Source organism: Staurois parvus, unplaced genomic scaffold (genome assembly GCF_062004578.1).
Source record: "Staurois parvus isolate SC_StPar_1 unplaced genomic scaffold, SC_StPar_1.0 ptg000272l, whole genome shotgun sequence".
Taxonomy (NCBI): Eukaryota; Metazoa; Chordata; class Amphibia; order Anura; family Ranidae; genus Staurois; species Staurois parvus.
Window position 1 is genome coordinate 1,518,397 of NW_028318068.1, and position 72,089 is coordinate 1,590,485.

The 72,089-nt window shown below is 44.6% G+C and overlaps 1 protein-coding gene across 1 annotated transcript; it reads left to right on the top strand.

The window, feature by feature from the left end:
- Positions 1–4,121: 4,121 nt before the first annotated feature.
- On the top strand, positions 4,122–50,652 carry LOC149459128 (acyl-coenzyme A amino acid N-acyltransferase 1-like). Its single transcript, XM_089681597.1, has 4 exons — positions 4,122–4,239; positions 28,207–28,686; positions 33,282–33,484; positions 50,012–50,652. Exons 2-4 carry the CDS (start codon positions 28,224–28,226, stop codon positions 50,606–50,608), a joined length of 1,263 nt encoding a protein of 420 aa, XP_089537723.1. The 5' UTR covers positions 4,122–4,239; positions 28,207–28,223; the 3' UTR covers positions 50,609–50,652.
- Positions 50,653–72,089: the final 21,437 nt, after the last annotated feature.

Below are 72,089 nucleotides of genomic sequence, written 5' to 3' on the forward strand. Positions count from 1 at the left end.
TGGATGGGCAGAGTACAAGGTGCTTAGGTGTTTGATTGAAACATTCCATGTGCTTCTCTGCTGCCAATTCCATGTGTGTGGGGGGACCTCATTGTATATTGAGGGTGTAAAACAACAGATTAGGAGGTGATAGAAACATTCTCCAAAGGTGTCAAAGCAACAGATGTATCATCAGTATAGAGGCTTGTTCACATAAACAATAAAAAACTCTAGGCTGCTTGTTTCTGATTTGGACTACAGAACTCCTCCTCCCCTCCATCACATTGGGTGAGGTGTTCTGTAGTCCACAAAAGTGAACGGAGTGGGGTTGCCAACAATGCTTTGGATTTCAGTCTAGCACCAGCAGGGAATATAGGAGGCTACATGCTCACTGGAGCAGGATTAACAGGTACTTATTGAACAGATATAAAATAAAGCTTTCAATGGTTTATTTAAAGTGGAATTAAACCTGAAAAACATTTTTTAAAAATGCTTCCAGGAAGGATTTTTATGGTAAAATAGACCCTTTTGGTCTCTTCAGTCATAACTGCTTCTCCCTGCCTGTCAAAGTCAATGTACACTGAGTTGCGCATGCAGAGCTCAGCATACATTTATGGCACCACTCTGTGCTGTGATGATGTGAATCCTGTGTGAATGCACAGGAGTGTTGTCATCGTGGCTTGGCCAACCAAGCGGCCAAAGGTTTGGAACCTGGAAGGAAGACTAGGAGAAGATGGCAACCCTGTGCCAGACGGGATTGCTTGCTAGGTAAGTCTCCAATTATGTGCTACTGTGCTTTGCATACTAACAGATCCTGTCTCCCCTCCAAAAATGATGGAGAGTTCATCCTGTTTTCACAGCCGAAAAGGGAGCAAAAGCGAAATTCATTGTTAGGGTTTACAAACACTTAAACTATTTTTCCTTTTGAGTGCCACATTTTTGTACATTAGTCTCATTATATTTATTGGAGCATGTCACGTTTAGTTTGGAGAAAGGTTTAGTTCGGAAAAACCTGCAATGCAAAAAGAAAATTAAAAAAATGCTCAGATCCAGGTCTGGTCACACAAAGAGGAATTACTTTGACATAGTTGGCCAACTTGAACCTGTAGTGTAAGAAATTAATGTTTTTTCCTGGGTTATTTTACTTGGCGTGTTTTCATCTTGGTCTGACCCACTGGTCCTGTGATATACAAGAGGGACAGTGGTCTGGAGCAGAGAGTCCTGGAGTCATGGAGAGAGAACCTGCAGTGAAACCTCTGGAAGCTGTTGTGATGTAGGAGGTCTTCTGGACCTGTGGTTCTTCACAAAGACACCAGCCACTGGGGAATGCCACTAATGGACCTTTATGCATTTGGACTCTACCTTTACAGGTATGGTGAGGCAGCACTTCAACTTTAATTAGGATTAGGGACTTAGGAAAAAGACTGTTCTTATCTGTGGGACTCTGTTATATTTTGCCATTTCTTAAGTAAAGTGTTGAAACTGCCTTCTGGCTGGTCTGAAGTCAATTAGAGGAGTGTAATGCAAGTAACCGGCACATTGCTACAGTTTTGGGTCACTAACATATTGGTATGAAGAGTTGGCAACAGAAATCTATAGGTAATTATTGCAACCTGTCAGTAGCGTATTCTTGCTATAGGTGGACTAACTTCTAGCAGGGAGGGAGATGTTGTCGGAGCTTCTTCCACCGTGGTCCGACTCGTATAACAATGGGAGTGGACTCCCCTGCAGAGGTCCCCATCCTATACAGAGGTACAGAGGATCAAGAGTCAAGTCAAGTGCACGTGTGGAGCCCGCACTAGGTGCATGGCGGGGCTCATTCCACTACTGGGAACAGTAGTGGAAAGCACTGGACAGGTTGTTGAGGATAAGGCTTAGCATGTCCTTCTTAATTGCAAGTCTACAGTGGGAAGATGTGCATTTACATGGGGACCTGAGAGTTAACTGGAGAACAGTTATGGTTGCATGTTCTTCTCTAAAAGTAGAGGCCCACCTTAAGGTCGAGCATTCCCCCGCAGAGGCCTCAGCCTTGTCCCAGGGCATTGGCGAAAATGGCATGAGAGTAAAGGTACCCCATATATGTGAAGTAGAGTGATCCTGTTACCCGTGCCTACTGTAGCCCAGAAAAACCAACCCCAGGTGTAGTCCTCGCATGTGACCCACACTTGGTGCCCAACGAGTTATTGAGGAACATGGAGGAAGATCCATCATCAGCTACCCTGCCCTACCTTTAGCACCTGATGTTACTTGGAATTGAACACAGGTATTTCTTGTTTTTAAGTCAGCGGCCAGAGCGGAGCCTATAGATCTCCATTAGCTAGTTGCTGACCGCAGATGACGGCTGCACTGCGGCCGACCAGTTCTGTGAGGGCATCATATGACGTCTTCACAGAATGCGCTCTCCTGTGCGCCCCCGGCGATCTCCTTGATCGCTGTGTCCTACGTACACAGCTGATCATGTGATGTGGTAAAAGGCCAATCACAGCAGCCTTTTACCACGTGATCAGCCGTGTCCAATACCACGCTGCTCAGCAGGAAATGCAATTGCTGGTTCTCGGCTGCACTTTCCTCACGCTGTCAGAGCATGAGGAAAGTACTGTCGAGAACCAGCAGTTGCAGAGCAGGGATCAGCAGTGATGATCAGTACCCTGATGATCGGTGCCCAGCAGTGCCACCCACCAGTTCCGCCCACCTGTGCCCAGCAGTGCTGCCAGTCAGTACCCATCAGTGCCGCCTATCTGTGCCCATCAGTGCTGCCTATCAGTGCAGCCTCATCAACGCAATCAGTGAAGGAGAAAAATTACCTGTTTGCAAAATTTTATAATAGAAACAAAAAAACTTTTTGGTTTTTCAAATTCTTTGCTCTGTTTTTATAGCACAAAAAAATAAAACACCCAGCAGCAAGTAAATACCACCAAAAGAAATCTCTATTTGTGAGAAAAAAATGATAAAAATGTCATATGGGTATAATGTTGCATGACTGCACAATTGTCATTCAAAGTGTGACAGTGCTGAAAGCTGAAAATTGGCCTGGTAAGGAAGGGGGTATAAGTGCCCGGTAGGCAAGTGGTTAAACTGTATTTAATTGCTCCATATTGCCACAATATGAAGTATGCTTTAACCAACATAGTATTTTGTAGAGTAGGGACTGGCCAGAGAGGGGTTCCTTTGATGCAGGTGGCCAGTTTGAACATGTATTGCAATGTATGTGAGCCAAAATCCCTGTTTTATGGAAAGTTTGCTAGAAGGAATGTATAATAGTGTGCAGAGGGTTCATTTAAGGGTGGTCACACCCTTTAGCACCTGATGGGTTAGAGTCGCATGTTTGGTTTGGGCCTGGAACACTTTTTTTAAAAGGTTAATGCTCCAAATTTGTAGGGAGAATTGGGGGAATAGTTGTCCATCACAGACTTGGAAAGAAAGAATAGTAACCTGGATAAATATATATACTGTATCTATATATATATATATATATATATATATATATATATATATATATATATATATAAACCTGCGCTAATAAGAACCACAATAGATAATCATCAAAAATGAAGTGTAAAAACATATTGCAGCTGAACAGAAAAACCCTGATACTAGGCAATCAACAATAAATATATAAAAGTGCAGCTCTTAAAAAGTTACAAAAAAATCATAAGAAACATAGTCCATCCAAAAAGAAAAGAAAAGTCCCAGAGGCTGTGAAGAAACAAAAGAAATCCAAGGATAGTTGTCTTGTCATCAACCACTACTACAGAAGGCTTACCAGAAAGGCATGACCCTCTGTTAAGAGTGGTGAATCACTTTGTTAAACAATCCAGAAAGCTGTCACTGGAATCCTCCAGATCACCAAAACAGCAGAGAAGGATCTTCCAAACAATGGACCTTAATTAGGGTAGCTAAACCATTCAGGATAAGTCTTGGACTCCTGGTGGAAAACGTAAAGAAAGAACGCTCCACAGGCCTTTTAAACAAAGTCAAGTTGTTGTTTGCGTGTGTTCACAGTATACCTCTGACTGGCACTGGTTGTTGTTTGGAAACTTTCTAATAAAGCTGTGGCCTTCTGTGGCCTTGCCCTTTTCAGCTATGTCATGGTGTCCTCTTTCAGGAAAAGTTACTTATTAGCACATTTATGGCCTTTCAGCCTATGCTTCTCAGCAATCATGCTTCTTGCACCACCCAAAAGGTATGAGCTTGTTCCAACCTGAGCATAGAAACATCAGAGCTACTGCTTTACCGCCTCTTTTTCAGGAGGACGCACAGGTGAGTCTATATATATTTCATCAATGAGCTAAGCAAACAGATTGTTATTCAGCTCTACTAAGATGACTGTGTGCTAGGAGGGGTTCGTTTACTGTATCTGGAATTCCTACAAGTCTGATAAAGCTGCAACATTTTTGGTAGGAAGCAGAATGAGGAATGTCTGAGAATTGTCAGCAGTCCTAATCTGTATTCTTGTCCCTTGTCAGTGATTTAAAATATTGATGCAAAGAGGTCAACATGACAGCCAGGCAACCAACTTTGGGAAATCTCAGCAACAGGAGCCTCTATGCATCTCCCCAGAGGCGTAACTAGAAAGTTCAGGGCCCCGGTGCAAGAAACTATGAAGGGCCCCTTTGCACTTTCACATGTTCTGCATAGGGTTGCCACCTTTTCTTCAAGCAGAAACACTCTAGCAGCACACGGCAATTATTTATTTGTGGTATACACTATGCATACTGTACATTCTGTGATTAACCTCTTGGCGCCGGCCAAATGCAAATGTGCAAACTCCTGGCGTCTGGGCCTAGATGCCGAGCGGCCGCACATTTGCATTCTGTTAAAAAAAAAAAACGTGCTGAGAGTGCGTGCCCTGCGTGTTCCCAGCACACACGTTCGGTGCTCACGGAAAGGTCCCAATCTCTTTTGATCAGGACCTTTCCCAATCATGTAACCGCCGTGACAGTTAATCATGGCGGTCATATGACCCTAAAACCCTGCCCTGCCTCCCAGCCTCTGGAACCCTTAAAGGGCCAGGAGGCACCGGCACCAAGGGATTAAATAACATTTCTTATCATATGGAGTTCATCACTTTCCAAAACTTTGAAAACTCAAAAAAACTTTCCAAATTATTTGCTGTAGAAAGACACTATTTGTGCTTTGAAAGACTGTCTGTAAACAGGGAGTCGGTGTCACCCCCGTCATAATACAGGGGCCCCCATTACATCAGAGTGTCCCTTTAATCCGTGCCTCCCCTTAGAGACTCACCATTAGATCACAGCCCCTCTTATTTCAGTTCCCCCACTTAGAGACCCCCCCATTAGATCAGAGCTCCCCTTAGAGACCCCCATTAGGCCAGAATCCCCTTATATAATTGCTTCCCTTTTAGAGACCAAAAAAAATTGGATAAAATGCAGCGCAGCTTCCCCCTATAATTATATTTTTATGTGAATGATGGTGGAAACCCCCAAAGGTAGTCAAAGTATTATACACTCCAATCTTATTCAAACACATATATTGTGCAATCTTGATACACATTATGCTATATGAATAGTGGTGGAAACCTCCAATACATTCCAACATGTGTTGTGCTAATATCCAACTCAAAAGCACTTTACAGTATAAGGACTTTATGGAGTGAATTAGTACATGGATTACCTGTAGGGGTTTCCACCATCATTCACAATTATTTTTTTTCACATATGAATTAATATAATTATAGGGGGAGGTTGCACTGTCCTTTTTTCAATTTTTCAGTTTAAGAACACATATCAGTGCTAGCAGCAACCCAACAGTGAGTTTATTTATTGAGCTTTTTATTTATTTATTTTAGACTCCCCTTATATAAATCAACCCCACACCTCACCCCTAACCCCCTGAGACCAACCTTTGATCTCTAAGGGGGGAGGGTCGCTGATATAATGGGACTCTGATATAATGGGGGGTCTCTAAGGGGGGTGCTAATATAAAGGAACACTAATCTAATGGGAGGGTCTCTAAGAGGGTGTGGATATAAAGGGATTCTGACCTAATTGGGGGGCTAATCTAAAGGAATACTAATCTGATGGGGGTGTGTAAAGGGGGATACTGACAAGGTGACTCTAACCCATCAGATTATCACCTACTCTCCTCTCCTTTAGGCGCACCCTGAAAACCCACCTCTTCAGGGAAGCCTACCCCACCCCCTGCTAACCTGCCGACCTCCTCCACTCTTCCTACCACTCCATCCCCCACAGCTATCTCCTCCTGTGCCACCATCCCCTCCCTCCTAGATTGTAAGCTCCAAGGAGCAGGACCCTCGATCCCCTCATGTTTTGCATTGTATTGGTATTGTTCTGTCACATGTTCTGTCCCCCTTTGTAATGTACAGCGCTGAGCGAACTGTTGGCGCTTTATAAATACTGTATAATAATAATAATATAATAGGAGGTTTCTAAGGGGGCGTACTGACTTCTAATCAGCAGTCTGATCAGATCTGATCAGTGCCCTTTCACCCAGCATTATAAACCTCCATTGGATCAGAAAGACCCCCCCCCCCCTTGTATCAGTGCCCTTTCACCCAGCATTATAAACCTCCATTGGATCAGAAAGACCCCCCTTGTATCAGTGCCCCTCCACCCTGCATTATAAACCTCCATTGGATCAGAAAGACCCCCCCCCTTGTACCAGTGCCCCTCCACCCTGCATTATAAACCTCCATTGGATCAGAAAGACCCCCCCCCCTTGTATCAGTGCCCCTCCACCCTGCATTATAAACCTCCATTGGATCAGAAAGACCCCCCCTGTATCAGTGCCCCTCCACCCTGCATTATAAACCCCCATTGGATCAGAAAGACCCCCCCCCCCCGTATCAGTGCCCCTCCACTCTGCATTATAAACCTCCATTGGATCAGAAAGACCCCCCCTGCATCAGTGCCCCTCCACCCTGCATTATAAACCTCCATTGGATCAGAAAGACCCCCCCTTGTATCTGCCCCTTTCATTTACCTTACTGGGACTCAGGAGCAGTTGCAGGCGGTTAGTGTGGGAGGCTGGAAGCCGGATTTGAGGGGCGGAGCTGGGAGGTGGAGCCGTTGCAGCTCTTTGACATTTTCCTCCTCTCCAGTGTGTCATTGGTAGCCAGGACAACTGGTGTTCCGGCAACCAATGACTGCAATTCAAAGAGATCATAGGGGCAGGGGTGGGGAGGAAGCACAGAGCACCGAAAGGTAGGCAGGTCAGCTGACAGGAGCTGAGCCCAGTACCTGATGTTGATCCTGATAACTTGGGCCCCACAGTGTCAGAACTACAGGGCCCAGTCACAAGTGCAACTGTTGTGACCCTGGTAGTTCCACTACTGTATCACCCCCCTCAGTTTTTTCAATTTTGTTATGTTACAGCCTGATACTAATGTTGTTTAACCACTTCCAGTCCGGACACTTTCCCCCCCTTCCAGTCCGGACACTTTCTCCCCCTTCCAGTCCGGACACTTTCCCCCCCTTCCTCTCCAGGCCAATTTTCAGCTTTCAGCGCTATCACACTTTGACAATTGCGCGGTCATGCAACACTGTACCCATATGAATTTTTTTAGCATTTTTTTGAGACAGATAAAGCTTTATTTTGGTGGTATTTATTCACCACTGGGATTTTTTTTTTTTTTTTGCTATGTAAATGAAAAAGTCCACAAATTTTGAAAAAAATTGTTTTTCTTATAAAATTTTGCAAATAAATAATATTTCATCATAAATCTTGGCCAAAATTTATTCCGTTATCTTTTTAGTAAAAAAAAAAAATAACCCAAATTAGTTTATAACCAAAAATTATAATTTTTAAACATTTTTTTTACATTTTTATTTTATTTCTTTTATATTATTATTGATGTGTTTTTTTTAACATACTGTCACCATGGTGACACTGTACTACTTGTGGGGGGTGATGAAGATTTTTTTATTTTATACACTGATTGCTTTTACACCCATAAAGGCTGCAAAAGCAATCATTTCTCCTTCTCTCTGGCTGCATTCTTGCAACCATTGAGAAATACTATGTGAGCTGTGATTGGTCACAGCTTGTCACATGGTACATGGCTGTTGAGAATAGCCTTGTACCATGTGACCTCTGATCATTTACAGATTTGACACGTAGTAAGCAATGATGTCAGAAGTGACATATTGCTTACTACTCTGCATGTGATCACAGATTGGACAATCAGTGATCATATGATCGGGACCTCGTACGACGATTGGTGTTCCACTGTGACCTCCGGCGGGCACCGGATCGTGGATCCATGGGAGCAGGAAGGCCATCCGCCCCTGCACTGCCACCATCTGGCCATTTATATACAACGGCCGGACAAGAGGTGGTTAAATTCATGTTTTTCTCATTAATCTACACTCACCTGAATTAGACCCATGATTGCCACCACCTGTCCAATGCACTGGGGTCGCTTTGCAGAGGAGCAGTAGTGCCTGCTGCACCTGTGAATGAGCCTTTAATTGTAGTTGGCAGCAGGGGCGGACTGACCATTCGAGCACTCGGGCACTGCCTGAGGGCCCGGGGTCAGTAGGGGGCCCCATGAAATGCCCCTGGTACCTTTCATAGGCTTTTTTGGGTGTGGTTTGAGTGTGGGCGAGGACACAGGGGCCCCATGATCCCCTATTGCCCGGGGGCCCCATGAGTTGTCAGTCTGCCACTGGTTCGCAGCATCACCCTAAGGCAGGGGTCTCCAAACTTTTCAAACAAAGGGCCAATTTACTGTCCTTCAGACTTTTGGGGGGCCAGATTGTGGCCAGTGGGGGTAGAAAATGTCCTGGGCCCAGCATTAGTGAAAATAAACACGGCCTAGGGGTTGGTGGTCAGAAACAGGAGGAGTAGTGCTCCATCATTGGTATTAGTGTGAAGAATAATACCCCATTGTTGGTGTCAGGGCAGGAATTATGCCCCACTGTTGATGTCAGAGGAATGCTGCCCCAAGGGCCAGATAAAGGCTAGCAAAGGGCCACATTCGGCCCTTGGACCACAGTTTGGACACCACTGCCCTAAGGGCTTTGTTTACATGTAAAGTTGGGTGGAGGTAAAAGCGTGCAGTTGAATCGCGGTTTTACCAAACCTTACCCTCTTTAGCTGCTGAGGCAACAGCCATAGGTATACACATGCCGCAGCACGAATTACACCCCCTGTTGCATTTGGTGGGTGCAACCGCCTGTCAACCGAGACCCATCCAAGTAAATGGGGCCACATTGCAAGCGCCCTGCAACTGCATGCTTCTGCGGGGTCCAACGGCTTAAAGCAGGTGGTGAGAAAGCAACACACTGCAGCCTGTTTAACCCCTTGTTTGATGTGCAGCACAAGGTTGCAGGGCAATTGCAGAGCGCCTCATTCACTTGAATGGGTCATGCTTGGCTGCTGCTACACCCACCAACCATGACAGGGCGGGGTGTAGGAGCAGCACTACAGAGGAGACACCGGATTATGCGGCTCTTGCTCCCTACTACAGCTCCAACGTTACAAGTATCCCTCTGCATTGCACTGTGTTTGATGCTCTGGGATGGCGTGTCAGCAAGCCCAGACCGAGATCTACCAGTCACCTGGCCAAGATCTAATGGTGGATAAAGATCTACTGGATGCTGACCCCCCCCAGTGTATCGGAATGAGCAGGTCAGTGTATATAGGTTAGTAGGACAGAGGAGAGTGGTCAGAAGGGCAGTGTACATGGGGTCAGCGGAGTAAAAGGATGCAAGGTTAGTAGAAAAGTGTATAGAAATCAGGACAGTGTACAGGGGCCATCAGAGCCGAGCACAAGGGTCACTGCTGGCAGGGGAGGCATACAGCACATAGATGAATTCGGATTCCCTTACACATAACCACATTCTGCACGGCGTTTATTACAGATGATGTTCATCCTTAATTACAGATGATGTTTTTACTTATGGGGAAGAGCCAAATAGTAATCTACATGGCCTTTTCATTCATCTGACTAATCATACCACTTCTGAAATACGCACTTTATGGGACATCTCCTTCTTGGAGAAATATATCAAAGAGGGGATGGTCCCAAGGTCACTCAGATGGGAAGTACCACCTGAAACCGATGACATTAACAGTGAATCAGAGTGGTACCTCTTTTTTAATAATATGGGCATAGACCTGTTGAAGTTCCTCATTCTTAGGAAAAAGAAAAAACTGGCCAATTTAGATAAAGAGATTAACAAGACACGTGAACTACTAGTACCTTACATGGATAATGAGGAGTATAAATCTGAATCTGAGAAACTGAGATTGCTCCTTGAAAAAACAGACAAAGAACAAAAAGTCAAGAAGAGAAAGAAGTATGTTAGAGACTACTTTGATTATAAAGAAAAATCTGTCTTTAAGTGGGAAGCAAAAAACTATGATTTTGATTCCATGAATAAGCCAGTTTCTCAAACCACATTGTCTCACAATAACAACCACACTAGGAATACCTATCAAGGGAAGGGTGTGGTACACCCAAAAACTCCCAGTAATGGGCATAGAAATTTGTCACATTACATACCTAGGCATGATTATAACATAGCCACTTATAACAGATTTGAAGCTTTGGATTATGACCAAGACTCACGAATTGGAAATAGGGATATGAGAACACATCCCCTTAATGACCATCACCAATACTCTAAGGGACCTAATAAGCCCAAACAAAATCAATCTAAGGGGGGTCCCCGACCTAAGCCATATGGTAAGAATAAAGCACAATATAACAATCAAAAAGGAGGGGAATCTTACAACACAAGACCGCACGATGAACGGTATGACCAACCCCCCTAGGAGGACCCCTTCAAGAAATGGACATAGGGATTCTGAATATCGTGCCTATAACGATACATATGCAGACTACCGACATAATCAACTATCACCTTATCCCTATTATAATCCTGATTATGGAACCCCCACAGGACAATCATACCATAGCCAGCAATTTAGACCTAATAATTATGATGCTCCCAACCATCATCATTTTTTAGGGAAAGGCTCAGGCAGAAAAAGAAGCCTAAGACAAGAGGAAAGCGAGGAGGAGTCAGGTCTAATAGACAAAAGAAGAAAAATGTAACTAACATTGGCATTTTTAATCTCAGTGGTCAGACCCTTACGGATAAAGAACTGGAGCTCCTCAATAGAGGCCTTAAATTTGCCCCTCCAGCGAAACTCAATAAATTCAATACATTTATTGATATACAGAAATTCATTCATAAGTTATCTCTGAAAAGATATTTCCTTAGCAATCCAATAAGCAGAATTCCCCAAAATACAGGCAACACGGGTTTTATAAACACGAAATTAAGAAATGCGTCACTTTTTAATCCACAGGCCCATTCTCACATTAGCATTTTCAAAAATATGGTCATTAAGGACCTAGATAAATTGCAAGTGAGAAAATGGAACAACAAACCATATGACCGTAAGCAGATCGACACCATGACTAAAGATTTACTTGAAAAAAAGGATCTGGTGATTCGACCTGCCGACAAAGGGGGTGGAGTAGTTGTAATGAATAAAGGGGATTATATGTCCCAAGTACAAAATATTCTTGATGATAAAGATACATATATGGAACTACAGAGAAATCCTATGTTAGCATATTAAAAAAACTTTAAAATCTCTAATTAAAAAAGGATCGGATCAGAGTATTCTCAATAAAAAAGAAAGGGATTACCTATGTCCTACGGCCCCTAGGCTTCCCATACTCTACTGCCTACCCAAGATCCATAAAGATCCCAAAAACCCCCCGGGTCGCCCAATAGTAAGTGGAATAGGTTCACTCTGTTCCCGTGTTGGTGAATATCTAGATCTTTTTCTACAACCTTTAGTTTGGAAAACACCATCCTTCCTTAAAGATTCAAAACAGGTACTGATGGATATAAAAGACATCCACATAAGCAGTCACACTCTACTAGTCACAGCGGATGTGTCAGCATTGTATAGTAACAAAGCATGAGGATGGTTTAAATGCTGCTGAGTTTTATCTTAATGAAGCCACTGAGATCTCACATCCTCAAAAGAGTTACTTGCTAGAACTATTGGAATTTGCAATGCAACACAACTACTTCTGGTTTAATGCCAAATATTATCTACAGCGGACAGGAGTTGCCATGGGCGCGAAGTTTGCGCCGAGTCTGGCAAACCTCTTTATGTCAAGATGGGAAGAGGACATAATATATTCCAGAGACTGGTCGCATTTAATTTTTTATCGAAGGTTTATTGATGACATCCTACTTCTCTGGGAGGGTGACATATTTACGTTGAACAACTTTTTTACCACCCTCAACCATAATAATAATAACATCAAACTCACTTTCCAGTATAGCAACAGTGAGATTAATTTTCTGGACTTAACTTTATGCAAGAATGGGGAATACATTTCCACTAAGACCTTCTTTAAAGTAACAGATAGGAATAGTTATATTCCTAAAGATAGTTGCCACCTCCCCAGATGGCTAGACAATATACCGAGGGGCCAATTTCTCCGTGTCCGGAGGAATTGTACGGAAATAGATGACTATAGAACACAGGCTAACATACTCAAAGGGAGATTCATTGAGAAAGGCTATGACGAGATTATCTTAGAAAGGGAAATTACTGAAGTGGCTGATATTGATAGAACGAATCTCCTGACGTCCAGAAGTAAAGTTCAAACAGAGAGGAAATGTCCCTTTATCACCAACTTCTCAACACAACACAAGGAAGTGGCCAATATTATTAGAAAAAATTGGAACATTTTAAAAAATGACCCGGTTTTGGGTGAAACCCTTCCTGATCGACCGGAAATTACTTACCGGAGAGCCCCAACATTAAGAAACATGCTAGCTCCTAATATTGTCAACCCCCCTAAGCCTCTTACATTTGGTTTCCTCAACACCAAGGGATTTTTTCCCTGCAATAAATGCATGTTATGCACCTTTAATGGCATTCATAAAAGATCTGTGAAAACTTTTAGTTCAAACATAACTGGCCAATCCTATGACATACAATCAACTATTACTTGCTACAGTTCCCATGTAGTATATCTCCTGAGTTGTACCTGTGGCAAGCAATATGTAGGACGAACGACAAGGAGATTGAGAGACAGGTTACGTGAGCACCTGTCTAACATCAAAAAAGGTTTTAAGGATCACTCACTGTCCATGCACTTTCGTCAACATCACAACAGGAACCCACACGCACTTAAATTCATAGGCATTGACATGGTTAATAAGAATTGGAGAGGCACACATAAGAGAAGAGCCGTTTCAATGCTAGAAACGAAGTGGATTTTTTTGTTACACACCCAAGCACCACAAGGGCTAAACGTAGAGCTAGATGTAAACTGCTTCATCGATACCAGCTAATTTATTACTATCAAGGTGTTCTTTACGGGTGGCTTTATTCATTTGATCACTATACCAGTCGATAGTCCATACGCGAACCATCGTAGTAGGGGACAGGCTTTTTGGATTGCTACCAGTCTTCGATACATTTTTCTTTCATGATTTTTATGTTCATTTTCATATGGATTTTTACTTTTATTTATTCGAATTTTAATGAGGTTATTTTTTCCTACCTTTTTAGCTTTATATAAGGTTGTTTTATCATATGAATATATTTAACTATCTGCACCCATTCGTTTGGGGAGATGTGAAACGTTAATCTCATATGGTTCATAGTACTGTTTTTAGTGACCAGTATTAACCTTTTTATCTGCTATGGATTGTTCTGATTGGATATCAAATCCAATTTTGGATTTCATTATGAATAGATTTTCTGCCAATGGTGTGTAGACCATTTATTACATGTATATTACACATTAATGCCAGCGGATTATTACTCCTATTTATCATGGAGTGATATAGGTTGAGTGGCATGTTGGAGGAAATACCCTAACCATCCACAAGATGTCACTATCCATAAAATCTCCATTAGACTATGTTTATAGTTTTTTATATATACACTTTTATTTCCATATTTGATGTCTCTTATGTCCTAAGCTCACCCTCAATAAAATGCATTGTGAGCTTATTGTAAAGTAAGTAAAGAGAATCCTCGATGCTCCTGATGCTGGGCGTCTGCTAAGGAGGCTTTCTGGTATGTATACACTGTGGCACCAACAAAATAGCATCCGCGAACTCTCATTGCGCATGCGCGAATGCCTTCCCTATTTATGAACTCTTGGAAAATGGCCGCGAGCGCTCACTGCGCATGCGCGAAAGTCCGATTTCCGTCTATGTACTCAAATCACTGGGAAAATGGCCGCTAAGTCACTAGTGCGCATGCGCGAACCGGAATCGGCGACGCAGGATTGCACAATTGCGCGCCAATTACCTCTCTATATAAGCACAATCATTTACCATGGGCACACTCCCTCTGAGGAAGTGTTATTCACACGAAACGCGTTAGGGAGGTGCCCCTGACCTGTGTATCCATACCACAAGGCTATCCTGACTGACACCCTGGTGGCCAGACTCTGTTTTGGATGTAAGTTTACCCTTAAATTGTACGTGCTGTAAGTTTTGCTTATTAAAGATATATTACACTATCAGAGGCTTCTCTGGGTCTCATCTATTGCATGGGAGCCCGCTTTTGAAGGTTACGTTTATTTGGGAATGATGTGTGATCACCCCCTCCCCCGCTGATGATCTTTCTGGTGGATGACTTACCATTATACCTGGATTGATGACATCTGGTGGCCAACCTGCAGATGACATCCTCCTAATATTGCAAGTCCAGAGCACCAGGAGCGGGTCTTAATTGCTCCATGCGCATCTCTTGCGCTATCTGGTTAGTGCATTATTTGTACAATCACGAGATCACAAGAGTCACGAATATCTTTGAACATGGATTATTGGGACAATTGCACCTATCACTTTATCTCACCATGCAATATGGACTGAGTTTTTTCATTTAAGTTATTATGCTATTCATGTTCTGATTTTCCGCCTGTTCATACTAACTTTAATAGCACTGCATATCTTATTTTACATGACACATTTACTGACAGAGAAATTTTTTTACTGACAACTTGAAAAATGACAGAATAGAATAATGGCACTCAAACACATTTTGCCGCAATTTGGAATCGTGGCCAGAATTGTGGGCATTCTGTTTGTGATTTCAAATTGCGAAATTATGAATGTGAACAGGCCTAAATGAACATGAGTGCATATTGCTGTGACCTTGATTCTTGGCTTCAATTTTAACTTGACATGTCAAGTGTCAGAGGTGGCGCCATCTGTTCTGTCAAACTTGCCCAATGAAGTCAATGGGACTGCACTGCAGCCACAAGCCAAAGACTGGCTTTTGATCGTGATGCAGTACTTCACTGCAAAATTCCAATTTGTCTGGAAAAAAAATTGACATTCAGGAGCCAGCATCGCCTCCTGAATGTCTGCAAGCTGCCTCTGCAAAGAGACCCACTGTGGATCGCTTTATAAAGCAGTGGTAGGGTCTGCAGCAAGTGTGAAAGAGGCCTAAGGCCTGGTTCACACCAATGAGTTTTTAGTGCTTTTTGCAGAAACACACTACAGCCTATTTAACATGGTTTCCTGTGGGACATGTTCACATCTATGCGTTTTTGGAAAGGGTCAGGGACATTTTTTAAATGCAAAAAGTAGCATTTTTGCTAAAATAGAGATCAATGAAAAAGCTGCTGACACGCATGTGGTGTGTTTTTGCTGCATTTTGTCATGTTTTTACTGTGTTTTGCATTTTTGTTTCTGCCCAGCGAGAAAAAAATGTTCACTTTAAAAAAAAAAAAAAAAAAAAGCTGCAAGAAAAACACAAAATGCAGTAAAGATGCACAGGTAAAAAAAAGAGGTATAGACTCCAGAGAGAGCGATATCATTTCCCCGGTACAAATCATTAGTAAGACCTCATCTGGAATATGCAGTTCAGTTTTGGGCACCAATTCACAAAAAGAACATTGGGGAACTGGAGAAAGTACAGAGAAGGGCAACCAAACTGATCAGAGGCATGGAGGAGATCAGCTATGAGGAAAGAATAGAGGAACTCAATTTATTCTCTCTGGAGAAGAGGAGAATAAGGGGGGATGTGATCTCCATGTATAATACATAAGGGGGGGAATATGATCTCCATGTATAATACATAAGGGGGATATGATCTCCATGTATAATACATAAGGGGGGGATATGATCTCCATGTATAATACATAAGGGGGATATGATCTCCATGTATAATACATAAGGGGGGGATATGATCTCCATGTATAATACATAAGGGGGATATGATCTCCATGTATAATACATAAGGGGGGATATGATCTCCATGTATAATACATAAGGGGGATACGATCTCCATGTATAATACATAAGGGGGGATATGATCTCCATGTATAATACATAAGGGGGGATATGATCTCCATGTATAATACATAATACCACTCCCCCTTAAAGTGTTACTAAACCACGGACCCTGCATTCACTATATCCGCTCTCCCCGGACCCCGCATTCACTATATCCGCTCTCCCCGGACCCCGCATTCACTATATCCGCTCTCCCCGGACCCCGCATTCACTATATCCGCTCTCCCCGGACCCCGCATTCACTATATCCGCTCTCCCCGGACCCCGCATTCACTATATCCGCTCTCCCCGGACCCCGCATTCACTATATCCGCTCTCCCAGGACCCCGCATTCACTATATCCGCTCTCCCCGGACCCTGCATTCACTATATCCGCTCTCCCCGGACCCTGCATTCACTATATCCGGTCTCCCCGGACCCTGCATTCACTATATCCGCTCTCCCCAGACCCTGCATTCACTATATCTGGTCTCCCCGGACCCTGCATTCACTATATCCGCTCTCCCCGGACCCTGCATTCACTATATCCGCTCTCTCCGGACCCTGCATTCACTATATCCGCTCTCTCCGGACTCTGCATTCACTATATCTGCTCTCTCCGGACTCTGCATTCACTATATCTGTGTAGACATGCTGTGGCTGCAGTGCTTTGCTTCACGGCTGTGGCAGGATTTTCTACATAAAGATAGACAGCCCTGACATGAACCCTTTGCAGTCTGCTGCTGTCTGTCCTTGCCAAATGTGTGAACTAGCTCCTAGGACTCTGCTCTTACCAGTCAGTGCTGGTGCATCGCTTGAGTTAGTCTGCACTGGTTCATACACTTTAGCCCCTGTGTGTTCCTGAATTTGAGTTGGGTTCTTCTCTCTTGCATATTCTGATCCGACCTGTTTTGACTTCACCTTCTGTTCCTGTCTGTTTTGTATGTATGTAGGTTTATTCTGTGACCCTGGTTATGACTCCTGTCTGTTTGTTGTGTACTGGCACCTTGTCCATAGATGTCAACCTATTGAGAAGCTCACTACACTGGTTAGGTAGCAACAAAAAGTTGCTGTAGGCTGTTTAAATATATAGCGTAGCTAAGCTGATTAATGCTCCATGTACACTGCAGCTGATAATCTCACATTTAGGAGCTGCTCAGCGTTTTTTTCAGCAGCCCCTGAACTCTCCCTAATGTTTTCCTATGTGTCCATGTACACATCGTCGTTTACAGTCATTTACAGGCATTTGAGTTTACAGTCGCTTTTTTGAACACAGAAAACTTACATTCAGCAGTTGATTTTATCAGTGTTTCAAATGCAAAACACGGCTAAATGCGGCAAATCATGTTTATATGCGTTTGAAATTTTTTTTTAACTCTTCCAGTTCCCAATGCTGTCCAGAGCCTTTTTTCATCATGAAAAATGCATGCAAAGAGTTTTCAAGGTACTCAAATGGACAAAACACTGAACGCAGGATGTTCCTACCAAGCTTGGCACACATTGTAATGACCAATTCACACCTCAGACCTCTCCCACCCTTGGAAACAAAAGATATGTTATGTTAATGACCATTCACACCTCAAATTCCTCATGAAGACCCCCTTCCAGGTGACCTTAATGACTCCCTCCACCAGACACCTTTCCCACCCTTGGAAACAAAGGAAATGTTAATGAGCAACACACACCTAATTATCTCAACACATACTGCTGTCTCTGCTTCTACTCTCAGTATTTCTCTGAAACAGTCTGAAATAGTTAATAATTTACCACTTTTCAGTGCATTCTGGGTATTTGGGAGGTTCTCCTCTGCTTATCTTAAAAAAAAAAACGATTCTAAACGCAAACGCACATAAATGCGCATAAACACGTTATGCAAACGCGGCTAAGCAGACTTTTTTTTACCTACGTTTTCCAGCAGTCAGTTTTCATCGTTCAGAAGTGTCCCGTGTACATGGGGCCTACATATAGTGCAAAGCTAAGTTGATTAAGGGCCCATGTACACTGCAGCTGATAAACTCACGTTTATTTGCTGTTCAGAGTTTTTTTCAGCAGCCCCTGAACTCTCTCTAATGTTTTCCTATGTGTCCATGTACACATCTTCGTTTACAGTCGTTTACAGGCAGTTGAGTTTACAGTCGTTTTTTGAACGCACCAAACTTGCGTTCAGCAGTCGATTTTATCAGCGTTTCAAACACAAAACTTTTCCCACCCTTGGAAACAAAAGAAATGTTAATGAGCAACTCACACCTAAGCTAATCTGAACACATACTGCTGTCTCTGCTGCTACTCTCTGTATTTCTCTGAAACAGTCTGAAATAGTTAATAATTTACCACTTTTCAGTGCATAAACACGCTACGCAAACGCGGCTAAACAGACGTTTTTTAACTTAAGTTTTCCAGCAGTCACTTTCCATCATTCAGAAGTGTTCCGTGTACATGGTGCCTTAGGGGCATGAATGCTGCAAAACCTAATTACAAAGATCTCCCAATGCAGATGTTTTAGAAATGACCGACATATGTGGCTTACTAAATAGTCTTCGTCATGGGGTCAGTGCTCCAGTCTTCTTCAAACTCTCCATACAAAATGCATTCACTATATCCAATCTCCCCGGACCCTGCATTCACTATATCCGCTCTCCTCAGACCCTGCATTCACTATATCTGGTCTCCCCCGACCCTGCATTCACTATATCTGGTCTCCGCAGAGCCTGCATTCACTATATCTGGTCTCCCCAGACCATGCATTCACTATATCTGGTCTGGCTGGACCCTGCATTCACTATATCTGGTCTCCCCGGACCCTGCATTCACTATATCCGGTCTCCCCGGACCCTGCATTCACTATATCAGGTCTCCCCGGACCCTGCATTCACTATATCAGGTCTCCCCGGACCCTGCCTTCACTATATCCGGTCTCCCCGGAGCCTGCATTCACTATATCCTGTCTCCCCGGATCCTGCATTCACTATATCTGGTCTCCCCGGACCCTGCATTCACTATATCAGGTCTCCCCGGACCCTGCATTCACTATATCAGGTCTCCCCGGACCCTGCATTCACTATATCAGGTCTCCCCGGACCCTGCATTCACTATATCAGGTCTCCCCGGACCCTGCATTCACTATATCAGGTCTCCCCGGACCCTGCATTCACTATATCTGGTCTCCCCGGACCCTGCATTCACTATATCTGGTCTCCCCGGACCCTGCATTCACTATATCTGGCCTCCCACAGAACATGGACGAGCAATTATTTTAGTAAATATGAACTGTAAAATACCTTTTCTCTTAGAGCAGTCTTATGACTTCTATCAGTGCCCAGCAGAGCACATGTTAAAGTTTGTTGGAGGAGTTTTCATTCTGCTCTAGGAGGATGCAGAACCACTGACCCTCTGGACAGTGCTGACTGCCCCTATGCTGATCACACGCACTCTCCCAAGGAAAAAACCGATTTCTAGCAATACACACCAAACTGTGCACGTGCAGAGTGACCCCACATGATATGTCTTATCAGGAGATAAGAGGGGGACACTGGAAGAAGGGGAGGATCAAAGAAGTCAGGATCAAACATCCTTCTTACACAATGCGGAGGATTAACCCCTTAGGTCCCACAGTGAGTTTAACAAGCATGCATTACTGCATCTACAGACTGATTGTACTGCTGTGGGTGTAGTTACACTTTAAGCTGCGAAGGAAGGGGTGTAGACATGCTGTGGCTGCAGTGCTTTGCTTCATGGCTGTGGCAGGATTTTCTACATGCAGATAGACAGCCCTGACATGAACCCTTCGCAGTCTGCTGCTGAATGCTCAAAGTCTCTGCTATATAACACAGCTGTGCTCTGCCTGGGGGTTCACTGAACAGAAAGAGTAATATATGTGCCATTGTTGGTTTTAGTAGGATCAAAATAAACCCCATCATTGGTGTAAGAAGAAATAACAGAAACTCTGTCTTTGGGGTCAGTTGGAATCCAATAAACCCGTATCATTGGGGTCAGTAGGAATACAATAAACCCGTATCATTGGGGTCAGTAGGAATCCAATAAACCCGTATCATTGGGGTCAGTAGGAATCCAATAAACCCGTATCATTGGGGTCAGTGGGATTAAAAAATGTGCCGTCTGCTGAGAGAGTTTGAGAAAAATTAAGGGTAAAGAGACGAGAAAGTGCAAGTAAAATGAGCCCAATCATTGGTGTCAGTGGGAATAAAATGAGCCCAATCATTGGTGTCAGTGGGAATAAAATGAGCCCAATCATTGGTGTCAGTGGGAATAAAATGAGCCCAATCATTGGTGTCAGTGGGAATCCAATAAACCCGTATCATTGGGGTCAGTAGGAATCCAATAAACCCGTATCATTGGGGTCAGTAGGAATCCAATAAACCCGTATCATTGGGGTCAGTAGGAATCCAATAAACCCGTATCATTGGGGTCAGTAGGAATCCAATAAACCCGTATCATTGGGGTCAGTAGGAATCCAATAAACCCATATCATTGGGGTCAGTGGGATTAAAAAATGTGCTGTCTGCTGAGAGAGTTTGAGAAAAATTTACGGTGAAGAGACGAGAAAGTGCAAGTAAAATAAGCCCAATCATTGGTGTCAGTGGGAGTAAAATAAGTCCCAATGTTAGTATCAATGGGACCAAAAATCATTGGCATTCAGTGTGAGCAAATCAAGCCTTAATCATTGGTGTTACTGTAATAAAATATGATTGCTGGTGTCATTGGGAGTAAAATAAGTACCAATCAATGGTGTCATTGTATTATTATTACTACAGGTACTTATATAGCGCCTTCAATTTACACAGCACTTTACATATATATTGTACATTCACATCAGTCCCTAACCCTCAAGGGGCGTACAATCTAAGGTCCCTAAATCACATTCATACATACACATATTAGGGCCAATTTTGACAGGAGCCAATTAACCTACCAGCATGTCTTTGGAGTGTGGGAGGAAACCGGAGTACCCAGAGGAAACCCACGCAGGCACAGGGAGAACATGCAAACTCCAGGCAGGTGGTGCCGTGGTTGGGATTCAAACCAATGACCCTAGTACTGCCAGGTGGAAGTGCTAACCACTTAGCCACTGTGCTGATAAAATAGGTCCCATCATCTGTCTCCATGAATAAAAATAAGTGTCAATCATGGTGTCAGTAAAATAAGTCCCAAGCTTTGCTATCATTGGGAGCAAAATAAATAGCAATTATTAGTTTCAGTAGAGCACAAAAAAATGAACTCCAGCCCAATGTTTGTGTTTAGGGGTCAACTTATCAGATCTCACTCCCCGGCAATGCTCTGTCCGGCCAGTCTTGCTGTGACCATTGGGCAGGAGGTCGCATCTCCAACACAGTGCCAGCCCAAATGCAGTGCCAGGTGCTTGGATATTACACAGCAATCTTTGAGGTTCTGCCAATCTCACAAGAGACTGGCATTTGGCCAAACCTGGAACAGTAACCCACCTCATTGACTGGCCACGTTTTGCACTCACTACATGCTGTATCCATTTTGTGATGTCCATCAACCACACCCTGACTCATGCATCTGCTCACTGGGATTACCTGCTGATTAGATTGATGACCCACCATATTGGAAGCAGCCTCTGAGACACCACTTGATAGGGGAAGTTACCTCTAAGTCAGGGGCGTATTTGCTGCGAGGCAAACAAGGCACTTGCCTAGGGCGGAACTTTTCAGGAGGGCGGCGCCGAGCCTCCGAAGAAGGGATGTCAGTGATGTCATTTAGTACAGCAGAGGAATACAGTGAGGAGTGGCAGAATCAGCCGCCCCTGGACAGTGTCGTCCTCTGGGATCATCACTCAGTCCTGGCTCTCCACCACCATCCACTGCGTAAAGCTCCAACACTCAGAGCAGCCTACAGCCTGCATGCTGGGAATTGTAGTCCTTCCCCCGCACAGCCTGCCGGGATTGTGACAGGTCGGAGGTGGGGGAAGGACTACAACTCCCAGCATGCAGTGCGGCCAGCCAGGCTGTAGGCTGCTCTGAGGGTCAGAGCTCTCCGCAGTGGATGATGGTGGGGAACCAGGACTGAATGATGATCTCGGACGACGACACTGTCCAGGGGCGGCAGGGATCTCTGTCACAGAGAGGGAAGAGGGAAGGGAAATGCGGCTGTGAGGAGGATTCATACCAGCAGTACATGGCTCCCCCCCTCTGTCTCCGCCCCTCCACCAGGCCTGGTGAGTGATCTCCATCCTACTACTGTGTATACCATGTACCTTCTCACCGCCCATACCACTAACTGACACCTTCTCACCATTCATACCACTAACTGACACCTTCTCACCATTCATACCACTAACTGACACCTTCTCACCATTCATACCACTAACTGACACCTTCTCACCATTCATACCACTAACTGACACCTTCACACCGCTCATACCACTAATGACACCTTCACATCGCTCATACCACCACTGACACCTTCTTGCCGTTCATACCACTGACACCTTCACACTGCTCATACCACTAACTGACACTTTCACACTGCTCATACCACTGACACCTTCACACTGCTCATACCACTAACTGACACCTCACCGCTCATACTATTAACACCTTCACACCGCTCATACCACTAAAAGACACCTTCTCACCGCTCATACCACTAACTGACACCTCACCGCTCATACCACTAACTGACACCTTCTCACCGTTCATACCACTAACTGACACCTTCACATCGCTCATACCACTAATGACACCTTCTTGCCGTTCATACCACTGACACCTTCACACTGCTCATACCACTAACTGACACCTTCTCACCGCTCATACTATTAACACCTTCACACCGCTCATACCACTAACTGACACCTTCACTCCGCTCATACCACTAAATGACACCTTCTCACCGCTCATACCACTAACTGACACCTTCACACCGCTCATACCACTAATGACACCTTCTTGCCGTTCATACCACTGACACCTTCACACTGCTCATACCACTAACTGACACCTTCACACTGCTCATACCACTGACACCTTCACACTGCTCATACCACCAACTGACACCTTCTCACCGCTCATACTATTAACACCTTCACACCGCTCATACCACTAACTGACACCTTCACTCCGCTCATACCACTAAATGACACCTTCTCACCGCTCATACCACTAACTGACACCTTCACATCGCTCATACCACTAATGACACCTTCACATCGCTCATACCACTAATGACACCTTCACATCACTCATACCACTAACTGACACCTTCACATCGCTCATACCACTAACTGACACCTTCACATCGCTCATACAACTAACTGACACCTCGCCGTTCATACCACTGACACCTTCACACTGCTCATACCACTAACTGACACCTTCACACTGCTCATACCACTAACTGACACCTTCACACCGCTCATATCACTAACTGACACCTTCACACCGCTCATATCACTAACTGACACCTTCACACCGCTCATATCACTAACTGACACCTTCACACCGCTCATACCACTAACTGACACCTTCACACCGCTCATACCACTAATGACACCTTTACACCGCTCATACGACTGACACCTTCACACTGCTCATACCACTAACTGACACCTTCACACCGCTCATACCACTAACTGACACCTTCTCACTGCTCATATCACTAATTGACACATTCGCACCGCTCATACCACTAACTGACACCTTCACACCGCTCATACTACTAACTGACACCTCCTCACCACTCACACCACTAATGACACCTTCACACCGCTCATACCACTGACACTTTCACACCGCTCATACCACTGACACTTTCACACCGCTCATACCACTAATGACACTTTCACACCGCTCATACCACTAATGACACCTTCACACCGCTCATACCACTAACTGACACCTTCACACCGCTCATACTACTAACTGACACCTCCTCACCACTCACACCACTAATGATACCTTCACACCGCTCATACCACTGACACCTTCACACCGCTCATACCACCAATGACACCTTTCCGCCGCTCATACCACTAACTGACACCTTCACGCCGCTCATACCACTAATGACACCTTCACACCGCTCATACTACTAACTGACACCTCCTCACCACTCACACCACTAATGACACCTTCACACCGCTCATACCACTGACACTTTCACACCGCTCATACCACTAATGACACCTTCACACCGCTCATACCACTAACTGACACCTTCACACCGCTCATACTACTAACTGACACCTCCTCACCACTCACACCACTAATGATACCTTCACACCGCTCATACCACTGACACCTTCACACCGCTCATACCACCAATGACACCTTTCCGCCGCTCATACCAGTAACTGGCACCTTCACAGAAAGATGTGGTCCACAACTAAGTTCTGCTCAGCAAATGTTGGTGCATTAGAGACAGTGGGGGTGCACTGGAGGGGGGTGTTTATGGTGTTGCTTAGGGCAGCACAAAACCTAAATACCCCAGTGCTCTACATGTATGTGTACCCCAAGCTGTGAACCACCATCTTAGTCAATTGACTGTACTATGCATGACCCCGAGGGGCCTTGGTGACATCAGACAAGGAGGCAAATAATGTTGGGGTTGGTTGTCAAGCAGTGAGCTACTTGATGGCCCTCCCCGAATTTCCACAGTACCCCAGGCAAGAATACATAGAACAGCACAACAACATTGAGGTGATGTCTTGGTGCTTTCTGCTTGAACACCAACCCCAAAATTATTTGCCTCCCAGCCTATAAAACCGTACATAACTCTAGAATACGTTTTTTCTATTGTATATTTAACCGCTTACTGTCCAGGCAAGTTTTTTTATTTTTCACATATGACTTAGAGCCTCTAAAACATTATATATGTTCTGAAAGCAGAGGCCCTGGAGAATAAAATGGTTGTAGCAGCTATTTGTTTATATCACACAACATTTGCACAGCTTTTTATCAACTACAAATTTTCAGGAACAAAATCACCGAAAATGAATTATATTGCACACAAACACAAAGTAATAAAACATTTTTTGCACATTACGAAAGATGATGTTGTGTTGAGTAAATAGATACCTAACATACCAAGACTGGAAACTGAGTGGAAGAAACAGCAGCATACTACAGTTCCTAAAATTATTCTTTAAACACTTCCCGTCCAGCCCATGTATATAAATGGCTGGACGGTGGCAGTGCAGGGTCGGGTGGCCATTTATAAACGTCCTCCCCGCCCCCTGCTTTAGCACGCTCCCTGGGAGCACGCAGCACCGCGATCTGGTGCCCGCTGTGTCCTCCGGAGGGCGCAGTGGAAACCTGATCGTCGTACGGGACCTTTGTGCGAGGTTCCGATCATGTGATCACTGATTGGCCAATCAGTGATCACATGCAGAGTATTAAGCAAGATGTCACTTCTGACATCATTGCTTACTACGTGTTAAATCTGTGAATGATCACCGAGATCACATGGTACAGGGCTATTCAAAACAGCTTTGTACCATGTGACAAGCTGTGACCAATCGCAGCTCACTCAGTAGTTCTCAATGGCTTCAAGAATGCAGCCAGAGAGAAGGAGAAATGATTGCTTTTACAGCCTTTATGGGTGTAAAAGCAATCAGTGTAAAAAAAAAAAAAAATCATCACCCCCCACAAGTAGTACAGTGTCACCATGGTGACACTGTACTGCTAGGGTGACAGTATGTGAAAAAAAAAAAATAATATAAAAAAAAAATAAAAATGTAAAAATAAATTTTAAAAATTATAATTTTTGGTTATAAACTAATTTGGGTTATTTATTTTTTTTACTAGAAAGAATGGAATAAATGTTGGTCAAGATTTATGATGAAATATTATGTATTTGCAAAATGTTATAAGAAAAACTTTTTTTCAAAATTTTGGACATTTCATTTATATAGCAAAACAAATAAAAATCCCAGTGGTGAGTAAATACCACCAAAATAAAGCTTTATCTGTCTCAAAAAAATGCTAAAAAAATTCATATGGGTACAGTGCTGCATGACCGCGCAATTGTCATTCAAAGTGTGATAGCACTGATAGCTGAAAATTGGCCTGGACAGGACGGGGGTGAAAGTGTCCGGACAGGAAGTGGTTAAACACCCTTGCAGGTAACATTGTAGAGTTAATTGTGGCGCAGAATTCTTGCTCTCGCTCTGATGTTCGTGGAGATACTTTACATGTGTGGTGCAGCCGCTGTTCACATAAGCCCACATTTGCATTTGTGTGTATGCATGGGGGGTACGTTTACATTTTTTCTAAAATTATTTTTTATTTTAATAAAATTTATTTACACTTTTTAAACTTTTTTTCGGGAAAATTCCCTACCACCTCAATGGTTTAAGAAACCAGAAGCAACAAATATCTGGTCAGTACCGGTTTTGCTGGTTGTAAACAAGCCATTTCTGACTTGGGGAAAGCATCAGATCAAACCGATCTTGGAGTGACCCAATACTTTTAGAGGGTCTCATAGACAACTGAGGACAACTTTCTGGAACTATTTACAAACCTTCTCTGCAGCACAGTCTAGCCAGCATCTCCTTAGTGTACCACCTCAGACTCTAGATGAACTTCTCCTCTTCACCCAGCAATCTGGAGGTATCCCTGAACAGGGGATATGGTTCCTGTCACTTTAAGAGATGAACAGTCACTGGCAGGTGGCTAATCTGGTTTTCCACCAGAGTGCTCCTTCCCCTATCCACCCAGGGGGGTGTAGGTGTACTCAGATCCTTTCCTTGTGGGTTGGTGGCTGCTACCAGGCCTATCAGCTTGGCCACTCCTTCCCTGCCATACAGGTGGTTCTTTCTTAGGGGGCCAGTGAGCTCTGAGCTTTAATCCTTTCTAGCTCCAGGCATGCAGGTATGCCCCATCATACTGGGCCTCCTCGCAGCTTCATTCCTTCAACCTCACATCTTCCTCTTTATCTTCCACCAGCTCTCTCCAACTCTCTTGCCACTAAGCAGGTTCTAACACTTTTAAGGGTGTCCAGCCCCTTGCCAAGCCTTCTGTTGGTCCCTCAAGAGTGAAGCCAGCCACTCCTCAAATCCACCCATTGCCTCTAGAGCTTTCCTCCAAAGCCCTAGACCAGGGGGAAATTCCAGAGAAGCTGGCCTACAGAGCCTCTCAGCTCCTGACCATAATTTGAACGTCTGGCTATTACACCTAGGCTGCTACTCAGTCTCCCTGACTAACAATTAAATACTAGCTTCCCCTAGCTAAACTAGGAGGGAGCTACATATATATTCCTTGATTGCGGTACATGCACTGATGAGAATGCAGCATTCCTCTTGTGCATGGGTGAAATTTAAATGGAAGGTTGTGAAACATCTAAAGGGAAGTTTTGAAAAAGGGGAGGTACTGGGAGTTGGGTAGGGCGTGGATCCAAGGGATAATGCTCAAAGACGGGTAGGGGCAGAGGGAGACATGGGGTAACTCAGAAGTGGAGAGTACCTGCACCTATTCTTTGAGAAAAAAAGCCTTGCTATATAATATAAAATGTTTATTTTTAACATACCCACAGCTACTTTTTGTGCATGGCACCTTTGAAATCCCATTCACACTAATCGTATTTGCACTCTTTCACAGCCTCTCTTTATTTTTACTCCAGAGGAACTGTTGAAGTGATTTTCAGGTCTCAGGGAACCCCTGCAAAAACTAATTCATTGGGGGTCAATGGGGAAAATGCCCCTTTACAGTTGTAGTCAAAATGGCACCCTCACAGATAGCTAGAAAGATAACGGACGTCATGACATTTACTTTACCAAGTGGTGTTGACCCTGAAACTATGCAGACACCATACAATGGAAGGCCAATTAACTACAGCTCAGGGAACCCCTAGAGACCTCTGGAGGAACCCTGATTGAGAAAGACTGCTCTGTTGAACAGGTCATAAAATGTCTAGAGTTTTTCTTGTACCTAATAATTGAGCTTTTATTTGTTTTTGTTGATCTGTTTCTATTCTTTTTTTTAAGATCCATAATATTTTGCTATGGTGCATCTCGCGGTCACACCGGAGTCTGCCTTAGCAGATGAACCAGTGAAGATCAAAGCCTGGGGCCTTCCTCCACATCAAATTGTTACCATTAGAGCATGGATGAAAGATGACAGAGGAGAGATGTTTTACTCTAGAGCTTTCTATATAAGTGATGATAAAGGAATAGTGGATCTTCAGCAATCCCCAGCCACTGGTGGAGACTTTCATGGGCTTCATCCAATGGGACTTTTCTGGTCTCTAAAGTCAGTTACTCCACACCTCAGGTTGATCAAGCGGGATGTGATGGGAAGTCCCTTTGAGATTCACCTGGAACTCTACGGTCAGCTGGAGCTTTATACTAAGCCAGAAAGTTCTCCTGAAGCTACTGCGTGTCTGAAAAGATGGTATGTGGCTCCTGAGGTCCAGAGATTGCAAGTCCGAGAAGGGCGACTTCGGGGAGCTCTCTTCATTCCTCCAGGCAAGAAATTCTTGTTGAGATTTCTATCAACAGAAATCCTCTCTGCCATTTTATGAAAACATCATAAGATTAAGTAGATGAGTTCCATACTGTTGAAGCGATGTGACTGCAGATAGGAGTCTGTTTTACTCAGCAGCTGATATCATAACAATGACCCTATATATATTATTATACAGGATTTATATAGCGCCAACAGTTTGCTCAGCGCTTTACAATATAACGGGAGACAATACAGCAACAATACAGTTCAATACAAGAGGGATAGGAGGGCCCTGCTCCTCGGAGCTTACAATCTAGGAGTCTGTTTGTGTGTGTATATATATATATATATATATATATATATATATATATATATATATATATTTATCTTGATGCATAGGCATTTTTGTACTTTCCCAGTATTTGTAGAGTATCAAAAGTCTGCATTGTATGTGACTTTAAATGGTGGCATACGGATTCCCTTCTTGATTATAATGGCACTCAAGTTATGATTCCAGATGTCCTACCACTTAATTATATGCTCAAGCTTTGTATCAAAAGACATATTAATGGTGCACAGTTCACAGATCTAGAACAATAGCATAGTGCAGGGGTGTCCAAACTTTTTTCAAAGAGGGCCAGATTGGATGAAGTGAACATGGTGGAGGGCCGAACATTTTTCCGAACATTCTTTGAACCATTACAATTAAATGCAAATAAATTATTTTATGCCAAGTTAATTGCAAACGACATACTTTTCATTTCATAACATTAAGATCAACTGACAGCTGAGTTTTCACAATGTATTGAAAATAAATTTAAAAAAAACTTACCTGCACTAATGTGAAGGGTGAAAAAGGTAGCTGGAGCTGACATCTCTGTTCGGCAGCCGGGAGGGGAAGAGAAACACACTTCACGCTGGAAGCCCGGCCCTGACGTCACCACCCTCTGTCGCTCCCAGCACGGTGCAGTCACGCATGCGCACTGCTCTCAAGCAGAAGACTGTCTGCCACAGAAGGGAGGGCCGTGCGACAGCCGCATTTACACAGACCAGGGAGAACGCGCCGCAGTCAGGCATGCGCACTGCCCTCTGCTCTCAAGCAGAAGACTGTCTGCCATAGAAGGGAGGGCCGTGGGAGGGCCACATTACACAGAGCAGGGAGGGCTGTTGGAGGGCCGTATTAAACCGACCCCGGGGCCGTAAATGGCCCGCGGGCCGGACTTTGGACATGCCTGGCATAGTGTCTACTATCGATCTATATCCTTGTTCGCAATGTTTTTTTTGGCCAAATTGTTTTCCTGTTTCCATATTTCTTTGTATGGGCCCCAAAGTTAGGACCTGATCTTTTACTGTGCCCACAGAATAAAGAGCCTCAACTACATAAAAGGAAACAAGGGTACCATCATCCAAAATGACTATATAGGAGCTAAAGGGGAATAACTATCTCGGTACCCATTAACAGCAAAATAAGATAAAAAGATATAATTTTATTGATACAAAAATTTAAAAATTTGTCAAACATATATATCAGGGGTCCCCAAACTTTCTAAATAAAGGGCCAGTTTACTTTTCTTCAGACTTTAGGGGGGTGGGGGCGGAGTGTGACCAATGGGAATAGAAAATGTTCTGGCATCAATGAGGGTAAACAAGTCCCCATCTTTAGTGTTAGGGGAGGAATAGTGCCCCAACATTGGTGTCAGTGGGAGGAATAGTGCCCCAACATTGGTGTCAGTGGGAGGAATAGTGCCCCAACATTGGTGTCAGTGGGAGGAATAGTGCCCCATTGTTGGTGTCATTGGGAGAAATAATACCCCATTGTTAGTGTCAGTGAGAGGAATAGTGCCTCAAGGGCAGGATGAAGGCAAGCAAAAGGCCACATACGGCAGTTTAGGGGCCACTGATGTGCATGAATTCATATAAAACTACATGATATACCAGCATGGTGTGATGAATTATATAAATTATTGTAACTCTGCCACCTAAGATGATATAGCCATGGGGGGGGGGGGGGGGTACATGTTGACTCCTCTACATGTTTTGCGGACATAATCCACTTCTTCAGGAGGAAAAGTCAAGATATACTCTGCCCATAGATAGAATCAAACTTCCACAGAGTGTAAGGTATGTCTTAAAGTGCTATACATACACATTACATATATAAAATGGTGTTTATATCCTCTATAGAAGTGTTCCACTTTGCTCACCTGTGACAGGAGTAGAGACTCAATACCTGCCAATAGTGCCATCTCTATCTCATGAATAAGAGTGGCTAATGCAGCACAAACTTTGATACATTTCCATATAAGTGATATCACCATGGCTTTTTTTTTTAGAGAATAGGTGCAGGAATTCAACCATGCCCCGTCCACTACCAAACCTTCCCCAGGGAGGAGAGCACACCAAATCAAATGGTGGGAGGGTCTTAAAAGGGCATTAAATAACAGGAGTACACTACATACAGAATGCAGAGTTCAGGAGTGTGCTGCATACAGTGTGCTTGGTTCAGGAGTGAGCTATGTACAGAGTGCAGGGTTCAGGAGTGAGCTATGTACAGTGTGCTTGGTTCAGGAGTGAGCTATGTACAGAGTTCAGGGTTCAGGAGTGCGCTATGTACAAAGTGCAGGGTTCAGGAGTGAGCTATGTACAGAGTTCAGGGTTCAGGAGTGAGCTATGTATGTGCAAGGTTCAGGAGTACTCTACATGCAGAGTGTAGAGCTCAAGGGTGCACTATGTAAAGAGTGTACAGATCAGGAGTGTTCTACATACAGAGCGAAGAGAGTAGACGTGTGCATTTCGTTTTGTATCGAATCAATTTTTGTCCAAAAATTTTATTTTTGGAGATTCAGATGTATACAAATCTCCAAATGGACATAGTAATGAATGTCAATGAATCTGAAAAAAGTTATAACGATATTAACGAATTGTTTCATTTGGATGATATCACATGATAGTGATAGTACCGTGTTTCCTCGAAAATAAGACATCCTCCGAAAATAAGACCTACTTACAGGTTTCCTTCTGGGTGAAATATAAGGCATCCCCCCGAAAATAAGGCCCCCCTAGGCTCTGTCTCGTAATGAAAATTAATTTACCGTAAACTGGTTGCTAGGGCCGCCCCGACTGGCGTCTAGCAACCAGTGACATCACTGCTGTGTGGAGGCGGAGCGGAGGTCGAAGTGAGCGGGAGAGATATGCGTGTAGAAGAACAGGAGGATCAGAGCGGACGGGACGCGGCGAAGGTGGTGAGTGCTGGTCTGTCTCTGGTGACACCGCCCTCATGATGACTGAAGGTTCTCAGTCAGTGGCAGACCCTGCTCCAGCCCAGGTCCAGGCCCCAGCCAGCCCAGTGACAGGCCCCAGGGGGGAAATGTCCGATAAAGGGGTGGGGGGGATGTCTGGTGAAGGTGTTCAGTGGCACAGGGGTGGGGGGAGGGGGATCACTTAAAATGACACAGGAGGATCAGAGAGGGCAATCAAAATGACACAGGAGGATCAGAGGGGGCAATCAAAATGACACAGGAGGATCAGAGGGGGCAATCAAAATGACACAGGAGGATCAGAGGGGGCAATCAAAATGACACAGGAGGATCAGAGGGGGCAATCAAAATGACACAGGAGGATCAGAGGGGACAATCAAAATGACACAGGAGGATCAAAAGGTCTGAACAATGTCTGGAATGACCCATTTTCCTCAGAATTTCAGAGAGAAATGCACTGTAACCAGCATGTACAACATTTGCTGCCTTCCTTCCTTAAATAAGGGCAATAATTGCCACCTGTTTTTCAAAGAATGAATGACGTCACTAATAGAACTCCACACTGCTATTATTTTGAACATGCCCCTTTCAATGAGTGATTCAATGACACAGAATCAGCAGCATGCATGTCATGACTGTTGGGTCTGTTGGATTTCTATTACTCTACTACACCTGCTAGTAAATTATTTGCCATGTAGAAATATCATTTCTACCAAAAACAGTGATTGATCCAGTTAGTGATGTCTGACTGCTATTATTTCAAACACAACTGTATATAGTGCCGTCAATTTACACAGCACTTTACATATATATATTGTACATTCACATGAGTCCCTAACCCTCACGGGGTGTACAATCTAAGGTCCCTAACTCACATTCATACATTAGGCCCAATTTAGACAGGATCCAATTAACCTACCAGCATATCTTTGGAGTGTAGGAGGAAACCAGAGTACCCGGAGGAAACCCATGCAGGCACAGGAAGAACATGCAAACTCCAGGCAGATGGTGCTGTGGTTGGGATTTGAACCAACAATCATTTAGCCACTGTGCATGCCATGTCTGTGATAAAATAAACTTACCTGACTATTGACCATTCCCCCCAGAATGTGAACCACAGGATGGGGATGGGGGGGATGAGGTAACCTAGCTTTATTGCTAAACTTCAGTAGATTAAAGTCAGATTAGTAGCCTGGCTTTGCATTTTGGATAGGCTGTGTAAATCTCAGGAATGCATGGAGAGAAAACAACAAGCCGGTCAAAAAGCTAGCATGTCTGTATTGCAACTCTGTATATGCAGTACTTTAAGTTCAGCTGAACCTTTACCTATAGAATTCAACTTTCTGCTCTCTATCTAGGTGATGGCCCATTCCAAGGAGTCATTGATCTGTTCGGGGGTAATGGCGGCCTCACAGAATTTCGAAGCAGCCTCCTGGCTAGTCGTGGCTTTGCAACGCTTGCTTTAGCTTTTTTTGCTTATGAAGATTTACCAAAGACCCTCAACTCTCTGGATCTAAAATATTTTGAAGAGGCTGCTCAGTTTCTAAGCAGTCATCCAAAAGTAAGTAAAAAATATTACAGGTAGATAAAATTGTATTGTCAGAGAATGCAGCGCTAAATTAAAAAATGTAGATAAAAATAGACAATGTGCAAAATATTCATATAGATGCCCTGTGGAGCGCTCAATAAATAGCAAGTGTAGGACGTCTGTATCGTATGTTGCTCGCATCATTTTATTTAGTTGCATTATGCTCATTATTATTTTTATTACGGAACATATGCTCTTAGTAATCCTTGTCCCTTTGTGTATTTTATTTTTGGTTGCATGTTGTATTATATGTGATGGTTAACTCCTATTTATATGTTTTAACTTGGTTTTCTCATACCATTAGAGGAACACTAATTGATTTTTGCTATCTGGAACTAGTAGCTCCACGTTATGGATATGCTGGCAACTTTGACCAACACACTGGTTATACCAGGCTACAGTAAAATGGTGTCCTTTCTTGCTTTTTCCTTAATAGAAAGATCACTCCATTATCATCCTCTATTTAAAGAAATATTGATATCTGCCTCCCTCTTCCTCATTGTGTGCCATACTGAGGCAATACGAATGATTTTTACATCTTAATCTAGTCGGACAGGACACTGTCATCTACATGTCCGTCCGTTCCTCTGATGTTGTAGTGATAACCAGTAAAATGGCCGCTCCCGTGCATATCGCGCATGCGTGCGGCATACTATAAATTACCTCATTTGGCTAGTGTGCGCTCCCTTTGATAACGTGCTCGTAAGCACGAAACGTGTCAGGGTGGAGCCTAGCTGGTGACGTCACGCCGTTCGGGCCGCGTGGAGGCCGGTGGCCATCTTTAATACTGTTTTTTTGCTGATGTGAGTTTTACTATATGTGTGTATTCATCAAATAAAGTAGAAAATACTGCACTATCAAGATCTTTGCTTGGGCTTGTTTTATTACGAGCCTCCCCTTTTAACCACTTCCAGTCCGGACACTTTTACCCCCTTCCTGACCAGGGCAATTTTCAGCTTTCAGCGCTATCACACTTTGAATGACAATTGCGCAGTCATGCAACACTGTACCCAAATTAATTTTTTACCATTTTTTTGAGACAGATAAAGCTTTATTTTGGTGGTATTTATTCACCGCTGGGATTTTTATTTTTTTTGCTATGTAAATGAAAAAGTCCAAAAATTTTGAACAAAAGTGTTTTTTTTATAAAATTTTGCAAATAAATAATATTTCATCATAAATCTTTGCCAAAATTTATTCCGTTATCTTTTTAGTAAAAAAAACAAAAAAAAACAAATTAGTTTATAACCAAAAATTATAATTTTTTAAACATTTATTTTTACATTTTTATTTTTATTATATTATTGTTTGTTATTTTATTTTTATTTTTTTACATACTGTCACCCTAGCAGTACAGTGTCACCATGGTGACAATGTACTACTTGTGGGGGGTGAGGAAGATTTTTTTTTTTACACTGATTGCTTTTACACCCATATAGGATGTAAAAGAAATCATTTCTCTTTCTCTCTGTGTGCATTCCTGCACTCATTGAGAATTACTGAGTGAGCTGTGATTGGTCAAAGCTTGTCACATGGTACAAGGCTGTTGTGAATAGCCTTGTACCATGTGACCTCTGTGATCATTCACAGATTTCACACGTAGTAAGCAATGATGTCACAAGTGACATCTTGCTTACTGTCAGGGATCCCCTCGATCCCCGCCGCGATGGTCCCGGCGCAGTATGCCGCCCTGTGCAGGGACGCGGGCTCTAGGTCCGGGCCGGCCGCGGCGCGTGAGTTCGCGCATGCGCAATAGGAGCCGCGGCCGCCCGCTGGGCACCAATGGCAGCGCAGGGCGCGATATTTAAACGGCCCTGAGCTGTCATTCAGTGCCTTCTGGTCTTGTCCTTGCCCTGTATCCTGTATCCTGTATCTGAACCTGAACCTGTAAGTTGCTGACCCGGATTGTACCTGACCACTGCTGAATTCTCCTGCCCAGACCCTTGCTTTGCCTGACCTCTCTTCCGCATGTCCCCTATTGGATTTGACCTACTGTTGATGACCTGGCGTGTGACCCGACTATTCTCTGCCCGCTGCCTTGTACCGTGCTGTCCTCCCCGTTACCGACCCGGCTTGCCTGACTCTGCACTTGCTCATCCATCCATCCATCCATCCATTCCTCTCAGCGGGGTTCCCAGACCTCCTCATATCAGGCTCTCTCCCGTGGGAGCCCCTGGCGACCACCCCTACCACTGACGGGTGCCCTCAGAAAGCACGACCTGGTCCCGGGGTACTCCAAGTCCATCCCCACCATCAGGGGCTCTGGTGAACAAGTACTCTGGGACTTAGACTCCGTGCGCTGGGGACGCCTGATTAGTGGAGTGCTAGTGGTGTCGCCAGGCGGTCCCTTACAGTACCAGAAGGCCATGACTGAGCCTAGAGGAGGGCCCTCCCCGCTGGAAGAAATTTGCAGGCATCTATCTAACCTGACGCAGGCCGTAGCAGCCCTGCAGGATAAATGCATGCAGCTGGAGCACCGCTTCCAGACCTGCTCCATATCTGACCCAGCCCCACAGGCCCCAGTTTCTGCACCCCCGGCTGCTCTTGAGCCAGCATCAGGGGCCTCCGCCCCGCTACCTATGGCGGAACCCCGGGTACCCCTACCGGAGCGTTTTCACGGGGACCGCTCACGCTTCAGGTCATTCCGTGAGTCCTGCCTCCTATTTTTTGAACTTCAACCCCGTACCTTTTTGACCGAATCAGTGAAGGTGGGATTTATAATCTCACTGTTGCAGGGCGAACCCCAAGATTGGGCCCATCGGTTAAGGGGAAACAATGACCCACACCTAGGAACAGTCAAGGACTTCTTTGAGGCGATGGCCATCCTATATGATGACCCGCAGCGGGCTGCTTCTGCCGAAGCAATCTTATACACACTCCGACAGGGCCGTCGGGCGGCCGAGGAATACGCCTCAGATTTTAGGCGCTGGATGGGGGACACTCGTTGGAACGAGTTTGCTTTGTTGCACCAGTTCCGCATGGGGCTATCAGAACCCCTAAAGGATGAGCTGGCCCGGGTAGAGGTTCCTGAGTCATTAGAGGATCTAATTGCCCTGACGATAAAGATTGACCGACGACTGCGGGAACGCAGGTTTGAGAGGTCCGGCCAGGGTTGTGGAAACAACTGGGGTCCATTCCTAGGCCCCAGCCAACCACCTAGACCAAGTATCCAGAATCCACTCCCAGGAGATGTTCCAGAACCCATGCAACTAGGCCTGGCTCGACCCAAATTATCGCCAGAAGAACACCAGCGGAGACGCTCGCAGAACCTCTGCCTCTACTGCGGGGAAGCCGGTCATATGGTACGATCCTGCCCTCAGAAAATGAGTAAGTGTACCTCTTTTTCTTCCTTGTCTATTGGCAATGTCAGTCCTTCCCAATACTTAGTTGTACCCCTCTCCTTTCAGCTCCCCGAAAGGACCGTGGAAGTGACAGCCATAATTGATTCGGGGGCATGCAGTTGTTTTCTGGATTTAGACTTTGCTCGTCAGCAGAAAATTCCCCTCCAACCCAGAAAGAGGGGTTTTAACATATTTTTGGCCGATGGTTCCCAGATAAAATCAGGAGTGGTTAATCAGGAAACTCCCCCCATTGCCACTACCATTGCCAACCAACACCGGGAATTCCTCCGCCTGGATGCCATTGCGTCACCTCTGTTCCCAGTCATTTTGGGGCTCCCTTGGTTACGGGCCCATAACCCCCAAATTGACTGGGAAACCGGGTCAATCTTGTTCCCTTCCCCATACTGTCAGGAACACTGCCGCACTTCAGGCCCGGCAGGCCCCCAGGTCCTCCTATGCTCCGAGGGGGATTCTGATCTGAAACAGGTTATTCCCACAGAATATCATGAATTCCTGGACGTGTTCAGTAAACGGGGAGCAGATGCCCTGCCCCCCCACCGCCCGTATGATTGTCCCATTGACCTGTTACCCGGCTCTGAGATTCCTTTTGGGCAAATTTTTCCCCTATCGGAACTCGAATTGGGGACCCTGAAGGAATACATTGAGGACAGTCTCCAGAAGGGGTTCATCCGTCCCTCCACTTCGCCAGCAGGGGCGGGGATCTTCTTCGTGGAAAAAAAAGACAAATCTCTGAGACCATGTATAGACTACCGGGAGCTGAACAGGGTCACGATTAAAAATCGTTACCCATTACCGTTAGTGCCAGAGTTATTTCAGAGCCTGAAGACTGCGGTCATATTTACTAAACTTGATCTAAGGGGGGCGTACAACCTAGTTCGCATAAGGGAGGGGGACGAGTGGAAAACCGCGTTCCGTACACGATTTGGGCACTTTGAATACCTGGTCATGCCATTTGGTCTGTGCAATGCACCAGCCACATTTCAGCATTTCGTAAACGATATTTTTAGGGATTACCTGGACATTTTCGTTATCGTTTACCTGGACGATATACTGATTTTCTCATCCTCCCTGAAGGATCACAGGATACATGTGGCAAGGGTGTTGGGGCGGTTACGTCAGCATGGGTTATACGCCAAGGCAGATAAGTGTTGCTTTGAGCAACCTAGCATTACGTTCCTGGGGTTGATTATCTCCACCGCGGGGGTCGCAATGGACCCTCAGAAAGTCTCGGCGATTTTGGAGTGGCCGGTACCCGCGGACAAGAAGGGCGTCCAGCGGTTTATCGGTTTTGCGAATTTCTACCGGAAGTTCATTAAGAACTTCTCGGGTCTGGTCTCCCCCATAACTCAGTTGACCAAGCTTGGAACCCGGTTCAGATGGACGCCGGAGGCTCAGGAAGCCTTTGAGGCCTTGAAGAAACTCTTTACCTCGGCACCCATTCTGGGCCACCCGGACGCTGCCCTGCCATACATTTTGGAAGTAGACGCTTCAGAGAATGCGGTGGGGTCCATCCTGTCCCAGCGAAAGGGCACCAAAGAGTTGCTCCATCCTGTAGCGTTCTTCTCAAGGAAACTTACCCCAGCAGAAAAGAACTACGATATCGGCGATCGAGAGTTGTTGGCCATCAAAACAGCTCTCGAAGAATGGAGGTACCTGCTGGAAGGTGCCTCGCACCCCATCTTGATCTTCACTGATCACAATAATCTCGAGTACCTAAGGACCGCCAAACGCTTACGCCCACGGCAGGCAAGATGGGCATTGTTCTTCTCCAGGTTCATTTTTCACATCACGTATAGGCCCGGATCTAAAAATACGAAACCTGATGCACTATCTCGCATGTTTGAAGACTCCAAAGAAGATCCGGTACCTGATACGATTCTGTCTGCAGGAAATTTCTTGGCGCTCCAGACGGACCTTCGGTCCAAACTATTGGAGGCATCCACGGCCGCGTCAGTCCCAGTTGGTGTGTCCCTCCAGAACAAGGGGGGACTCCTATGGAAGGATGGGTTGGTCATGGTCCCTGAAGAGGTCCGGACCCTTGTCCTGGGACATTGCCATGACCACCCGATGGCGGGACACTTTGGCCCAGCCAAGACCCTGGAGCTTCTCCAACGCTCTTTTTGGTGGCCAAGTATGGCCAAGGATTGTAAACTCTATGTAAGATCCTGTACCGTCTGCCAGAAAAACAAGCCATCGAGGAACAAGGCTTGGGGACTGCTGTGTCCCTTGCCGATTCCTGAACGACCGTGGCAAGGGATCGCAATGGACTTTATAGTCGAGCTCCCACCGTCCCAAGAACACACCGCGATCTTCGTGGTCATCGATCGATTATCGAAAATGGCTCACTTTGTACCATTGAGGAGGACTCCGTCTGCATCCGAGACTGCGCGAATATTCATCCAGGAAATCGTAAGGTTACATGGAATCCCGGAGGACATCGTCTCGGATCGCGGGGTCCAATTTACATCTAGATTTTGGAGGGCCCTGTGCAAGGCCCTGGATATCAAGTTGTCCCTCTCCTCTGCTTTCCACCCTCAGACCAACGGACAGACCGAGAGGACGAACCAGACCCTAGAACAATACTTGCGTTGCTACACATCCTTCCTTCAAGATAATTGGTTACCACTGTTACCTTTAGCGGAATTTGCATATAACAACGCAAGCCATTCGGCGACAGGGCAATCTCCGTTCTTCTCTAATTACGGATTTCACCCTGTCTTTCTTCCTGATTTGGTCTCTGAGTGCCCAGTTCCGGCAACGCAAGACGCATTAAACTTCTTCTCCTCGAACAACAAAGTACTACAGGAAGCCATCGCTCGGGCCCAGGAGGATAACAAGAATGCATATAACAAGAAACGAAGAGGGAATCTGGTGCTGAAGCCTGGGGATAAGGTCTGGTTGGCAACAACCAACTTGAGAATGCTTTGTCCCTCAAAGAAATTGGGACCTAAATTCGTGGGGCCTTTTTGTGTGAAACGAATGGTCAACGAGGTGGCATATGAACTTACCCTCCCTGAAACATTCAGAATTCATCCTGTTTTCCACGTGTCCTTACTTAAACCTGTGATCCCGGATGCCTTCCCAGAACGTGAATCCAGACCTCCGGAGGCCATAACGGTGGAGGGACAAGAAGAATATGAGGTGGAAACGATCCTGAAGTGCCGAAGAAGGGGGGGCCAGACCCAATTTCTTATAAAATGGAAGGGCTATGGCCCCGAGGACAATTCTTGGGAACCAGCCCATAATGTCCATGCACCCAGACTTGTCCGGCGGTTTCTTCGTGACCACCCGTGGTGGAGAGATCGGGTGGGCATCCGGAGGTTGCCCGTAGGGGGGGGGGCAATGTCAGGGATCCCCTCGATCCCCGCCGCGATGGTCCCGGCGCAGGCGCAGTATGCCGCCCTGTGCAGGGACGCGGGCTCTAGGTCCGGGCCGGCCGCGGCGCGTGAGTTCGCGCATGCGCAATAGGAGCCGCGGCCGCCCGCTGGGCACCAATGGCAGCGCAGGGCGCGATATTTAAACGGCCCTGAGCTGTCATTCAGTGCCTTCTGGTCTTGTCCTTGCCCTGTATCCTGTACCCTGTATCTGAACCTGAACCTGTAAGTTGCTGACCCGGATTGTACCTGACCACTGCTGAATTCTCCTGCCCAGACCCTTGCTTTGCCTGACCTCTCTTCCGCATGTCCCCTATTGGATTTGACCTACTGTTGATGACCTGGCGTGTGACCCGACTATTCTCTGCCCGCTGCCTTGTACCGTGCTGTCCTCCCCGTTACCGACCCGGCTTGCCTGACTCTGCACTTGCTCATCCATCCATCCATTCCTCTCAGCGGGGTTCCCAGACCTCCTCATATCAGGCTCTCTCCCGTGGGAGCCCCTGGCGACCACCCCTACCACTGACGGGTGCCCTCAGTAAGCACGACCTGGTCCCGGGGTACTCCAAGTCCATCCCCACCATCAGGGGCTCTGGTGAACAAGTACTCTGGGACTTAGACTCCGTGCGCTGGGGACGCCTGATTAGTGGAGTGCTAGTGGTGTCGCCAGGCGGTCCCTTACACTTACTACTTTGCATGTGATCACTGATTGGCCAATCAGTGATCACATGATCGGGACCTCGTACAGAGGTCCCGTCCGACGATCGGTGTCTCACTGTGTCCGGAGGACACAGCGGGCACCGGATCACGGTGCTGTGCGCTCCCAGGGAGCGCGCACAAGCAGGGTGCGGGGAGGTCGTTTATAAACGGCCACCCGACCCTGCACTGCCACCGTCCGGCCGTTTATATGCAACAGCCGGTCGGGAAGTGGTTAAGGTGGATCCTTGTTTTGGTGCCCCATAACTGCCACTGTGAGGTTTCCATGCTGGATGGCTTAGTATCTATGATACCTGGATCATGACCCCCTGCTGGATGTAATACCACGTGGAGAGAGATGACATGCTGATCACCTGTTGTGCTGCTGGTTTGCCAGATGATCTCCTGATTCTTGCTTTTTCCAGATCCGGACAACCAGAAGTGGTCTGACAACTCAAAGGCGCATATATTTGCGCTATCTGGTTAGTGCATTATACACCCATTCACAGTCACGGGAGTGTGACGGACGCTACCACCAATATGTGACGATCCCATGATCGCTGTCACCAATATGTGACGAACGCGGCGTCAGACCCCAGCCCTTATCACCAAACTCGTGACCGAAGGACTAGCCAATCTTAAAACCGCGATGTCACGTGCGTAACAACACCACACTCAGCTGCACACTGCACAACGATTTTCCAGCTAATTGGACCACAATAGATGCACCAGCAGCCTGAATGCGATTGTTTCTGGGTCAGGTTAATTACACAATTAACCCTTCACACTGCCACCACCTCCTTTTTGTACAGAGAAAGAGGAAACTCGGCGATATCAGCTATAACACTATGATGGTTGAGATAATCGTCTGTATAAAACGGACACTGCAGGCCGGTTATACAGAGGGTTAAACAAACACAGTAGCGTCTCTTTTAGAGGCAGGAACTCGTAAATTGCAATTAAGAGCTATAGAAACAGTTCAACACTTTCAGAAGGAAAGATTTATTACTGAAAAGTCGGAAAGGGGTGCAATAAAAATATTTACAGAAAAAGATGTAACTAATATGTATATATAAATATACAGAGAACAACAGCACAGCAAAGAAATATCAGAGAGGTGAAAGGGTTAAGGTACTTGCCAAAGTCCTGGGTTAGCAGATCCAAGTTTCTGAGCGAAGGGGCACAGGTCTCCCCAGGTGGTACTGATGTTAAAATGGGAGACGTCTTCAACTTTGCTCTCTTAGGCCTGACAGCCCATTTTGAGTTCCCCAGCAGGGGGTGTCTCTGAATTCAAGGACCAATACCCAGTTTAGGGCATGGAGGTCTGGGCGGATACCTCAACTAAAGCCAAAATCTCTCCTAACTCATATTTTGGCCCATAACTTTCCATCTGCACCAGTGACATTCCACCCGCGTCCAGATTATTATGCAGACACGTCTGAGGATTGATTAGATATGAATTATGAAATTATACACTGAACGGTTCACGAGATCTACTTTTCAGCTTTCCTATGTATTCGAGACAAGGCGAGTGACCTACCAAAATGTTTGTCTCCTATTAGCCAATCTGACGATATGTCCAGTTTTTATGTAAGTCTCTCATATTCCAAGATATGAGACATAGGGGGAAAATGGATTTTAACAAAGGTTATCTGGTCGTGTTTCCTTGGAATGTTCTTGGAACTCCTGGGAAATCTTGCCTTATCTTATACGAGGTGTTACATTTTACAGGTTCTTTGGACAGTGAGGCCCCGGCTCCCTTGGGGGTCCTATAGCTCATAGCTCCCCTGCTGGCTCTGGCCTGTGACACTTTTAACACACACACAGGCTGCCATATGTCACTGTGCCTCTCAGAGAGGGAGGGAGGGAAGAATGAGGGAATAACATGGATACTCTTAACAAAATGGAGGCTGCGTCCTTCACTGTGTGTACGCTGGTTACAGGAAGTCACTGTTTTCACCATTATGTGATTATTTGACATTATTACTTTGCGTGATTTTATATCCAGTTTATTTTATGTCACTCATTGCACTTTAAACGTCACCATCATAGACGGTTTACACTTGCTATTTATTGAACGCTCCACAGCGTATCTATATGAATATTTTTCACATTATTGTCTATTTTTATCTACATTTTTTAATTTAGCGCTGAATTCTCTGACAGTTTTTGTTTCAAAGGTTGAGAGGTTGTACCTTTATGCTAGCTGCTCATTCTCTAATCAGATCCTAGCGCTCGTATACCGCCTTCTTTTTATCAGATAAAATTGTATAGCTTCATGAATAAAAAGTTGAGATTAGAAAATGTGAAACTCGTGATAATTCCACTGGTGTTTCAAAGGCAACAAATGGGTCGTGGTTACAATACATGAGCAACAGACAGATAATAATTACAATACATCGGCAACAAACATGCAATTATTATAGCAATATAACAGGGGCCTAGTCTTACCTTTTACTTCAGGTTTCCAGGAATTCTTTTCTCCTTTTAGCCACACATACTGTCAGTAGGAAGAGAATATACATCTCGTGCCCATGCCTCCTTTAGGGTCTCTCCTCTCTAATGCTGGCTCACCATTCTGGACATTGGCTAACGGTAGTAGTTGCATTTATATTAGTTCTCCAGTCAATCAGTGGTGGAGCCACAGGAATCACCTGTAGGCCCAGTAATCAAACACGCTATTTGGAGATTTCAACTCAAATCCAGAGAGCTCCTTGCTGCAGTGATGATATATGAAGCCTTCTCATCCCAAATTATTGGTCAACAATCCATATCCTTAAAATGCAGGCAAGAACATTGGCAAGTGCCCCCCTTAACCAAACACCAAGATAGGTTTTTTTTCCTGCAGTTTGCTGCCTGCCACCAAGATGTCAAGTTGCTCTTTTGCTAAGGATCCCCACTTATCTCTTTTCATCTGGCTGTCCAACTTTTACAATCCCAAACAGTAATTGGCACATGCATGCAACATTCACTTTTCTGATGCAATGGATTAGCCATATCTCAGTACAAAAGAGTAACTTTCATTGGCCTTCAGCTTGGCACTGACATGTCAAGTCATATGACAGCAGAAGGGGTTACATGTCACTGCCAGCTGTTCTCCAATTATATCAGTTCCCTATGTATTCTCTTTGAAGCTGATGTATGACAATAACACACAATTTCCCTGTCATCCATAGTGCCATTATGAGGTTTCCTTTTCATACTTTGTGAAGCATGAGCAAACCAGGTTCTGCTGCTTTTCACAGTGCAGTCATGTTGTGAGCATGCTTGCAGGATGGTGGAACCTAGGGATGACCTCATCAGTTTACTGCCACTTCTTTATTGTCCAATCAGCAGGCTGGGGGAGAAGAGGTAACTAAAACCACCATAGGTGGAGCGATCTTGTTTCCTTCTGTAATGCAATGTTGGATACAATAACTAAAAGCAAGTCATATACACACAATGACACACACACAGGTACATTTAATCAGCATTTACACCATTAATTATTCTAAGCATGTGAAAGACCCTCTACCAATTGAACCCCTGCCCTGGCACATCATAGCGTTCACTCAGCACTCCAAGAAATAACAGAATCCAACTGCAATATTCTTGCACTGTCAAAACCTCCACACTTATTATCACACGACACACAGGAGGATATATCTTATAGTCATCACTATCTGCATAATAACACACACCAATAATAATGCGAGCATTACAGCATGAAATAGACATCTCTTGACAGCATCACAGCATAGAATTATTACATTATCAAAGTTCTGGGAAGATGGGAAGGAACAGACCCCATCAGAACCATAATGCACAGGGGGTTGCGGCCAATTGATGAGCAAATATAGCCTTGGCAAGAGTCCCAGCGTCAGAGCTTCCTTGTCTGCATAGGAAGGCTGCTTCCGATCAATCCTGCTTAAGCTCCCTGTTTTTAAACGCTTTTTCTGACAGCTTGTGACAGTATGTTAAAAAAAACAAACACATAAATAATAATATAAAAAATAAAATAAAAATGTAGTTAAAAATTTAGAAAAATTATAATTTTTGGTTATAAACTAATTTGGGTTATTTTTTTTTACTAAAAAGATAGCTGAATACATTTTAGCCAAGATTTATAAAGAAAGATTATTTATTTGCAAAATTGTATAAGAAATACAGTTTTTTTTCAAAATGTTTGGACTTTTTCATTTATATAGCAAAAAAATAAAAATCCCAGTGGTGAATATATACCACCAAAAGAAAGTTTTATCTGTCTCAAAAAAATGCTAAAAAATTCATATGGGTACAGTGTTGCATGATCGCGCAATTGTCATTCAAAGTGTGACAACGTTGAAAGCTAAAAAATTGGCCTGGACTGGAAGGGGGTGAAAGTGTCCAGACTTGAAGTGGTGAAAGAAACAATAATCTTCTCAGCCTTATGATGGTTTTGAAGTCTGGTAGCTTATTAAAGGGGAAAATGAAGGACTGGTTCTAAGGACTAAACTAACTAGTCCCAACATACAGAAAAGCTGGATGATACCATTAACAAATATAGAAATAACAAATTGTAGTTATAAGAATTACCACTAAGATATAAATACATACAGAATGAAATTCAATGGAATGGATACACGATAAGATTTTCCAGAATAATGTGAAAAAAAAGTATTCTGATTAGGAGCAAGGATTGCTACAGATAATAAAACATTTTGCCTTTTCTTTTTACCTTTCTAAAAGGAACCTAAGAATGTCCATTGTTTCATTAATGAATACATTTTTCTTTGGCACAGTTAAAGGCGAACTTCTAGCAGATATAACACCATCGCTTAATGTGGTTGTGTATTCTTTAACCTCCCTAGCGGTCTGATTATGTCCATATTTCTGTGGTCAAAGTGGTACATTTTTTTGCATGGAAATATGTATTTTTTTTATTGTAGACCTGTAATTTTTTGGAATAACTCACTGAAATCTGTCCGAACAAGAGTTTAGTAAACATCCCGGGTATGATATATATATATATATATATATATATATATATATATACAGTTGTGTTCAAAATAATAGCAGTCAGACATCACTAACCGAATCAATCACTGTTTTTGGTAGAAATGATATTTCTACATGGCAAATAATTTACTAGCAGGTGTAGTAGAGTAATAGAAATCCAACAGACCCAACAGTCATGACATGCATGCTGCTGATTCTGTGTCATTGAATCACTCATTGAAAGGGGCATGTTCAAAATAATAGCAGTGTGGAGTTCTATTAGTGAGGTCATTCATTCTGTGAAAAACAGGTGGCAATTATTGCCCTTATTTAAGGAAGGAAGGCAGCAAATGTTGTACATGCTGGTTACAGTGCATTTCTCTCTGAAATTCTGAGGAAAATGGGTCGTTCCAGGCATTGTTCAGAAGAACAGCGTACCTTGATTAAAAAGTTGATTGGAGAGGGGAAAACATATAAAGAAGTGCAGAAAATGATAGGCTGCTCAGCTAAAATGATCGCAAATGCTTTAAAATGGCAACCAAAACCTGAAAGATGTGAAAGAAAGCGAAAAACTTCCATTCGAATGGATAGAAGAATAGTCAAAATGGCAAGGACTCAGCCAACAATCAGCTCCAGGAAGATGAAAGAAGGTGTAAAGTTCCCTGTGAGTACTGTTACAATTAGAAGACACCTATGTGAAGCCAAGCTATCTGCAAGAAGCCCCCGCAAAGTCCCACTGTTGGAGAAAAGATGTGCTGAAGAGGTTACAATTTGCCAAAGAGCACATTGACTGGCCTAAAGAGAAATGGCGCAACATTTTGTGGACTGATGAAAGTAAGATTGTTCTTTTTGGGTCTAGTGGCCGGAGACAGTTTGTCAGACGACCCCCAAACCCTGAATTCAAGCCACAGTACACTGTGAAGACAGTGAAGCATGGTGGTGCAAGCATCATGATATGGGGATGTTTCTCATACTACGGTGTTGGGCCTATTTATCGCATACCAGGGATTATGGATCAGTTTGAATACATCAGAGTACTTGAAGAGGTCATGCTGCCTTATGCTGAAGAGGAAATGCCCTTGAAATGGGTGTTCCAACAATACAACGACCCCAAACACACCAGTAAACGTGCAACATCTTGGTTCCAGACCAACAAGATTGACGTTATGGAGTGACCAGCCCAATCCCCGGATCTTAATCCAACAGAAAACTTGTGGGGTGACATCAAAAATGCAGTTTGAGGCAAAACCAAGAAATAGAGAAGAACTGTGGAATGTAGTCCAATCATCCTGGGCTGGAATACCTGATCACAGGGGCCAGAAGTTGGGTGACTCCATGCAACACAGATGTACAGCAGTTCTCAGAAACAGTGCGACTACAACCAAATATTCATTAAGTGATTCAAAGATAAGCAAAATCTTCAAACATTTTTCAGTTTATATAGTGAATGTTTGAGTTTGTAAAGAAGAATACAAACACTGCTATTTTTTTGAACCGTCTAATATTCACTTTTCTTCAATGTTTTTAGAGGAACAACACAAATTTGATATTTTTCTTCATGTTTTGATTTGGAATAGAATGTGTAGTGTTCCCAATGCATTTGTGTGGATGGAAATAAAAGCTATTAGAAGGATTTTGAGCTTTAGTCACTTTTTTCAACACACTGCTATTATTTTGAACACAACTGTATATACACACACACACACAGTTAGGTCCATATATATTTGGACACAGGCACAATTTTCATACTTTTGGCTCTGTATGCCACCAGAATAAATAAAAATGAAACAATCCAAATGAATTTGAAGTGCAGACTTTCAGCTTTAATTCAAGGAGTTCAACATAAATATAGAGTACAAATTTTAGGAACTGCCACTATTTTTATACACAGTCCCTCCATTTTCAGCTGTCTTCAGTTGTTCTTTGTTTGTGGGTCTTTCTGCCTTTTAGTTTTGCCTTCAGCAAGTGAAATGCATCAATTGGGTTGAGATCAGGTGACTGACTCGGCCATTGCAGAATATTCCACTTCTTTTCCTTCAAAAGCTCCTGGGTTGCTTATGCAGTGCATTTTGGATCATTGTCCACCTGTACTGTGAAGCGCAGTCCACATTTGGCTGAATCTGGGCTGACAGCATATCTCTAACACTGCAGAATTCATCCGGCTGCTTCTGTCTTCTGTTACATCATTAATAAACACCAATGACCCAGTGCCACTGGAAGCCATGCATGCCCATGTTTTACAGATGACGTTGTGTGCTTTGGATCATGAGCTGTTCCAAGCCTTCTCCACGCGTTTTTCTTCCCGTTGTTCTGGTACAGATTAATCTTAGATTCATCTGTCCAAAGAATGCTTTTCCAGAACTGGTCTGGCTTTTTTAGATGTTTCTTGGCAAAGTCTAATCTGGCTTTTCTATTCTTCAGGCTTATGAATGGTTTGCACCTTGTGGTGAACCCTCTGTATTTGCTCTCGTGAAGTCTTCTCTTGATTGTAGACTTTGACAATGATACGCCCACCTCCTGGAGAGTGTCCTTCACTTGTCTGGATGTTGTGAATGGGTTTTTTTTTACCATAGAGAGGATCCTGCGATCATCCACCACTGTTGTCCTCCATGGACGTCCATGCCTTTTTATGTTCCTGAGCTCACCAGTGCATTCTTCTTTCCTCAGAATGTACCAAACTGTTGATGTGGCCACTCCTAATGTTGCTGCTATCTCTCTGATGGATTTGTTTAGTTTTTGAAACCTGTTTCACTTGCATGGACAGCTCCTTTTGAACGCATGGTGTAGGTTCACAGCAGTAGATTTCAATTTCAAGTGCCACACTTAGAATCAACTCCAGACCTTTTACCTGCTTAATTGATGAAGAAATAATGAAGGTATAGCCCACACCTGGCCATGAATGAGCTTTTTATTCAATTGTCCAATTACTTTTGGTCCCTTGAAAAAGTTACTCTTAAGCTCTAATTACTAAACCCTTCCTCCAATTTGGATGTACATACCCTCAAATTAAACCTGAGAGTGTGCACTTTCAGCCCATATCCATTATAGAACTAGAGCTTGAATATGTTTTGGTAAATACCTGAAAAAAACAAATTGTGCCTCTGTCCAAATATATATATGGACCTAACTGTGTGTGTATGTATATGTGTGTATATATATATATATATATATATATATATATATATATATATATGTGTATAGAGAGAGAGAGAGAGAGAGAGCGAGCTATATATGTTTGCCTTAAAGTGTTACTAAGTGTACAACAGTAAAATAAGTCTGTATTTGCAGTAAAACATGCTTGTTTTACTCATTGTGGAACCTAAGGGGTTAATCCTCTGCGTGTGTAAAAAGGCTGTATCATCCTGTCTTCTCTGGTCATCCCTTCTTCTACTGTCCCCAATCCATCTGCTGATAGTACAGAGCTCTAGGAGTCACTCTGCACGTGTTCAAGTTTAGTGTGTATTGCTAGAGTTTTTTTGTTTTTTTGGGGGGAGGGTGCATGCGATCAGCACAGCACAGGACCAATCAGTGCTGTCCAGATGGAGGGTCAGGGGTTATTCAACCTTATAGGACAATCAGGGGAGAATGAAAACTCCTTCTACAAGCTTTAACCAGTGCTCGGCTGGACACTGATAGAAGTCACAAGACTGCTATATACTGCTGATGAGAAAAGGTATATAGCAGTTTATATTTACTAAAATAATTGCATTTCCAAGTTTTGTGTACTGTGGGAGACCAGATATAGTGAATTCAGGGTCCGGGGAGACCAGATATAGTGAATGCAAGGTCCAGGGAGACCAGATATAGTGAATGCAAGGTCCGGGGAGAACAAATATAGTGAATGCAGGGTCCGGGGAGACCAGATATAGTGAATGCAGGGTCCAGGTAGACCAGATATAGTGAATACAGGGTCCGGGGAGACCAGATATAGTGAATGCAGGGTCCGGGGAGACCAGATATAGTGAATGCAGGGTCCGGGGAGACCAGATATAGTGAATGCAGGGTCTGGGGAGACCAGATATAGTAAATGAAGGGTCATGGGTTTAATAACACTTTACACTGTTTTCCAGAGCTTTACCAGACATTAACCTTTGTTACTAAATGTCATTCAGGTGTGCAAAAGTGGAGTTGGAGTCATAGGTGTGAGCAAAGGAGCTGAGATGGCTCTAGCCATGGCGTCTTATTTCCCACAGATTGCCGCTGCAGTCTGCATCAATGGTCCCACGGTGATTACCGGCAACGCTGTCAGTTACGGGGATCTTATCCTGCCTGGAATTCCCTACCAAACAGAGAGAATGCTTTTTACACCCTCTGAAGCTTATGAAATGTCTCGATTATATGGAGACCCAACAAAACCAGAAAACCAGGCCTGTGTACTTCCATTGGAAAAGGCCAAAGGTCCCATCCTCTTCCTGGTGGGAGAAAAGGATCAGAACCATGACAGCTTACATTTTGCCAGGATGTCATTAGCCAGAGCGAAAAAGTGTGGCAAGATGGACGTGTACATGAAGAGTTATCCCGGAGCTGGACACCTCATAGAACCTCCATGTTCTCCTTTCTGTCCTGCATCAAAATTATCTTCAACACAGATTTCAATAATGTGGGGAGGGGAGCTTGTCCCGCACTGCCAGGCTCAGGAAATCAGCTGGCCAATAATACAGGACTTCTTGCGTAGAAATATTCCACGCTCTAAAAAAAATAAATTGTAAGAAATGATTGGTCACAAAAATAAAAAAAAAACCTAAAATACAAACTTTACATGTCTTTATACTTTCCACACAGGGATTGATCGGCAGCTTGGGGCGAAGAGTCCAGCTGAAATGTGATGCTAGTCATGTATGTGCTGTAGCTTAATGAATAAATGGTATTGGTGATTTCAGTTGCGTGTCTTCGCCACCAGAAGTTCAAAAAAATGGCTGTGAGTGAGGACATATTTTTAACACAAAAACTCTGTTACATGTTTTCAGGATGGTCATGAATATTTTTATGTTGGAAAATTGGAGGGTTTAATACTACTTTAATAGAAATTCATACTTTCTTTTACCAATTTTCTTCTTATATATGTGTAGCGCTACCTCCTTGAGAGCCACTAAGTTTTAGGTCCCCCTATTTCCTTCAGAGGCAACACACATTTTCCAACTTTCTTTAGGGTCAGTAACCAGTCCATAGATTTGTTTTTGTTGTTTTATTTAGGGGAAACAACTTGGACATGGTTTAGGGGTATATGGGATGCCCAACTTGACTACTAGAACACAGACTTTGAGGACAACTTCCTATATTATGTGTACAAAAAGGATAGATCCTGGACTCTACTCCCTCCAGAGTGGCCTCAGTCTCTTAACAGATCAGTTACCATGTCTCTTTAAGGAGCAATAAGTCCCCTTGGATGAATCTCTTCAGACCCCAGGTAGAAACTACCCACCTACTTGGCTGCCTCAAGGAGTATCCCAGAAGAAGGGATTCCAGAACAGTCCTTAGCACTGTCCCAGGGAGAACTTGCTGGGTATTGCACCTGGCAGACCTCTCCTTTGTAGGCCCTGGGCGTATAGAGGTACTTGCACTCCCTCTTTCAGCTTCCTTTCTTCCTCCTTCCTCCAGCCTTCAGGCAGAGCCCCCCCTTCCCCAGGGTTCTCTCCCAGGCTACATGACAGCAACTCAGCAATCCATCTTCCACCCCACTCCCCTGCTGGCTAGGCTCTTTCATATTTAAGGACTGACCTAGCCACCTTGCTAGGCCTCCTGCCTGGGGATTGGCCAGATTCCATTACGTATGCAGATCCTGTCTCCTTACCTCCACCCACTGGTTTCTAGAAGTTTCCATGAATCCTCCAGAACCAGGGGAAAGCGATAGAGGCCTGGTCTGCAAAGTCTTCCAGCCTGACCTCCCACTGAACCCACAATAAATTCAGACTCACACAACCACTATGATTCAGCAATAAATTTACCCCACGTTACCTAACACTAGAGGTGCTACTGTCAGGGATCCCGGGTCCTCGGCGGTGCGCGCATGCGCAGACTGCCGATCCGTCCCAGCCGGCGAGCGCCGAATCCTCGGCGATCGCGGCGGCGGCCGCGCATGCGCAGTAGCGATCGCGGCCGCACCAATGGGAGAACAGGGCGCTCTATTTAAAGCTGCCCTGTGCATCTCCAGGTTGCCGCAAGGTCTTGTTCCAGTCCTGTAAGTACGCTTCCTAGTTGCCAAACTCTGCCTGTTCTGACTTATGCTTACCTTCTCCTGCTCTGACCCCGGCTCGTCCCTGACCATCCTTCTGCCTGACCCTCGGTACCTCGTTGCCCGCTACCTGTTGAACCTGGCTTGTGACCCCGACTATTCTCCGCTTACTCCCCCTGTACCACGCTGCCCGCACAATTCCGACCCGGCTAGTCTGACCTCGTCCACTCCTGACAGTTGCCCATCCATCCCGCTCGGATCGGGATCTGTCATCCCATCCATCCCGCTCGGATCAGGATCTGTCATCCCCTTCACAGCAGGCTCAACCCGGGCACATACCCCCAGCGGGACCCCTCTGCCGCCGCCGGGGGTGCCCAGGAACGCGACCTGGTTTCAGTCTTGCACCAAGTCCATCCCCACCATCAGGGGCCCTGGTGAAAAGGCAGACTGGGACTTAGACTCCGCGCCCTGGGAAACCCCGTGCCGTGGACCACTAGAGATCCCGTTGGGTGAAGCCTGACAGTACCTTGCGGCCATGACTGAGCCTGGAAGGGGAACTTCCCCTCTGGACGACATCTGCCAACGGATGGAGACCCTTACACTGGGAATTAGGGGCCTACAGGAGGGTTATACGGAATTGGAGAGTCGCATGCAGACTTTAGCTACCTCTACCAGGGGGCCTGGGGAACCCGCACCAGAACCCCGTGTCCCCACACCGGAACGTTTTTCTGGAGACCAAGGGAGATTCAGGGCCTTTCGTAACTCCTGTCAGTTATACTTTGACCTCCAGCCCCGGACCTTTTCCTCCGAATCGGTGAGGGTAGGGTTCATTATTTCCCTACTACAGGGAGGACCCCAGGACTGGGCCCACCGGCTCCGAGAGAATCGAGACCCCCTGTTAAAGTCGGTAACGGTATTTTTTGAGGCTATGGCCCTCTTGTATGACGACCCCCTGCGCACCGCAACGGCCGAGAGGGCCCTATATACGCTCAGGCAGGGTCACCGGACAGTGGAGGAGTATGCCGCCGACTTCAGGCGTTGGCGTAGTGACTGCCAATGGAACGAGGCGGCTCTGCACCACCAGTTCCGCGTAGGGTTAGCTGAATCCCTGAAGGACGAATTGGCCCGAATAGACATACCTAGCACTTTGGAGGCCTTAATAGCTTTGACTATACAAATTGACCGCCGGTTGCGGGAGCGCAGGCAGGAAAGGTGCAACCAAGGACGAGGCCCAACGGGAACACCTCCTCAGGCTTCAACCCTGTTCCTGCCGGCAAGTCAGAATCAGGATGCTATGGATACACCCGAGACCGGTCCATCGGGAAGAATCCGGCCGACACTAACACCCGAGGAACGCCAGAGGCGTCTTACCTACCATCTCTGCCTCTACTGTGGGGGAGCAGGCCATATGGTATGTACCTGTCCAGCCAAGAGGGGTAAGTGCTCCGCTATTTTCTCTACGGTATCTTCTAACAGTGTGGGCAACACTAGTTACCTAGCGGTACCTGTGTCACTTCAGCTACCAGGGAGAACAGTAGTGACCACGGCTATTGTGGATTCTGGGGCGTGTAGTTGCTTCATAGATTTAGACTTTGCAGTTCAGCAACAAATTCCTCTACAAACCAAGGAGGTGGGATTGAATATTTTTCTAGCAGATGGGTCACGCATTAAGTCAGGGGTGGTGGACCACGAGACCCCACCTATCCGTACTACCGTATCGACCCATCACGAGGAACTCCTTCGGTTGGACGCCATAGCATCTCCATTATTTCCCATTATTTTGGGGCTCCCGTGGTTACGTGCCCATAATCCCCAGGTGGACTGGAAAGCGGGTTCTATCCAGTTCCTCTCCACATACTGCCAGCAGCACTGCCTCCCTAAGATCTCCCCGATACCGCCGACCGTGTTGTGTCTAGAGACAGATGCGGAGCTGGCGCGAGTCATTCCTTCAGTCTACCATAATTTTCTGGATGTGTTTAGCAAGCGGGGGGCGGACTCTCTCCCCCCGCACCGAGCTTATGACTGCCCAATTGATCTCCTCCCAGGGTCGGAAATCCCATTTGGGCGGATATTCCCCTTGTCCGAACGGGAGTTAGGGGTGCTAAAGGAATATATAGATGAAAACCTCCATAAGGGGTTTATTAGACCCTCCACGTCGCCAGCCGGGGCGGGCATTTTCTTTGTGGAGAAAAAGGACAAGTCCCTCCGGCCCTGCGTAGATTACCGGGACTTGAATAAGGTCACAGTAAAAAACCGTTACCCGCTACCACTGGTCCCCGAACTTTTTCAGAGGCTGAAGTCTGCATCTGTCTTCACTAAACTAGACTTGAGAGGTGCCTATAATTTAGTCCGTATCAGAGAGGGGGACGAGTGGAAGACAGCATTCCGTACCAGATTCGGGCACTATGAATATTTGGTTATGCCCTTCGGCCTATGCAACGCCCCTGCCACCTTCCAGCATTTCATAAACGATGTGTTCAGGGACTACCTAGATATCTTCGTCATCGTATACCTAGACGATATCCTTGTTTTTTCCCCAACCTTGGAGGACCATAGAGGTCACGTGAGGCGCGTGTTGGAACGGCTCCGCCAACACAGCTTATATGCCAAGGCAGACAAATGCTGCTTTGAACAAAGTAGTATTTCGTTTCTGGGTCTAACCATCTCTCCCACGGGAATAGCCATGGATCCCCAAAAGGTTTCGGCCATTTTAGATTGGCCAGCGCCCACCGACAAGAAAGCGGTCCAACGTTTCATCGGCTTTGCTAACTTTTACAGAAAGTTCATTAAGAACTTTTCAGGCCTAGTGTCCCCGATCACCCAGCTGACCAGGCAGGGGGTTCGCTTCCAATGGACACCTGAGGCACAGAGGGCTTTCGAAGCCTTAAAGGAGTTGTTTACGGCAGCTCCTATTTTGAGCCACCCTGATTCGTCCTTGCCATATGTCTTGGAGGTGGACGCATCCGAGAATGCGGTCGGGGCGATCCTGTCCCAGAGGAAGGGCATCAAAGAGCTCATGCACCCGGTGGCTTTCTTCTCCAGGAAACTAACTCCTGCGGAAAGGAATTATGATATCGGGGATCGGGAGCTCTTGGCAATCAAGGTGGCACTAGAGGAATGGAGATACTTGTTAGAGGGAGCGGTACACCCAATATTGATTTTTACGGATCATAAAAACTTAGAATATCTGAGGACAGCTAAACGTTTGAGGCCACGTCAAGCCAGGTGGGCGCTGTTCTTTTCACGGTTCTTTTTCCACATAACCTATAGGCCAGGGTCTAAGAACACAAAACCAGACGCACTCTCCCGCATGTTTGGGGATCCCGAGGAGAATCCCAGGCCAGACACTATCCTGACCCCAAGGAATTTCCTAGCCCTCCAATCGGAGCTCCATTCGCAACTGCAGACCGCGTCCGTAGGGATGCAAGGCCCACCCGGTGTCCCCTTATTAAATAGGGAAGGACTTTTCTGGAAGGAGGATCTGATTGTGGTCCCTGAGGAGGCCCGTACCTTGGTATTAGGATACTGCCACGATCACCCGCTGGCCGGGCACTTTGGGGTACGTAAGACCTTGGAACTGCTGCAGCGTACTTTCTGGTGGCCTAATATGGCCAGAGAGTGCGAAACCTACATAAAGACTTGTCCCGTTTGTCAGAGAAACAAACCCACCAGGAACAAAGCTTGGGGTCTCTTGCGCCCATTACCCATACCCGACAGGCCATGGACCATGATTTCCATTGATTTTATCGTGGAACTTCCACCCTCTCAGGACCACACTGCAATCTTCGTGATTGTCGACCGCCTGTCCAAAATGGCCCATTTTGTACCTCTAAAGGACACACCTACGGCCCTTGAGACAGCACGGGTATTTATTAAGGAAGTGGTAAGACTCCACGGAATTCCCAGGGATATTGTATCTGACAGAGGGGTTCAGTTTACGTCCAGGTTCTGGAGAGCTCTATGCGAAACCCTGGGTATTAAGTTATCGTTCTCTTCAGCCTATCACCCACAGACCAATGGCCAGACGGAGCGTACAAACCAGACCCTAGAGCAGTACCTCAGGTGCTATACCACCTTCCTCCAAGATGACTGGGTTACTCTCCTGCCGCTTGCGGAGTTCGCATATAACAATGCAAGCCACTCTGCGACTAAACAGTCCCCGTTTTTCGCGAACTACGGGTTCCACCCTGTTTTCCTGCCTGATCTAATCCCGGAGGTCGCAGTCCCAGCCACGCAGGATATGCTGACCTTTCTGTCGGCCAATAGCAAGGTATTGCAGGAAGCAATGGCAAGGGCCCAGAATGACAATAAGAGGGCATTTGATAGGAAAAGAAGGGGGGAATTGAGTTTGCGGCCGGAGGACCAGGTTTGGCTGTCCACCGCGAATTTAAAAATGTCCTGCCCTTCAAAGAAATTGGCTCCCAAATTTTTGGGGCCTTTTCGGGTCAAACGTAGGATCAACGAAGTGGCATATGAACTGGCACTGCCCGAGTCTATGAAGGTTCATCCGGTCTTCCATGTGTCCCTGTTGAAACCAGCAACTCCAGATCCCTTCCCGGATCGAGGGTCTAAACCACCGAAGGCGGTAAACGTGGATGGGGAGGAGGAATTTGAAGTTGAAGCTATCTTAGAGTGTAGGAAGAGGGGAGGCCAAACTCAGTTTCTGGTCAAATGGAAAGGATATGGGGCGGAGGAAAATTCATGGGAGCCGGCCCAAAATGTGCACGCCCCAAGGCTTGTGCGGGAATTTTTTCGGAACCAGCCGTTGCGTAGGGGTCGGTTGGGCATCCGGAGGCTGCCCGTAGGGGGGGGGCAATGTCAGGGATCCCGGGTCCTCGGCGGTGCGCGCATGCGCAGACTGCCGATCCGTCCCAGCCGGCGAGCGCCGAATCCTCGCAGTAGCGATCGCGGCCGCACCAATGGGAGAACAGGGCGCTCTATTTAAAGCTGCCCTGTGCATCTCCAGGTTGCCGCAAGGTCTTGTTCCAGTCCTGTAAGTACGCTTCCTAGTTGCCAAACTCTTCCTGTTCTGACTTATGCTTACCTTCTCCTGCTCTGACCCCGGCTCGTCCCTGACCATCCTTCTGCCTGACCCTCGGTACCTCGTTGCCCGCTACCTGTTGAACCTGGCTTGTGACCCCGACTATTCTCCGCTTACTCCCCCTGTACCACGCTGCCCGCACAATTCCGACCCGGCTAGTCTGACCTCGGCCACTCCTGACAGTTGCCCATCCATCCCGCTCGGATCGGGATCTGTCATCCCATCCATCCCGCTCGGATCAGGATCTGTCATCCCCTTCACAGCAGGCTCAACCCGGGCACATACCCCCAGCGGGACCCCTCTGCCGCCGCCGGGGGTGCCCAGGAACGCGACCTGGTTTCAGTCTTGCACCAAGTCCATCCCCACCATCAGGGGCCCTGGTGAAAAGGCAGACTGGGACTTAGACTCCGCGCCCTGGGAAACCCCGTGCCGTGGACCACTAGAGATCCCGTTGGGTGAAGCCTGACAGCTACATATCTACTGTATATATGCAGATTTTATATAGTTGTAGCACTCATTCCTGCAGGGGCTGCTGAATAAATGCCCAGGGTTCTTTTCCCAGTAGTTGCCCCACAGCCAGGCACACAGTCACAATCACTTCAATGGCTCAATCAACAGTCTAGGGCAGGCATCACTAAATGGCGGACCATGGTCCGAATAAGGACCGGGTGCCAGTCCTGTCCAAACTGCGGCCCCACCACTTAGCACCCTGAATGGACTCTTCTCCTCCTCTCGCCGCTGCAGCTGTTAGAGGTCGGGAGGAATGGCAGGGTGGTCTCCTATTCTGTATATACTCGCTTGCTACCGCCGTAGTCGCTGCTGCTGTTGAAGTCACAACAGGGAAGAGGGTGGGAGGAATGGAAGGAAGGACTTCTCTTCTGAATATACCAGCTTGCTGCCACAGCCGCTGAACCCCAAAGAGGGCGGGAGGCACTGCAGGTCTACAGGGGGAGCGAAGGAGGGGAGCCAACCTTTCATATGAACAAGCTGGTCACTCGCTTTTTAACAAGAAGAGTTGGGCAGCTCATGCCCTCAATGGAGACCTTTGTGCCTCCTGCCCTCCTCCCTGCTCTGAGTTCTGAGCGGCGATAAGTCACTACATTCAGAAGAGGAGTCCTTCCTTCCATCCCTCCTGCCCTCTTCCCTGCTGTGACTTCAACAGCAATGGTGAAGATGGCGGCAACAAGCGAGTACATGCAGAACAGGAGTCCACCCTGCCATTTCTCCTGCCCCTCCTCAATGCTGAGTTAAGGTAGGGGGAAGATTATGGGGAGGGAGGGAGTTGTGATGTCAGAGGGGGAATCTGGAACATGCGGGGGGGCTGTAAGAGGGGGAATCTGGAACATGCGGGGGGGCTGTGAGAGGGGGAATGGTGATATGGGGGGCTGTGAGATGGGGAACCTGTGATATGGGGGGCTGTTAAAGGGGGGAGCTGTGATATGGAGTGATGTGAAGTGAGAGGGGGGAGCTGTGATATGGCGGGCTCATTCATAATGCCTCTGCTTCCTTTACCAGTGATCTGTGATTGGCCCACAGCTATTACATGGTAGCTGGGCCAATCACAGCACCCTGTACCACTGTAGCTGTAGCCAATCACAGATCACTATTAATTACACTGTCATGAAACTCATTCATAATAGTTCAAGGCATTGCGGTTACAACGATCACCATTTTAACAGCAAATAGCAATATGAAAACTACTCTGATGAAAGTATGTAAAAAAGAATAGTAAAAAAAATTTTAAAAAATCTTAAAGAAAATCTAGAGCAAAAAAAATTTTTTTTTTTTTTTTTTTTTTACATATTGTTAACATACTGTCACCAGTCAGTATCCCTCATTGCCATGCCACGCCAGTCATATTATGATGCCGTACTGCACTGGTGACAGTATGCAAAAAAAAAAAATGGGAAAAAAACCTACATTTTATTTAATTTTACAAAAAAAAAGTTACAAAAAAAATTACATCTTCCAAAAACATGCCATGTCTCTTAATAAATACTTCACACACTGTCTACTTTCCAAAAAGGGATAAAAAAGAACACCATCCCAACTGTCAAACATGGTGGTGGAAACATTCTGCTTTGGGGGTGTTTTCCTGCTAAGGGGACAGGACAACAGCACTGCATCAAAGGGACAATGGACGGGGCAATGTACCGTCAAATCTTGAGTGAGAACCTTCTTCCCTCAGCCAGGGTATTGAAAATGGGTCGTGGATGGGTGTTCCAGCATGACAATGACCCAAAACACACGGCCAAAGTAACAAAGGAGTGGCTCAAAAAGAAGCACATTAAGGTCCTGGAGTGGTCTAGCCAGTCTCCAGACCTTAATCTGATTGAAAATCTGTGAAGGGAGCTGAAAGTTCGAGTTGCCAAATGTCAGCCACCAAACCTTATTGACTTGGAGAGGATCTGCCAAGAGGAGTGGGCCAAAATCCCTCCTGAGATGTGTGCAAACCTGGTGGCCAACTACAGGAAACTTCTGACCTCTGTGACTGCCAACAAGGGATTTGCCACCAAGTACCAAGTCATGTTTTGTGAAGGGGATTAAATACTTATTTCCCTCATGAACATGCAAATCAGTGCATTATTTGTTAGACATGCATTTCTTTAGAATTTTTTTGTTGCTATTCTGTCTCTCAGTGTTACAATACACCGAACATTCGATTTTTAGACTGATCATTTCTTTGTGAATGGGCAAACATTCAAAATCAGCAGGGGATCAAATACTTATTTCCTTCACTGTATGGGGTACCTTTACTCTCATGCCATTTTCACCAATGCCCTGGGACAAGGCTGAGGCCTCTGTGGGGGAATACTGGACCTTAAGGTGGGCCTTTACCTTTAGAGATGAACATGCACCATGTACATCTGTACCATAACTGTTCTCCAGTTAACTCTCAGGTCCCCATGTAAATGCACATCTTCCCACTGTAGACTTGCAATTAGGAAGGACATGCTAAGCCTTATCCTCAACAACCTGTCCAGTGCTTTCCACTTCTGTTCCCAGTAGTGGAATGAGCCCCGCCATGCACCTAGAGCGGGCTCCAAACGTGCACTTTACTTGACTCTTGAGCCTCCGTACCCCTGTATAAGTTGGGGAGTCCACTCCCATTGTTATACCAGTCGGACCACGGTGGAAGAAGTGCCGACAACATCTCCCTCCCTGCTAGAGGTTAGTCCACCTATAGCAAGAACACGCTACTGACAGGTTGCAATAATTAAATATTCTATTCAAGATTTCTATTGCTCATGGAAACTCCATGTAGCACTGCACCATGATGACTCTTTTCAGTGCCAACTCTTCATACCCCCAACATGATAGTGACCCAGAACTGTAGCAATGTGCCGGTTACTTGCATTACACTCCTTTTAATTCACTTCAGACCAGCCGGAAGGCAAAGTTTCAACACTTTACTAATGAAATGGCAAAATATTAGAGTCCCACAGATAAGAACAGTCTTTTTCCGAAGTCCCTAATCCTAACTAAGGTTGAAGTGCTGCCTCAGCATACCTGCAAAGGTAGATACAAACGTGTCACGCTCCACTAATGAACTGAAATGTGAAATATACTCAAAGGAATATATACATAAAAAAATATAAATCAAAATAATTTTAAATGACATACAGTTGTGTTCAAAATAATAGCAGTCAGACATCACTAACCGGATCAGTCACTGTTTTTGGTAAAAATTATATTTCTACATGGCAAATAATTTACTAGCAGGTGTAGTAGAGTAATAGAAATCCAACAGACCCAACAATCATGACATGCATGCTGCTGATTCTGTGTCATTGAATCACTCATTGAAAGGGGCATGTTCAAAATAATAGCAGTGTGGAGTTCTATTAGTGAGGTCATTCATTCTTTGAAAAACAGGTGGCAATTATTGCCCTTAGTTAAGGAAGGAAGGCAGCAAATGTTGTACATGCTGGTTACAGTGCATTTCTCTCTGAAATTCTGAGGAAAATGGGTCGTTCCAGACATTGTTCAGAAGAACAGCGTACCTTGATTAAAAAGTTGATTGGAGAGGGGAAAACATATAAAGAAGTGCAGAAAATGATAGGCTGCTCAGCTAAAATGATCGCAAATGCTTTAAAATGGGAACCAAAACCTGAAAGATGTGGAAGAAAGCGAAAAACTACCATTCGAATGGATAGAAGAATAGCCAAAATGGCGCGGACTCAGCCATCAATCAGCTCCAGGAAGATGAAAGAAGGTGTAAAGTTCCCTGTGAGTACTGTTACAATTAGAAGACGCCTATGTGAAGCCAAGCTACCTGCAAGAAGCCCCCGCAAAGTCCCACTGTTGGAAAAAAGACATGTGCTGAAGAGGTTACAATTTGCCAAAGAGCACATTGACTGGCCTTAAGAGAAATGGCGCAACATTTTGTGGACTGATGAAAGTAAGATTGTTCTTTTTGGGTCTAGTGGCCGGAGACAGTTTGTCAGACGACCCCCAAACACTGAATTCAAGCCACAGTACACTGTGAAGACAGTGAAGCATGGTGGTGCAAGCATCATGATATGGGGATGTTTCTCATACTACGGTGTTGGGCCTATTTATCGCATACCAGGGATCATGGATCAGTTTGAATACATCAGAATACTTGAAGAGGTCATGCTGCCTTATGCTGAAGAGGAAATGCCCTTGAAATGGGTGTTCCAACAAGACAACGACCCCAAACACACCAGTAAACGTTCCAGACCAACAAGATTGATGTTATGGAGTGGCCAGCCCAATCCCCGGATCTTAATCGAATAGAAAACTTGTGGGGTGACATCAAAAATGCAGTTTCTAAAGCAAAACCAAGAAATAGAGAAGAACTGTAGAATGTAGTCCAATCATCCTGGGCTGGAATACCTGTTCACAGGGGCCAGAAGTTGGGTGACTCCATGCAACACAGATGTACAGCAGTTCTCAGAAACAGTGCGACTACAACCAAATATTCATGAAGTGATTCAAAGGAAAACAAAATCTTCAAACATTTTTCAGTTTATATAGTGAATGTTTGAGTTTGTAAAGAAGAATACAAACACTGCGATTTTTTTGAACAGTCTAATATTCACTTTTCCTCTATTTTTTTAGAGGAACAACACAAATTTGATATATTTTTCTTCATGTTTTGATTTGGAATAGAATGTGTCGTGTTCCCAATGCATTTGTGTGTATGGAAATAAAAGCTATTAGAAGGATTTTCAGCTTTATTCACTTTTTTCAACACACTGCTATTATTTTGAACACAACTGTATGTGAGTCCAGCTTTAGTTTGCAATCCTACTGAAACTGCGTGCTTATTTCAAGAACAATCCGTGGCTTGTGTTGTGTCTTCCACTAGTGAAAAATATGAAAAATGTCCACAAAAATTTTAGCTTGTGTGCTCCTTCACCAGTGTGCGCTCACCTGATTTATAGGACCAAACCGTTAATTGAGGTCAAAAACAGCTTGTGTTCTTTTAAGTGGACTTGGAGATGAATGTATATGTATATCCCTGTCCCAGATGGATGGATGGATGAGTGGAGTATTTCCCTTTTTTCAGCAGGGGTCTCGCCGTTTTCCAGAGACCTATTTTCCTGGAGTTGGATGGATGGAGTTATCCCTCTCTCCTCTAGGGGGTCTCTTGCATATAAAAGCGATTTTAATATTGCATATAAAAGCGATTTTATTATTCATATCATGTGAGTGCACTATATTTTGCTTAATAAATACTTTTTAAAGCAGATAAGGCACTATGTTATATTCTTTAATTACATGACACTTATGCACATGGAGAGATAAGTCAGAAAGGAGTGAAGAGACCCCCTAGAGGAGAGAGATAACTCCATCCATCCAACTCCAGGAAAATAGGTCTCTGGAAAATGGCGAGACCCCCTGCTGGAAACACTAATAAGAGGAGACATTAATAAGAAGGAGAACTTTGAAACCATTATTAGAACAGATGAAAAAACAGAATGTTCGATATAGCTGGGGGTTTCCAGCATGTTTGATCGGATGGAAAAATGGACATTCAGCAAGACTGAGATTCCCCGAAGATCTGAGAGACTTCTGTGAGAGACTTGATATACAGAAAATAAATATCCCTGGTTGGGAGGAAGAAGGAGAAATGTGGGCTAAGGAAAATGAGGGGTGGCAGGTAGCTCTAAGCTCTAAGGAGAATTAGAGAGTAGGAATAGTAAAGAGGAATAAAATGGGAGAGAGTGGTTCTCTCTGTTTTTTTTTTTCTCTTTCCCTCTATTTCTGCCTCTCTCTTATATTTGAAGTTTACTAGAGTATGGCAGGACAGGGAGGAGGAGACACGCTTATTGGGGAAAAGTTCATGGTCAGAGTTTCACCTAAAAGCAGAATCAAAGGTGGAGTTAGGACCACGAATGATTCATAGGCAAAATGTAAGCCTAAAGGGAGATGGGGGGGGGAGGAGAGGGAGGAGGGGTGTGGGAGGGAGGAGGGGTGGGGGGGGGGGGTTGGCAACCCGAGATTATGCAGGAAAATAGGAGTCATATTATTCTGGAGAAATCATGGAGGACGAAGAAAGTATAGGGAAGAGAGGGAGAGTAAGGGGCTAGGAGAAGGATGAGAGGAGGTGAGAAAAAGAGAAGAATGGAAGAGATTTACTTTGTGACTTATGAGCCCAGGGAGTCACTTTGAGCCCAGGGAAGAGATTTAAGATATGTAAAGAACTTCAGCAAAGACTCTCTTCAGTGGTATTCCTACAGGGGGCACACCATGTACAAGACACAAATGTGAAGCTACAATCCAGATATTATCCAGAGTGGTATTATGCAGATTCCCCAATTAAACGTGCAAAGGGAGTGGCAATAGGATTTGCAAAAAATATAAGATTTAAACTGGAAGAGAGATTGGTTGATCCAGAAGGGAGATTTCTTTACTTGAAAGGAAAACTACAGGAAATAGAATGTACATTAGCAAACATTTATTGCCCGAATAAGAATCCTGAGTTATCCTTAAAAAATATTCTGAGGAAATTAATGGATTTCAAAAAAGGGGATTTGATTGTGGCTGGAAATTTTAATTTGTATATGGATCCCCAAATGGATGTGGCCTCTCCTGTGATGAGAGATAGTAGTAGATCTCTGAAAAACTTGAAAAAAATGTTATTTCAATGTCAACGCGTAGATATTTGGACAATTAAACATATGAAGGAAAGAGACTACACTTTTTACTCTCATGTACATGAGATCTATTCAAGATTGGATTACATACTGTTAGACCATAGGCTTATTGAGTCTCTGGTCAAAGTAAATATAGACGTTATGTCAATTTCTGACCATGCCCCTTTTACAATGCAATTGCTATGGGGGAAAGAACAGAGAGGAGGAAAATTTTGGAGGTTGAATGAGTCACTTCTACAGGAGCAAGAGACTGAGTGGAAAGTTAAGAAGGAAATAAAGCAATTCTTTGAAGAAAATGACTCTGAGGAAGTGTCGGTAGCTACGGTGTGGGAGGCACATAAGGTCTATAGTAAAAGGTATTTTAATAGCGATAGGAGCAAAAAAGAAGAGGAAAAGAAGAGAAAAAGTAAATACACTCTTAAGGGAACTCTGTGAATTAGAGCAGACACATAAAAATAGAGTAACAAAAGAGGTCATGCAGAAGATAATAAATAAAAGAATTAAATAACATCTTGGAAGAAGAGGAGAGTGTTTAATAAAATGATAAGTGAGAGATATAGATGGAGGGATAGACCAGGAAAGTATTTAATGAGGGCTCAGAGGAATTATATTGAGAAAATAAGAGATAATAAAGGAAAATTGGTTCATTCAACCAAAGATATATTAAAAGTGTTTAAAGAATATTACAATAAGTTATATAATATTAAGACTCATGGTACCATAGGAGAAGATGAAGTCAGAGATAAAGAGAGAAGACTGGCATATTTAAAAAAGGCAGGATTACCAATATTAAATGAAGAACAATTAGAATCCCTAGAAACTGCTATAACACAGGAAGAAATACATCTTGCATTAAAAAGTACAGTAGCCGGGAAAAGTCCAGGACCCGATGGGTATACAGTGAGGTATTATAAAAAATATGAAGAGATTCTATTATCTAAGCTGAGAATATATATGAATGCTCTGGGAGGAGAGACGGAGATGAGGAAGGAATTGCTGCAAGCTCATGTGGTTCTCATACAAAAGGAAGGTAAAAGATACAGTTGCAAGAAAAAGTATGTGAACCCCTTGGGATTACGTGGAGTTTTGCATGAATTGGGCATAAAATGTGCTTTGAACGTCATCTAAGTCACAACAATAGAAGAACACAGTCTGTTGAACATAATACTACACAAACATTAGATGTTGCCATGGTTTAATTGCACATAACATGTAAACATTCACAGTGCAGGGAGGAAAAAGTATGTGAGGCCCTAGCTTAATGACTTCTCCCAGAGATAATTGGAGCCAGGAGTGAGCCAACCTTGACTCCAATCAGTGTGATGATATCGGATGTGTTGCTGACAGCTGTCCTGCCCTTAAAAAACACACACCTGTTTTGGGTTTACTGGTTTCAAGAAGCACTGTCTGATGTGAACCATGCCTCGCAGAAAAGAGCTCTCAGAAGACCTACGATCAAGAATTGTTGACTTGCATGAAGCTGGAAAGGGTTACAAAAGTATCTCCAAAAGCCTTGATGTTCATGTGTCCATGGTAAGACAGACTGTCTACAAATGGAGAAAGTTTAGCACTGCTGCTACTCTCCCTAGGCGTGGTCGTCCTGTAAAAATGACTGCAAGAGCACAGCGCAGAATGCTGCATGAGGTAAAGAAGAATCCCAGAGTGTCAGCTAAAGACCTACAGAAATTTTTGGCACATGCTAACATTTTTGTTGACACATCTACAATAAGGAAGACATTAAACAAGAATGGAGTACATGGGAGGACACCACAGAGGAAGCCATTGCTGTCCAAAAAGAATATTGCAGCACGTTTGAAGTTTGCAAAAGAGCACCTGGATGTTCCACAGCACTACTGGCAAAATATACTGTGGACAGATGAAACCAAGATTAAGTTGTTTGGGAAGAACACACAACACTATGTGTGGAGAAAAAAAGGCACAGCACACCAACATCAAAACCTCATCCCCACTGTAAAACATGGTGGAGGGAGCATTATGGTTTGGGGCTGCTTTGCTGCCTCAGGGCCTGGGCGGATTGTTGTCATTGATGGGAAAATGAATTCCAGAGTTTATCAAGACATTTTGCAGGAAAACGTACGACCATCTGTCCGCCAACTGAAGCTCCGCAGAGGATGGGTGATGCAACAGGTCAATGACCCAAAGCATACAAGTAATTCAACAAAACAATGGCTGCAGCAGCACAGAAGACGCCTTCTGAAGTGGCCCAGTCATTGTCCTGACCTCAACCCAATTGAAATGCTGTGGCATGACCTTAAGAGAGCGATTCACACCAGACATCCCTAGAATATTGCTACACTGAAACAGTTTTGTGAAGAGGAGTGGTCCAAAATGACTCCAGATCGCTGTGCAGGTCTGATCTGCAACTACAGGAAATGTTTGGTTGAGGTTATTGCTGCCAAAGGAGGGTCAACCAGTTATTAAGTCCAAAGGTTCACATACTTTTTCCTCCCTGCACTGTGAATGCTTGCAATTAAACCATGGCAACATCTAATGTTTGTGTAGTATTATGTTCAGCAGACTGTGTTCTTCTATTGTTGTGACTTAGATGACGTTCAGAGCACATTTTATGCCCAATTCATGCAAAACTCCACGTAATCCCAAGGGGTTCACATACTTTTTCTTGCAACTGTAATACTCACTGCTCAAGCTATAGACCAATTCCCTTATTAAATATAGATACTAAACTATATGCAAAAGTACTGTCAAGTAGATTGAAGGACTTAATGCCGAGTTTGATTCATATAGATCAAGTGGGGTTTGTCCCAGGAAGAGAGGGTAGAGACAACGGTTTAAGATCTTTGTTCCTTATACAAAAAAGTAAGAAAGAATGAACTCCGGCGTTGGCACTTGCAATTGACGCTGAAAAAGCATTAGATAGAGTAAATTGGGGATATATGTTAGACACCTTAAAAGTAATAGGCATGGGACCTAGAATGAGAGAATGGATTAGGAAATTATATAGCCAACCCTCGGCAGCAATAATGGTAAATGGGGAATTATCCAAGTACATTGGGATGCAGAATGGAACAAGACAGGGATGCCCTTTGTCCCCATTGTTATAGAGGTGAAACTCGAAAAAATAGAATATCGTGCAAAAGTTCATTTATTTCAGTGCAGCAACTTAAAAGGTGAAACTAATATATGAGATAGACTCATTGCATGCAAAGCAAGATAGTTCAAGCCGTGATTTGTCATCATTGTGATGATTATGGCTTACAGCTCATGAAAACCACAAATCCACAATCTCAGAAAATGAGAATATTACATGCAATCAATAAAACAAGGATTGTACATAGAACAATATCTGACCTCGGAAAAGTATAAGCATGCATATGTACTCAGTACTTGGTTTGGGCCCCTTTTGCAGCAATTACTGCCTCAATGCAGCGTGGCATGGAAGCTATCAGCCTGTGGCACTGCTGAGGTGTTATGGAAGACCAGGATGCTTCAATAGCGGCCTTCAGCTCTTCTGCATTGTTCGGTCTCATGTCACTCATCTTTCTCTTGGCAATGCCCCATAGATTCTCTATGAGGTTCAGGTCAGGCGAGTTTGCTGGCCAATCAAGCATAGTAATCCCACGGTCATTGAAACAGGTTTTGGTGCTTTTGGCAGTGTGGGCAGGTGCCAAGTCCTGCTGGAAAATGAAGTCAGCATCCCCATAAAGTTCGTCTGCGGAAGGAAGCATGAAGTGCTCCAAAATCGCCTGGTTGACGGCTTCATTGACCCTGGACTTAATGAAGCACAGTGGACCAACACCAGCAGATGACATGGCTCCCCAAATTAACACAGACTGTGGAGATTTCACACTGGACTTCAAGCATCTTGCAGTGTGTGCCTCTCCATTCTTCCTCCATACTCTGGGTCCTTGGGCTTCTCCATTCTTCCTCCATACTCTGGGTCCTTGGGCCTCTCCATACTTCCTCCATACTCTGAAGAGCACTCATCAATGCAAATGTTTTGCTGGAGAGTATAGACATCTGCAAATTTTTGGTTAAGGTGATTTGCGAGGGGCTGAATTTTGTGGAGCCGGTCATATTCAGGGTTACCCCGAAGATGACAGAGTGTATTGTCAGTGAAATGCATAAAACACATTATACTGTCATATCTATGCCTGGTCATGGCAGCAGAGAACAAGGGCATATGATGTCTGCGGACCAATACAACCGCAATTCATTTCTTTTAGTAATGCCCATGTTGAGGGTGAGGCCCAAAAAAATGTAAATTAGAAAACCGTAATGAGTTTCCATGCGACTGGTCTGGCAAGGTTTGAATTTGGGTTGGTGGCAATAAATTGTTGTGCATATAAATTGCTTTGATCCACAATCAATGCATACAGATATTTCGTGAAAAACAGCTCCAAAAATCAAGGGGAGTAGTTAAATTTGCTATTTCCACCTGAATTCCGGGTTGGGCAGTGAATGGGGGAAGTACGGGTGCTGCAGAATTTGTCGGCTGTCAATCAGGATTTGCAAGCACATCCACAAGGATACTAAGAGCTGTAATGACTTTTGGGGACTGTTTATTAAGAAAAATTATATTATCCCAAAATTGGGAATCCCAGCTGACTGTCATGGGTTAACATCCTCTGTTAATTTCAAATGACCTTCCAAAGAAGTTATCCTAAACAATGAGTGGAAGAGACTTGTTTGAGAGACAATGAGATTCAAACACCACTATTTGGACCTCTGCAGGTGACCATAAAGGAGGTCTGGAAGTGACAATAGGGTAACAAAACCTGATTGTTTGAGAGCTCTCACAAAACCTTGGAAAGTGTGATGAAAAAACAAACCTCTTGAGATGTCACAATAGCTATTGAATAGGAAGGTTTAACTCTGGTCTCTTCTATTTACCCTAATTCTCAAACAATAGTGAAAGCAACTAGACATTCTTTCCATCACATTTCCTTGAACTGTACATTTAGAACAAGGTGAAACATGGGTTATTTAAGATACAAAGAAGTGTGGTATATATATATATATATATATATATCAACGGGAAAATGATCAAAAGGCATATTACCAACACTTTTTATCAAGGGAAAATATATTTGATAAAGTTGGGTATTGCATCCCACTCAACTGAGTTGAAGTGATGAAGAAGAAAATGATTTGTAAATTGGGTATTTCATATATTTCCAAAAGTAGTCAACCAATCCTATACAGTTTAAATATCAGGAAAATGAGAAACCAAATGTATTTACATCTTTCTATGGTCCTTATCCAAGAGTTAGTAGTGAAATCAACTATACTTGAATAGGACATATATTTGATACATAAAGACATTTTGTTTCTATCAAAGGATGAGTCATCATTAAGACCACCAATTCATTTGTGATACTGGACTGTCCCCAGTGGACAGGTGAGGAACATCTCTAGATACGCAACTTCTCAACCGTCCAATCATCAAGTCTGTTGGGAGGTCTTTTTGGAACAATGGAATTGAATGATATAAAAATGCCAAACACCTACCGTATTTTTCGCCGTATAAGACGCACTTTTTCTTCCCCAAAACTGGGGGGGAAAAGTTGGTGCGTCTTATACGACGAATAGAGAGAGAATCCGTCAGGCGCGGCCACGGCCGTAGGAAAGGCCGCGGCTTTGGCCTATCTCTGGAGTGGTCGGCCATCTTAGTACACCCGGCGGTGCGCGCTGACGTCATCACCCCCTCTGCTCGTGGATCAGCCCTGAAGACCGGAACGGCGCGGGAACACGGCGAGAGGAACGCGCGGAGCAAAGATAAGTGAATTGACACAATATGGGGAATGAATTACTATAGGGGGGATGAATTACTATATGGGTAATGAATTACTATGGGGGATGAATTACTATAGGGGATGAATTACTATATGGGGGATGAATTACTATGGGGGATGAATTATTATGGGGGATGAATTACTATAGAGGGGATGAATTACTATATGGGGGATGAATTACTATATGGGGGATGAATTACTATGGGGGATGAATTACTATATGGGGGATGAATTACTATAGGGGGGATGAATTACTATGGGGGATGAATTACTATAGGGGGGATGAATTACTATGGGGGATGAATTACTATGGCGGATGAATTACTATATGGGGGATGAATTACTATGGGGGATGAATTACTATGGGGGATGTATTACTATAGAGGGGCTGAATTACTATATGGGGGATGAATTACTATATGGGGGATGAATTACTATGGGGGATGAATTACTATGGGGGATGAATTACTATAGGGGGGATGAATTACTATATGGGGGATGAATTACTATGGGGGATGAATTACTATATGGGGGATGAATTACTATATGGGGGATGAATTACTATATGGGGGATGAATTACTATATGTATTGGGTTCAGAATATTTTTTTTTCTAGATTTTCCTCCTTTAAAATTGGGTGCGTCTTATATTCCGGAGCGTCTTATATGGCGAAAAATACGGTAAACTCAAAAAACTCACAAACTGATGAACTCACTTGCTCACCTGATCACTTCAAGACTTCAAGACCTCAAGACTTCTAATAATCACTTCACTTCTTCTGAAAGACTGCTGCTACTTCTTGATCATTTCTGAACTTAATCTTCCAACTATTTCTTCACTACTCCTACCACTATATACTGCAATATTTTGTTTAAGGGAGATGACACCGCTCTACGTATTTAGAATAAATTCTTACATAAACCACCACAGAGCTCTACGGGCCTGTGTGCAAATTCTTTGTGGTTGCGGGACAATACTTGTGCTCGCCACCGCACCAGCTTGTACTGGACTTATGGGACATGCCATGTCACCGAGTCATACTGCAGTGCTGGTATTAATATTATTATAGAGGATTTATATAGCGCCAACAGTTTGCTCAGCGCTTTACAGTATAACGGGAGACAATACAGCAACAATACAGTTCAATACAAGAGGGTTAAGAGGGCCCTGATCCTGGGAGCTTACAATCTAAGAGATATGTGAAAGACCAAGATGTACTAGACCGCTGGTACTCGCCAGGTCACCAAATGGTAGTGCGGCACTAGTACTGGCACTCTGCTGCATATGAGAGTCATCAAAATTTACTGGCAAGTGCTAACAGAGATCAGGCCTGATTCTGCCAATACTGCAGTTTTGTGTGCAATTTATCAAGTGACAGTGACCTACTGACACTGCACTTGCTGGGGGAGAAGGGAGGGGGTTAAGCATAGGGGCCAAACGCAGGTGTTGGCAGGTTCCGGGGCTGATCCCGCTATCGCTGCATTTTTGGGGATGCTATACTAATATGAACGCTGGTATAGTGCTGATCTGATCAAAGATATTGATCTGTTCAGACACCATACTAGCAATGGAGATTTATTGTGCATGAGCATATTCCTGGCAGTCAAGGGGTTAAATGTGATGACTGATGTACTGATGGGCAATCTGACGCTATCTGGGAGGGGCGTGAAAACCACGGGAGCGCAAATCATGTATATATAGATATATTATATATATTAAAAATCCTTCCCTGGTGGTGCACTGCACCGCTCGCATTTAAATAAAAGGATGGATGGATGAACGACCCTACGATGCTGCCTAGTCCTCTGCTTGCCATAGACAACCATCGGACATGGATTTAATGAAGAGAGTAGATCTGGAACCCAGCAGTGACACTTATTAATTCATAGAAATGCAGCCTACAGGGTGTGTACTATTATTCTAGTATAGTCACATGTGATGAAACTTAGGCATGTGTGGCAATGCAGTGCACCAGGGATGGATGTACATATGTGATACTATATACAGTGACAAAGTGACAAAGGAGATAAATCACTAGTATAAACATAAATGTTAATATAAAACGTTGCAAAAAAC

Coding starts and splice junctions, on each gene's coding strand:
- LOC149459128 (XM_089681597.1), top strand. CDS start 28,224: ATGGTGCATCTCGCGGTCACACCGGAGTCTGCCTTAGCAGATGAACCA. Junction 28,687..33,281: donor AGCTCTCTTCATTCCTCCAG/GCAAGAAATTCT, acceptor CTCTCTATCTAG/GTGATGGCCCATTCCAAGGA. Junction 33,485..50,011: donor TTCTAAGCAGTCATCCAAAA/GTAAGTAAAAAA, acceptor AATGTCATTCAG/GTGTGCAAAAGTGGAGTTGG.